At 46.0% G+C, this 56,160-nt stretch overlaps 1 protein-coding gene across 1 annotated transcript; it reads right to left on the bottom strand.

Moving 5' to 3' along the window:
• Positions 1-1,343: 1,343 nt before the first annotated feature.
• LCT (lactase) lies at positions 1,344-48,061 on the bottom strand. Its single transcript, XM_002712428.5, has 17 exons — positions 45,349-48,061; positions 39,051-39,130; positions 36,660-36,743; positions 33,748-33,850; positions 31,609-31,687; positions 26,330-27,044; positions 19,539-20,184; positions 15,896-17,446; positions 14,966-15,234; positions 12,098-12,388; positions 11,581-11,779; positions 9,382-9,584; positions 7,168-7,277; positions 6,770-6,901; positions 4,654-4,877; positions 2,788-3,021; positions 1,344-2,119 (listed from the first exon to the last, which is right to left on the bottom strand). The coding sequence occupies exons 1-17, from the start codon at positions 45,986-45,988 to the stop codon at positions 1,902-1,904; spliced, it is 5,778 nt and encodes a 1,925-aa protein (XP_002712474.2). The 5' UTR covers positions 45,989-48,061; the 3' UTR covers positions 1,344-1,901.
• Positions 48,062-56,160: the final 8,099 nt, after the last annotated feature.

Raw genomic sequence — 56,160 nt, 5'->3', positions numbered from 1 at the left:
TTGTTTAACACTGATGAAGCAGAGCATATTTTCATGTTACTGGTCATTTTGATTTATTTTGAAACTGTGTTCTTTGCCAGTTTTGTTGTTGTTGTTGTTGTTGGACAGGTAGAGTTATAGACACAGAGAAAGTTCTTCCTTCCATTGGTTCACTCCCCAAATGGCCGCTACAGCTGGCACGCTGCGCCGATCTGAAGCCAGGAGCCAGGTGCTTCTTCCTGGTCTCATGCAGGGGCAGGGCCCAAGTACTTGGGCCATCCTCCACTGCCTTCCCAGGCCACAGCAGAGAGCTGGCCTGGAAGAGGAGCAATCGGGACAAAACCTGGCGCCCATATGGGATGCTGGCGCCGCAGGCGGAGGATTAACCATGTGAGTCACGGTGCCGGCCCCTGCAAGTTTTTATTTTCATAATTTTTCTTATTTATTAGGCTGCTGTGTACATTAAGAAAATTAGCCCTTTGTTAGCATATATTGTAAATATTTTCTCCCTCTTTGTCTTTTGGTGAATACAGTGATAATTTTTTGCCACAATATTTAGGGGGTCATATTTATCATTGTTTTTCTTTATGGCTATTGGGTCCAGAGTCTTAAAAATTCATTACCCATTTCAAAATTTTTTTGCATCCCATTATTTTCATGATTTTCTTCTTATGTTTCATTCTGGTATCCAAGAAAGGTGTCTGGCTCCATGCTATATTCATAGCTAACGTCCTCAAGAGCTAACCTGTAACCCAGCACCAGTTATGGAATCATTTGTCTTTCCCCTATGATTTGGATGCCCCCTCTATGTCATACTCTGCTGTCTTACATAATTGGATCTGTTAGGCTCTCTTTATTAATATTTGTATTTGCTCATTGCTGCAAACCTATTTCAATAACTAGCTTTATGATAAGTTTTAATACCTACCTCAGATTTATCCTGGTTCTTCTTAAGAGATTATTTCATATGTGAATGTGAAATTACGTTGTTGCTGTTCTCCTCCCCACCCCAGTGCTAAGATTACTTTCAAAATTTATGCCTAGGATACTGACTTTTTATACTGAGGAAGTATCTTTAATGTCAGTTTTATTACCACTCTCACCCTCATCTGACAAACATTTTCTATCTATTGATGTAGGAAAAAAATGCTTGCATATCACAAGCCTTGTAACTGGCAGGCTGAGACTCAGAATGGTGGATGTTTTGATAAGAATTTTCTGTAGACAACAATTCAGGTAAGGAATGCTTATTAGAAACAAAATTTCAAGCATGAACACATCTTTAAAATCAATAGGAAGTCGCATTATTAGAAAATAACATACCAGCTCCCTAAGAAACCATATATGTGGACCAAGTACATTTTTTTAAATAATTTTTTAATATTTTTTTATTTGACAGATAGGAAGCTTGGTAAGAGCCCCAAATGGCTTGTGTGGCTGCCTAACTTCTGATGCACCCACCTTCTCGCAGAGAGACAACCGTAGGAGATAGGACACAGTATGCGGTACCATTTTTATTTTCTGGGAATGCCAAGTAGGGGGTAGGAGGGAATTGAAGAGAGGGCAGGAGGTGAATGACTGTGCAGTCTGTCTGCACAGTGGAGTTGATTCCTTCTTAGGAGAGGATTTCTGTGGTTTCAACTCAGGATTCCACCTTCAAAAATTCTGAAACTTACAACACCCTGGTTAAATTCAATTTGGTGGTTTACAGATCACCAGACCAGTTCAGTATCTGCACATTTCCACAAGAGGTCTTCTGATGCCGGAATGAACTCACAGTACAGGGGCAATTTACAACATTTCCAGTTTAATCAGAACTCAAAATCCTTCAAGATTCGAGTCATCTCAACAAGAGAATACAAGACCTGAGGAGTCTGGTGGCTGGCACAGGTATAACAGAGAAACTAGGCCTGCGTGACTTGTCAGAATGAAGAAACGGGGCTCAGTTCCTCTTGGCTTAGTTTTTTCCTTTGCTTGGAGCTCTTGCACAATGCGTATGATAAAAACGCCAAGCCACAGACTCCAAGCAGCATGAGAGAAAAGAGCACGTACAAAGCCGTCTCTGCTTCCGTCGAGCCGAGCGACAGCCCCAGGAACTGGACTTCCTCCTGGCTCACGGGGCTCATGGTGGGGTCAGTGTCTAGGGAAGGACAAGAGAGAGCAGTTTGTGCTGTGGTGCTGACTCATTTATCACACCCACGTGCCCTAGAGTAGGCCCAGGCTGGGTCCCTGGGGTCCAGAGGCTACGTATTCCCCAGATCTGCACAGCGAGGGTGAGTGCCTTGCTGAGGTGAACATGCCTGTCCCTTTCTCTGTGTGGCAAGAGCCTCTGACTGCAGCTAAGCAGTTTTCTGTTTTAAACGTCTGTATCAGCAGTTGGGATATCATCTAAGTTGGATCGCTACGCACTGGTACAGTGATTTATACTTTCGCAGCCTTCGACACACATTGGCCCCATGTTGTACAGGCCCTCCCTGCACTTTCCCAGTTCTTCAGCTGGGTCCTTCTGACTTCCCAGAGGCACCTGCCTAGTTTCTTGTCTGAGGTCACACAGCAAGGCAGTGGGAGGGCTGGATAAGAACCTAGACCTGCTTTTCCCGCACCAGGGCTTCGTTCTAGGGGATAACATTAGCCCCAAGTTTCCTTTGTTCATCCCAGGAGTGTCTGAAACATTCAATAAAATAAATCCTGGCCTAATGAATGAAGGGGATGGAGAGCCAGAGCAGCATAATTAGCTGCACAGAGAGACAGGCCCTCGCTCTGGCCCCTCATCTTTTGGTTTTCGTCCCTCCCAGAGCCCCGTCTCACCTTCTGGCTGGAGGAGACAAGGGTGAGGTCCCTCTGCAGGGTCGGGGAAGCCGTTGCACCGGACTATGGAGGCGTAAAACTTGGCAGACTCTCTGGGGATCCTTGGCAGAGAAGGGTCACTGTAGTTCACAAAATGCAGACCAAACTTATCTGAGAAGCCAGTGGCCCACTCGAAGTTGTCCATCAGAGTCCAGACTGTGTATCCTCGAAGGTCCACCTTGTCCTGCTGTACAGCTGCGCAAACACAGAGTCTGAATTTTACCTTTCCTTATCCCAGTAAGACACCTCTGGCAGGTCCCCACAGCTTTCCCTACCGTGTACTCTAAGTGGAGGTGAACTTTGTTCTTAGAAAGTGCGACCTGCCCCTCTCCCTGTGTGCTGTGCCACCAGGATCTTTCTTAAAGACAGTCCTGCATATCTGCGTCAGGACGCAGGCTGACAGCTAATCTCACTGGGGCATCTGCATTGCAAGATACGAGCCTTGTTCAGTGCCATAGGTTAGTGCTCCTCCTGCACAAAATAGAGTGTTCTGGGGAATGGTGTCCTGTTGCAGCGAGCTAAGCTGCCACTGCTGGCACCAACATCCCGTGTCTGATCATGGGTTCAAGTCCTGTCTGCTTCTGCTTCTGATATAGATCCCTGCTGATGCACCTGGGAAAGCAGGTGGTCCTAGGACTTCGGCCTCCATCTCCCTCCTGGAGACCCACATGGAGCTCCAGGTTCCTGGTTTCCCTTTGAGTAGCTCCAGCCATTGTAGCCGTTTAGGGAGCAAACCAGCAGATGGAAGTTTTCTCTCACCCTCTTTAACGTCCTTGGTCTTCCTCCGTATCTGATTTTCAAAGAAAAAAAGGAAGAGGAAGAAAGGAAGAAAAAAAGGAATGAAGGAAGGAAGGACAGACGGAATGAACAGAGAGCGCCCCAGAGGTGGATGAGAGATGTTATATTTTCTAGCCATTCCCTTTGCCTGCTGCGAGGCTCTGTTACTCAGCATGGCTTTCTGTCCCCTTACTCTCATGGTCCCATCTCCAGTTGTTAGGACTGGGCCAAGGGTCTCAAAGTTTGGTTTGGGGAACGGAAGACCCTACATGTGGACAACCGCACAGCCTGCTCCTCCTTGTCGCTCCCCCTCTTCATGGAGGAACGACACAGGACCCTGCGCTGTTCTTTCGTCTGCTCGGCCCTCCCCGGGTTTGCTGCTGGTTCTTCCCGGGTTGGCTACTATCCCTTCCACCTCCGTGGAAGGGCAGCTCCCCCTGGCCACATTCCCCACTTCCGCAGGGGAGCGGCACACCGCCGGCCGGCTCTCTCGGGGGCTGCACAGGTGTTCCCCTTAGGTGTTCCCCTTAGATGTTCCTGGTGCATGCCGTCTCCTCCTTTATAGTCCTCCTCCGCCAATCCTAACTCGGCTGCCCACACGCCGAGTACGCTGCTCTCCTCCAATCAGGAGCAGGTCCTACAGTTCATTGGCTGAACTGGAGGCAGCTGTGTAGAAACTGTTTTCTTCTCTCCCAGCGCCATATTGTGGGAGAGCAGATGCATAGAATAAGTCTTAATTCCAGTAACTTAGTCCAGTCCGGATTGCTCCCCACACTCCTGGCTCTTCACAGTCCATCCTCAGGAAGGAGCTGCTGTCCAGAAACACCAGGCCTCAGGGAGGAGAGAGGACAGCAGGAGACTCAGGCCGGGAGCGAACATACAGGGTGTCGGGCAAGTGGGTTTGCTTGCTGAGCTTAGAGGAAGGAAGACATTCAGAACGTGGCTCAAATTTGAAAGGCTTTACTGTGGTGGTGGTGGTGGGGGGTAGACATTGCCCAGCTGCAGATGCTGGCCATGTTTCCAACAGTGAAAGGGGTGGGCCTGGCATACCTTTGAGGGCCTCGTTGATGTAACTGCGGAGGTAGTAGATCCTGGTAGTGTCGTTGAGGTACGAGTCTCCCCGATGGGACACCCCGTTCTCTGTTACATAAATCGGAGGGTTGTTGTACTCCTCCTTTATCCAGTTCAGGATCCTCCTGAAGCCAAAAGGTGTCATCTTCAGCCAGAAAGAGCCAGAGTCTGGCCAAGAGCGATCTACGATGGAGGCAACTCCCCTGTGAGTTCAAAAACTAAAGATCAGATTTTGTTCTGTGAATCCTAAGGGGGTCTTTACACAAAACAAGACTTAGCCTAGGAAAAGCCTGAGGTTTTGTCATACAAATGCCAGAACAATCAAATTGCCTCAGATTCTCCTCTTTTCACTTCTGGTTGCCCCCCTCAATACTGCTGTAACGCTGGAAAGCCCAGGAAGCTCTCTGTTCTGTTCTGTCTCTGGACAGGAGTGGTCTTGTTTGTGGGACGGAGCCCTGCACGGGCTCCCTGTTGACAGGTGACATTCGATACCGGATGTCAATGACTGTGGGTGTCCCAGGCTCCAGTCCTCCAGGGAATGCTGTGTCCTCAGAGAAGTAGCTCCCCTGAGTCACCTGTCAGTACCCCACACAGGTCACAAGAAGGGCCCTCATGTGCGTGATGAGCAGGGGCAGACAGGTGGGGACCTTCAAGTGTCCCAGACCTTGGCCCGTCCTTCCAGTAATAGACAAGGAGAGGACAACTCATAGCACAGGAATGCATGCCGGGCACGATGTGCAAAAATGACGTCCCGAGAGTCCTGCAGTCCAAGTAAGGAGCAGCCGTTTGGATACGTCTTAGCTCCTAATCCCTCAGGAAAACATGTTATTGGTACAAGGGCCATTCGTGAGAGAGGAGGCACCAGCAGTCGGATGAGGGGAGATGAAGAAACAGGTGCTCTGGAGCTTCTCCAGTCTCAGTGAGTCAGGGTGCAGTGCAGCTGGAGGGGGGTGTAGGGCCTTGTTTCCAAAGAGAACATGGACAGATTTCAGAGCTACTGGTATGGGAAGATACTGGTCAGAAATGGGACAAAACCTAGTATACAAGGAATTTTTAAAAATGTTTTCACTTGTTTTGAAAGGCGAGACAGAAGATAGAGATCTTCCATCCATTGGTTCATTCCCCAAATGTCTATACCACACAGAGTTGGACCGGAAGTGGGAAGCCTGGAACTCAATCCAGGCCTCCCAAGTCGCATACCTAAGCCATCACCTGCTGGCTGCTGGGCTATACAGTAGCAGGAAGCTGGATCAGAAGCAATGAATCTATGAATTCAACCACGCACTTTAATGATGCAGATATTCTGAGTAATGTCTTTATCACTACAAATGCTTGTGGATTCCTATTTTCTGATGCTTCCATTGTGAATATATTTGTATAATAAAAATAACACCATGACCTATCCCAGCATTCCATATACAGGAAATTTATAAAGACTTAGAATGAGCAATAACTATACTGCTTATGGTAACTGAAATATGTATGTTGTTGAAATATTTGCAGAATTGGAAAGTTGGGATTTAAAGGGTTAAGAAAGGAGAAAGGGCGGGTCTATGTTGAGGCCCAGTGTGTTAAGCCACTGGCATGCCGCTCAGGAGTGCTGTTTCAAGTCATGGCAGCTCTGCTTCTGATCCAGCTCCCTGCCTGGGGGAGCAGCCGAGGATGGCCCCGTACTCTGGCCTGTCACCTGTGTGAGACCCTGATGGAGTTCCAGAATCCCGGCTTTGTCCTGGCCCAGGCTCAGTGGTTGCTGTCATTCTGTGGAGTGAGTCAGTGGGGGAACATTTCTATATTCTTCCTGTCACTCTGCCTTTCAAATGAGAAAAATGTTTTTTAAGGAGAAAACTTTTTTCTTTTTACTAAAATACATGTGAGAAATGAATAAAAGTTGGCTTTAAAGGAAACCTAGGTAAATAAAGACAGTTTTTCTTGAAAATACTTTTTAAAACCAAGCACATCTGCCTTAATAGAAGCTCCTGGAAATCCTAGCATTGTCTCACAGAGCTTGCTAAAGAAATCAACTGCAGTATCATCTGGTGAGCATGTTCAAAGACCTTTGCTGAATCTGCTCCATGCACCCTCTGGACAGACTTACCTGTCTGCATCATAGGAGGAGATGATGGGGTAGTTGAGGTTGTAGGCCAGGACAGTGGTGTAGTGATTGAACCCAAAAAAGTCATAGGTGCCATTGATCCTCCTCTTCTCACTCTCTGTGAACTCTGGGAGCCTGGGCAGAAACAGCCAGTAAGGTGGGGGTTCAGGGCCAGCGCTGTGGCATAAAGGTAAAGCCGCCGCCTGCAGTGCTAGCATCCCATGTGGGCACTGGTCCAAGTCCTGGCTGCTCCACTTCCGATCCAGGTTTCTGCTATGGCCTGGGAAGCAGTGGAAGATGGCCCAAGTCCTTGCTTAACTTCCTAGCAAGCAAGGGAGCATACATGAAACACCCTTCTGAACCAACACCCACGCTTGCACCACCTGGTCCCAAAACCTTACCGAGACACGTTGCGCCCCGCAGCCAAGCTCCTCTCACGGATTCGCGTCTTCATCACCTCGTTGTAGTCCCCGTTCTTGAAAATGGGGTGTGCAAACCAGCCTCCCAGAAACTGCAGGATGGGGAGAGAGCAGTCAGCCTCGGCATTACAGGGGAGCCCCCAGCAGATCGCGATGACTCTGTTCAGCAGTCGCTGGCTTCACAACTTCCCCTCCTTTCTCCCTGGCTCTGGAACTTGAACTCTGCCCTTCTCCATGGCCTGTGCAAGCTGCAGCTCAAGTGCCAGCAGGCCTCACCACCTGCATCTGTTCGTAAAGCTGCCACCTCACTGAGAGCTGTGCCTGGCCTCAGTGATCTCAGCTGGGAGTGAGGAACAGAATTCAGCACTGGCCCTGGCACCCGCCAGTCTTCCTGGCCACTCTAGAAAGGACCTCCAGAAGCAGAGGACCAGACTGGAAGCTTCCAGGCCCCAGATCTGCTGTCTTACCAGAGACACTGAACCAACAACCTGGTCCTTCCTCATCACAGTGCCTAGGGGTCAACCAGAGCTTTCAGGACAGGGCTGAACTGCAAGGATTTCCTGGCTGCCCAGGCAAAGGGTAACCCTTCAGTGGCTTTGGGTTCATAGTCCCAAGGTGTTGAACTTCTTTTCCTTTATGAGGTCAAGACCATCTTTACTGTAGGGTACACGGCACCCAAACACTACTGGAGAAGTTTCTCCCATGTCTCTAGATCCTCCCCTCCCCTGTGGCTGATGGCTGGAATGAGGGGGGAGGGTAGCCTTCCACTCAGTCCACAATGAGCACACACTCCTTGATACAAGAGGTTTAAGTGCACTTCAAGGCAATAGCTCGGACCCTTTGCATTCCACCACACTTCTGCAGATTTTAATGGGAATCATGTCTGTCGTGGTCCTGGCTGCTGCAGCGTCACAGTCCACCAGTCAGGGGCTCACTCTAATGACAGCACAGCCTGACAACTCCTGAGTTCTGGGGTTTTGGTTTCAGGGGAAAATAGGATTGCTCTAATTCACCATTTCTGTGAGTGAAAGGAGGGATGAATTCATTTTGTAACAGTCCATCCCACAACTGACTAGCAAGCCAGAACAGTAAGTTCTTTCAGTAATTTGTTGAGCTCTCCTAGAAAGTTTGGCAAACCAAAGCCCCAGGAATTCCCCTGAGAGGGTCACAGCACCACAGTCTGCAGACTTCTCAGAGAACCAAAAGCACAAAGCAGTCTGGCAAAGAGACCGTGGCCTTTCTCTCCTGATGCTGAAACATGGGAGAGGACGCCTTGCTACCCCTGCAAGGAAAGCTGTGTAGTAAAATAGACCATGTTGGCACCTGCTCACTACTAGTGTCTCTACTTCTGGGGCGAAATTCCACAACAGAAATATGCCTGTCCCTGTATTGCCATGAAATTGACAAAGTAGGGGGGACTAATGTGTGTTACAGAACCTCATTCCTGGTTTAAGAGATTCTTAGGCTGTAGCAAATAAAATTAGAGGGTGACACCTTAGAGGTGCTTTGTGACTCCGTACTCTGTTTGCCAGGAGACAGAAGATGTAGAATTTCTGTTACTTAGCTTCAAACCAATGTTTATTACATCCAATAAAGACTCTATGGGCCAGCGCTGCGGCTCACTAGGCTAATCCTCCGCCTTGTGGCGCCGGCACACCGGGTTCTAGTCCCAGTCGGGGCGCCGGATTCTGTCCTGGTTGCCCCTCTTTCAGGCCAGCTCTCTGCTGTGGCCAGGGAGTGCAGTGGAGGATGGCCCAAGTCCTTGGGCCCTGCACTCCATGGGAGACCAGGATAAGTACCTGGCTCCTGCCATCAGATCGGTGTGGTGCGCTGGCCGCAGCTCGCCGGCCGTGGCGGCCATTGGAGGGTGAACCAACGGCAAAAAAGGAAGACCTTTCTCTGTGTGTCTCTCTCTCACTGTCCACTCTGCCTGTCAAAAAAAAAAAAACTACATGAAGGAATAATTTTTTAAGGCTTAAAAGGAAACCCAACTCCCCAAATTTACCTCTTTCATTACAGCAAACTTGCGATGTGGCTAGAGAATCTCTAGTTCACAGATTTAAAAACAAGGCAATGTGATTTTCCTCAGCTCAGAAAAATCACAGAATCCTAAATATCTGTTTCACAACCTATTTCTATTAGATAGGACAGGAGGGGGAAACAGACATAAGAAAAATGCCCAAAGGAAAACCAGACCTGAACATATCTGTTGGCTGCCTCCACGTCCTCTTGGTTGGAGGGGTCTCTGGGCTCAGCCCAGTCACTGCTGATGGTGATGGAAATCACACCTCCTTGGCTGGCCCGGTACACGTCATTGTACAGATGCCAGGCCTCAGCGTGAGCCTTTATTAAGTTGTGGCCAACAATGTAGGGAGCAGTGCCAGGCCTAAAGGAGATCCCTGGAAACACACACATGGATGTCAACAGACAGTGCATAGGGACAAGTGTTACAGGTCCCTGCCCCAGAGGCACCTTCTCGTGGGAGAATCAGTGCAGGTTTTGGCATTGGGGAGAGTAGAATTGAAATCCTAGCTCTACCTCTTGCTGGCTGGCTTGTGACTTTGGGTGAGTAATTCAGCCTTCCAGGTTCTTCCTCAGTGAAATGGGCAGCAAAGAATGCTTGTGAGAAGGAAATGAAACAGTGTATATGTCTACAGAGAGAAAGCCATTGATATTGTTGGTATCTATTCTCTTCTTCCCAAATGTGGCTCATCCGTCTCAGGCAAAATACCTACACCAGTGTGCCTCAGGAGTTGGCAACCTGGAACACCTGGGGGCCACTGTGAGCTGGGGTTGGAGCATACAGCTGAGGCAAGCAGATGACGCCGAGAGTCTAGGAATGCAATGCTGTGACAGAGGCCGCCCCTCCCATGCTGAAGGAACGGTAAACTGAAGCACCACCCCAGGACTGGCAGGAAATGCGTCGGATGATGGTGCAAGGCCCATTTCCCTGGGCTCAGTCAGCGTTTACCATGATCCTGGGGAACCCTGTGTCTGAACACCAATCTACTCTCCTAAAGCTCAGAGCTGGAGAAAAGGGAAGCCAGATGGTTCTCAAGGGGCAAAGACAGCTCTACACTGCCTTTCAGAGCACTTATGGTGGGGTGGGCATTTGGCGCAGCAGGTTAAATGTCTCCTGGGATGGCTACTTCCCTTATGGGAGTGTCTGGATTTAAGTCCCAACTCTGCTCACAAACCCAGCTTCCTGGTAATGGGCACCCTGGTAGCCATCAATTAGTTCAAAATACAGCAGACCTACACTGAGTTCTGGACTCCCGCCTTTGAACTAGCCCAGCCCTGGTATTGCAGACATATGGAGAGTGATCCAGTGGATAGGAAATCTTTGTCTCTTTCTCTCTGCCTTTCAAATTAAATGAAAATTTCAGGGCCAGTGATGTGGCATAATATATGTGGCATAATTCTCAGCCTGCAGTGCCGGCATCCTATATGGGCGTTGGTTCGAGTCCTGGATGCTCCTCTTCCAATCCAGCTCTCTGCTATGGCCTGGAAAAGCAGTGGAAGATGGCCCAAGTCCTTGGGCCCCTGCAGCTGTGTGGGAGACCTGGAAAAGGCTCCTTGCTCCTGGCTTTGGATCAGCTCAGCTCCAGGCATTGCAGCCAATTGAAGAGTGAAATAGCAGATCGAAGAGCTTTCTGTCTCTCCCTCTCACTGTCTGTAACTTGACTGTCAAGTAAAATCTTTATTAAAAATTAAATAAACTTTTCAAATGATAAAAATTAAAATCCACTTTTTAAATTAAAAAGAAACTTAAAAGAGCTCTTATAGTCAATGTATATTGGAATTTAACAGTTTTGTACTTTGGAAAAGTAATAAGTTCTATATCATAGTAAATGGTAGGCATCATCCCAACAGGGACCACACAGCTCTCCAGAGTGAAGCCCACACTTATCTCTGCAGCAGGCCTTAGTGCAATAGCTTCATCCACGCCACAGGGGAGACAGGCCCTGCACAGCCTCATGTTGGTTCCAGTCAGGCTTCACGGCCATTCAGTGTGCTCAGGTCAGCCAAGTCAATTACTGCTACCTTTAGGATTTGGGGTTAGGAACACAGGCTATGGACCTGTACAGCCTGACAAACTGTCCTTTCCTACATGAATTTTCCTTTGCTACACGGATTCATCCACATCCCCGAGCTCACAGAGCTTCCCACCTGAGCAGGTCAGAGTCACAAAGCAGAGGAATCAAGTCCTCTTGAGGATCTGCGATACGAAACTCACGCTTAGCAAATATGTCACGGTGGAACATCCAAAGCCTTGAGCAAGAGGCAGGGTCTGGAGGCTCTGCCATGGGGCTTTCTTGGCCACCTCCCCCCATGCCACCTAGATTTATTTCTTCAACATGCTAAGAGCTGACAAGTCAGGCCTGACTCTCTTACCTGGGGCTGATACTCCGTAGCCATAGCCCTGGTTGGCAATGACATAAGGCTCATTTAGTGTGATCCAAAACTTCACTTTGTCTCCCAGCCTCTGGAACAGGACATCTGCATACTCCTTGAACCTCTGCACAATGGTTTCATTCTCCCAGCCTCCAACATCCTGGAGCGCCTGGGGCAGGTCCCAGTGGTACAGGGTCACCTGTGAAAAAAGCCAGATCCGCAGTTCCATTCATTGTGCCTTCTATGGGAAGCACAAACATCTGCTAAAACTGAGGATTAATTATGAGGAAAAAGCTCAGTCTTTTCTTGAGTAGCAGGAAGAGGCAGGGTAAGTTACTTCTAAGGAGGGGAACTGGTCAGGGTGGAGAGCAAAAGTCTTGGATGTTTGTAAAATTCTGTACCATGTGAATTTATTGGCAGTTCAAAATTTAAGGTTGAAAACAGTGTAAACGTGCTCCTCATTCCCACAGCCTCTGCTTGTGGACTTCACCGGGGCCAGGCCAGGGCCCTCCCTCACCTGGGGCTTGATGTTGGCAGCCAGAAGCGCATCAATGAGCCGCACGTAGTAGTTCAGGCCTGCTTCGTTGATGTAGTTGGTGGTTCCGTCAGGGAGGATGCGAGACCAGGAGATGGAAAAGCGGTAGTGGGTTACGGCCAGGTTCTGCAGGGCGACCACGTCCTCAGAGATCTTGTGGTAACTGTCACAGGCCACATCTGCGATGTCATCGTTCTCAATCCTCAGCCGTGTGTGAGTAAACGTGTCCCAAATACTAAGGCTTTTGCCATCTGCTCTCCATGCACCTTCAATCTCACAATGACAAGGAAGACATGGCTGAATTCAGTCATTTGGTCAAACACTCAAGAGATTCTTTTTTGTCTACCTGTGAGTGCCAAGACAGGACGTTTCCCAGCCTCACCTCTTCAGGAGCCTTCTCTCGCCTCCCCTCTGGTTTCTGAACTCCCCTGGCTTTCTGTGCACCTGCACCTACATTACATCACAATTTGCTGTTGTGAGTGTGTAAGTTTTTGTCTTTCATCCTGCTGTCCCAGCGATACACTGAGCAGTGCCTTGTGCTTAGTGGATACTCACTAAAGGTTTGAATACACAAGCCCTTGTCCTGACCCTCACCCCCCGTAATGCTCAAATGCAAATTGAGAAATAACTGACCATAGTGAGGACATTAGCTGCCATATTTTTCACAACTGGAGAAAGGAGATGCAAATGGCGAAGTTGGGAAGGTTACCTTTAACCCTGTAGAGTTGGAATGGAACTGGAAGTATCAGTGTGAATATCTGGTTTTTAATATTCATAGAGATATGGGTGGGTGTAGAAATATGTAAGTGAGTGTGTATGTGTGTCTGTGTACATGCAATTTCCTAACTCTGGCCCTTGAGGGGACTAGCAGTAATGACACCACAGTGTGGTGATAACACTTAGTACCCAGATTTTGGCTTCTAAATGCCATTCTCAGCCAAAAGGATCCAGGACTAATTACAGAAGTTGCTGATTTGGGGGTTGGTGTTGTGATACTGCAGGTTAGGTCACTTCCTGCAATGTTGCCATCCTATATCAGAGTGCAGGTTCAAGTCTTGACATCCCTAGTTCCAATCCAAACTTTTGCTAATGTGTATCCTGAGGCAGCAGATGATGGCTCAAATACTTGTGTCCCTGCCACCCACATGGGAGACCTGGATGGAGTTCTGGGCTCCTTGCTTTATCCTGGCCCAGCCCTGATGTTTAGGCCATTTGGAGATGGAAGATATATTTCTTTCTTACTCTCATTATCTGTAGCTCTTTCAAATACATAAGTCAATAAATATTTAAAAACATAAGAATCCAGGAAGGTCAATAGCATATACCCTAGAAAAATCCCTAATTATTCTTGTGTCCAGCCAGAAACCTATAGAGCAGTTTTTTTTTTTTTTAAGATTTTTATTTACTTATTTGAAAGGTGGAATTACAGAGCGGGAAAGACAGAGGCATATAGAGTCCTTCCACCTGCTGGTTCATTCCCCAAATAGTTTCAGTGGCTGGGGCTGGGCCAGATCAGAGCCAGGAGCCAGGAGCCAGGAGCCTCATCCCAGTCCTTCATCTGTTAGCAAGGGTCCAAAGAATTGGGCTATTCTCTACTACTTTCCCAGCACATTAGCAGGGAGCTGCATCAAAAGTGGAACAACTAGAACTGGAACCACCACTCATATAGGATGCAAGCACTGCAGGCGGCGGCTTAACCCACTATGCCACAGCGTTAGCCCCAGAGCAGTGGTTTTGACCCTGGGTCATTTTTCTCCCATGGGGACACTTGGCAATGTCTGGAGATATTTTTAGTTGCTGCACCTGTGGGAAGAGTTCTCTGGCATTGGTGGGTACAAACCAAGGATGCTGCTAAACATCCTACAGAGCACAGGACAGACCCTGCAACAGAATGATCCACCCAAAACATCAGTCAGACTGCAGCTGCGAAGCTGGGCCACTGAGGATTCTGTTTGCCTGATAAGCGAATCCAACCTCTGACATCTTGGTGTTTGTTTCAAGTGAATGTATCCCACAAGGTATTGGGAAAGCATCCAAAATGACCAAGCACTGGGGTTTTCAGGAACCCAGAGAATATGATAAATTAAAAGTATGTTTTATTGTTAAGTGATTTCAGTTAATAAATATGTGTATGTAGCAGAATTTCATATGAGACTTTCATTATAATCTGTTGGTGTGGTTGTCTGGGAGTAGGTACTGCATATTCATCAGGGAGAAACCTGTGGGCTGAGAACCCAGAGTCAGTTCAGCTTCCACCACTGGCCCTGCCCTGGCTCCAGAGCATACACAGCCAGCTCCTCTATCAGCAAAGATAAATGCAGGTGGGAGATGGACAAAGGGCCCCACTGCTCCTTGCCATGCAAGTCACTCTTTGCTTTTAATCTTTCATTTTTCTAGGAAAAAATAAATCATTGTTATTTTCTGTATTAGTGGATCACTTGGTATAAAAAACTTAACAATCTGATGTAATAGAGCATCAGAAAAAGTCCAGGCTAACATTTAGATGCAATTTGAGTGAACTTCCTGCTTGGAAAGAGAAATCAAGGTGTCCATGGATATTGTTCATATTTGTGTGTCGGCCCTTGTGTTTCTGCCCAGGCTTCACCTGTTCCACCTGGCCCTACAAGTCTATCAGCACAGCTCACCTAACTGTGCTGACTGGACCAAATTTGAGTTTGTGAAGAAGCCAGGTTGTCCAGGAAGAGGAATGCTGAGATTCCCATGGCATAGGACTCCCTTGCAAGAGTTATTAGAAACCCTGCTTTTGTGCCTGCCTTCCACAGCACCAAGCCCAGCCCCAGTGCATGGCAGCTGTGCAGTATGTGGTGTGCACTTCCCTGAACTCCTCACCTGATAGGCAGAAGTAGCCGCACTCCAGATGAAGCCCTCTGGAAACTGTCCATACATGAACTCATCCTCACTGGGCAGTGGCATGCCGTTGTTGGTAATAAGTTCTGTGTAGTAACCGGCTGAGATTCTTGCTGTGCGAGGCCTGTTCACATCCTCAAAGTCAACATGATACAGTCCAAACTTGACTGTGTAGCCTCGAAGCCACTCAAAGTTGTCCATCAGAGACCAGGCAAAATATCCTCGAAGGTTGACACCATCGAGCCTGTAGGCTGGGAACATTCCGAGGGGAGCAGAGCAGAGTTTTAACCCGGGAGGCAAGAACCCCAAGAAGCCCAGGCAAGACTGGCTCCTTCGCTCAAACAATGGTTCTAAACTGTCAACTTGTACACAAAGGAGCCTATGCCCTGAGAGGAACAGATCATCTTTTTGATCTTACTTTTTGCCATCTCTGACAAGCTCACAGCAAGTATTAATGACTAATATTCACAGAATCAAATTCTATTAGGTAGAACATGTCTGAAATTCAAGGAATTCAGCCTGTTTCAGAGGTTAAGCACAGAGGCACAAATCAGAGAACAGTGTCTTTTTCAAAGGTACATGGAAACCACTAGAATATGAGCTCCATGTTTTATCCCCAGCACTAGACTAGAACATGTTACATGGTAGTAACTCAAGAATGAGGGAGCGGACTCACAAAAATGGTCTTGTGGGGATTCTGTGCTGTACATTTGTGCTCTCTCTGCCAAGATGATCACAGTGTTTTAAAAGCTTTCCAAACAGGTGAAAGCCCAAGAAAAGCAAAGCGTTTTGAGGTTAGGGAATAAGAGTTAGAATGGTCAATGGTTTGTAAATCACCCTGCCAGACCATTTCAAACACATGACATTTGGAATGCTGGAAGATTTTGTAAGGAAGCTCAAGACCTCACATACCTTTCAAAGCTTCGTTGATGTAGGTTTTGTAGTAAAATATCCTGTCAATATCCTCCAGTCTTGGATTTGTCAGGCCTACCCCGTTTTCTGTGATGTAAATGGGGATGTCTCCATATTCTTCCTTGATCCAATTCAGGAGTCTCCGCATTCCAAAGGACGCAGCTCTGTTCATTGCCGTGGTCGGCCATGAGGTATCCTCCTCCTCAGCCAATTCCTGGTCATCTTCGTAGGAGGGTGGGTTGAGCGCGGGTGTCTTATGCTGCACAATTTTGGAGGAATAGGTGTTGAGGCAGAAGACGTCGGCTGTACCCCTAATGTAGCTCTTCTCTTCCTCAGTGAAGCTTGGCAGGCGGGATGTGGCTAAGTGCTGGAGTTCACTCCTGTTGCCCACTTTCCACTTCATGGCATCGGGATAGTCTCCAGTTTTAAAAATGGGGTGGGCGTACCAGCCCAGGGTGAACTGCATCTTTCTGTCAGCTGCTTCCACGTCTCTAAGGACATCCGGTGACTTGGGCTCTGCCCATTCTGCGACAAGACTCAATGAGATGACCCCGTTCTGACTCTGCCTGTATTTCTCATCATACGTGTGGTAGACTCGGGCATGCGCTTTGATGAGGGCATGGCTGATCCTATAAGGTGCCCAGCCTGGGTCATTCACATTTGGGGGAAAGGTCCCTGAGCCGTAACTCCACCATGAATAGTACGTGGGCTCATTAAGGGTGATCCAGAACTTGACTCTGTCCCCAAACGTCTGGAAACAATAGTCTGCATAGCTGTCAAACAGATCAATCAAGGAAGGATTCTCCCAGCCTCCTATATCCTGGAGGGCCTGGGGCAGGTCCCAGTGAAACAGTGTCACCATGGGAAAGATATCGCTTGCCAGCAAGCCATCGATCAGCCTGTTGTAATAATCAACACCATGACTATTGATAGAGCTGTTTGTCCCGGTTGGGAAAATGCGAGACCAGGAGAGGGAGAACCGATAGGCTTTCACCTTCAAAGCTCGAAGCACATTCAGATCAGCATCCAGTTGGTTGTAGCTGTCACAGGCGATGTCTCCTGTGGAGCTGTCTGTCACACCGTTCCCTGGGGTGTGAGTAAAGTTATCCCAAATGCTGGGCCCTTTGCCATCAGCATCCCAAGCTCCTTCAATCTGATACGCTGAAGAGGACACGCCCCACAGGAAGTCATCCCGGAATGTACCGTGATAGAACAAGTCTCTTTCAAACTTGGTCTGGTTGGAGAACTTCTCCCAAACCACTTTAGCCTTGGAGGGCACCTCTGATGGGAGGGCCGAGGCTCTGGTTTTGGAAGGCAGGTGTGCTGAATTAGGTGGCAGTGGTTGTTTTACTGCCTTGGTGAGGAAACCATTCTTTTCAATGATGCTGGTGAGAAGGAAGGCAGATTTCCTAGGAGTTCTGGGCTTGCTGCTCTCGTTGAAATTGACATGGTATAGCCCGAATCTCTGGCTGTAGCCGGCGGGGCCTTCAAAGCCATCCATGAGGGAGCGAGCAATGTAAGAACGAACATCCACGGAGTCCTCCCTGATAGCTGAGAAGAGCAAATCTCCATTACTTTTGCTGCTTTCTCAAAGTTTTCCTTTTCACATGATAGTTTGAAGTGACTTGGAGTGCCCCCAAATCTTACCCTTTCTTTCTCAAAAATACATCCACACAAGACTCCCTTAAAGCGTTAGTCCACTTCTAGGGCTCTATATCTCAATCCAAAGGAGCACGCTTGTCCTGAAAGTAGTACTAGAGAGAATGTGCTCTCTCCTTGGTGCCTTTATTTCATATATACTACATAAATCAATTAGTCTTTTTTTTTTCAATAGTATGCTTTTGCTTTTACTTGTTTACAGCTGGTAATGCTGACATAAAATAACGACACATTCCATGCTTAAAAAGAAAAGCAGGGCCAGCGTTTTGGTGTAGCAGGTTAAGCTGCTGCCTGCAGGGCTGGCATCCCATATGGGAGGTGTTTGAATCCTGGCTGCTGCACTTCCCATTCAGCTCCCTGTTAATGGCCAGGGAAAGCAGTAGACGATGGCTCAAGTGCTTGGGCCCCCATACTCATGTTGGTGATCCAGAAGAGAATCCTGGCTGCTGGTATCAGATTGGCTCAGCTACAGCCATTGTGGCCATATGGGAAGTGAACCAGCAAATGCAAGAACACTCTCTGTCTCTATCTCTGCCTTTCAAATAAATAAATCTTTTAAAAAATGAATAATTTCTAAAAAAAGAAAGAAATATGTTAAATTTCTGTTCTAAACTGCCAAGTCTGTGGTATTTTGTTACGGCATCCCCAAGAAACTAATGCATCTGCTTCACCTCTGATTTTCCACACAATAGTCCAGTCATTCAGCCAAGAACCGAAACAATAGGCAATTACTGAAGGCTCCAGCTTGGAGCCAGGAAAGGATGAAGAATTAATTTTATCAGTCTATACAACCTCTCAACAAACATACTGATTGTGTAAGAGATAGCTAAAGTTGCCCATTAATTCACTAGGTAAGTTAATTAGCACCTACTTTATCTCAGGACCATGCTAGGCTCTGGGGATACAAAAATGAATAAAATTATCACAGCTTAGTGGGTAGAATGGCGAACTCTGCCGGAAACAGAAAGGCCTCCTGGCCCCCTCCTGGTGTGTGTATGGGTGTGTCACTCAGACTCTCAGTACATCCATTTTACAGTTGTCCCAAGAAGATAGCATGTGCCCTTTATTTACTGCCCGAGGCTGTTCTGAGGATCACATGAGATAATGTCTTAAAGGAATTCCAAGGTTATGAAGATTACGGAGTTGTAACTGAAGTTGACAAGAGTACAGGTGGAGGATGGAGAGGGTGTCTGACCTCAGGAACAGTGGCAGGCGGGTCTCCATTCCTTACCACAGTGTCCAGAGCAGGCAGGCATCTCTTATCAACTATTTTCTCGGAATTTAGACAAGGCCTTGAAACAACACAGCCTTCTAGGCAGACGGCTGCCATTCACTACTGACTGTTTAACACCCACCTGTGAGATGAAACCTAGTTGCCATCCTTTTTCGCTTGGGATAAAAAGGCATAGATACAATATGTTAGGTAATAATGGGACTGTAGGTATGGATCAGTTGGGTTAAAATGAAGGACATGGGTTGGAGACTTTATATCTTATTGAAGGAGATGGAGATTGGTGAGGCTAGAGCAATGAGGGATGGAGTCCCTTGCTAAGTAACCTAGTGTCAAACTGTAGGTCTGTATCACTCTATATTTCAAATCTCATGTTTTGTAGACTAGTTCCCTATGTAAAAGAATACTATTTGAGTATTGTTTGAATATTGTACCCCCATAGTTTTGCACAATGCATGGAAAATAGGCAACCAATAAATATTTTCTAAATAAATTAACTGAACAATGATGAAGCTTGATGGCTGGATAGGACTTAGATGAGCAGATGTAGACAAAAGATATTCTAGGGAATACAAACATGAAATCAAGGACAAGAACCTTTGGAAAAGAAAATTAGGAAGATCAGGTAAGGAACTCCCCACTATTAATGCTAATGTTGTCTTTTTGTCTTCATTTCCCACTAAACAAATCTCTGAAGACTTGGAGGAGAAGTACCACCCACCTTCCAATCACCAGCAGATGCACTGTTCTTACCCTTGAGCACCTCATTGATGTACTGATTGAAGTAGTCTACTCTCAAGGAATCATTGAGGAGATTTTCACTCTCCCCTATGGGCATGCCATTCCCAGCCAGGTAGATTGGAACTTTTCCTTTTGTGTATTCCAAGGATACAAACTGCAACAGTCTCCTTATACCCCAGGGCACCACACGAATCCAAGGAGACGAAGTCTGGGGCCATGCAGGGTCCGTGTGTTGGGAGAAGCCTCCGATGGTATCATAGCTGGGGATGCAGCTGTCTTCTGGGGCCTTGCTGATGAGGCGCGACGTGTAATGAGACAAACCCAGAAAATCAGCAGAGCCTTTTAAGAGCTGCTTCTCTGTGTCGGTGAACTCCGGGAGCTGTGCGACAGGACTAGGGCACTGTTCATTCCTTTGCTGGATCTGAGCCTTCATGGTGGCCGGGTAGTCCCCATCCACAAAGATGGGGTGTGCAAACCAGCCCAGCATGAAGTGCAAGAAGCGCTCAGAGGCTGCAAGGTCCTCAGGTCGCTCTGGAGACAGGGGTTCTGCCCAGTCTGAGTTCAGCACAATGCCCACACGGCCCTGCTGCTGTGGGCGATGGTGGCTGTTGTAGTGGTGCCAAGTCCTGGCGTGGGCCTTGAGGACCAAGTGAGCCACCTTGTGGGGAAGAATGAAGGAAAACAGTGCTTAGTAACAACAGCAAGGACAACAGCAAGACTAAAAAGCCAATAACAAGTTAACAACAACAAGGTTATCAAGCGAACACCAATGTCAACAATATCCACAGGCCAACAAAGTCAGTATCAAAACTAATATTATCAAGTCATCAACAAGTCAATGACAGCAACAATTCAATAATAATGTCAGTCAGTCAACTACCCGACAAGTGAGACAGTTAACAAGATCACTAAGTAAAAAAAAAAAAAAAAGTTCACTAAGTCTACACCATCAATAACTTATGATTGATGTCAACAAGTGAACATCAATATCACTACCAACATCAACTTGTTAGGAAACTGGTGCAGTTGTAGCCAGGTGGCCGCATGGCCCAGCTACATGAGCCAGGCTCCACCCCCATCCTAATGGGATTTGCTGCTCCTGCTTCCCTGCCTGCCCTCAGGCGAAGTTTTAAAAGGGCCTGTTCCTGAACACGTGCTCTCTTGGCTCTCGGTTCTTCTCTCTTAGCTCCCCTCTCCTGCTCTCTGCTCTCTTCTCTCCTTGCTAGCTCCTCTCCTCTCTATTTCTCTCTTACATTCTCTTTCTCTCTCTTTTTCCTTCGCCGCCCCTTCACTCCGGTCTGTAGGGTGTTCCCCAATAAACCCTTTCCCTTACTCCGGTGTCCGGTGTGCTTTGCGACAGCTAACGTTAATATATAACACAACTAGTCAATGGCAATGTCAGTAATATTAACTGTCAGCAATATCAATAAATCAACAACACTGTTGACGACAATGTCAGCAATTCAACATCAGCATCATCAACAAAGTCAACACCATCAACAAAGCAAAAACAACCATATTAACAACGACTAACATACTGAGCACCTACTGCTCAGTAAATTCTTTTATCCTCACAACCACCTCATGTGGAAATTACAATTATTATTTACACTTTACAGATGAGGGAACACGACCCAGAAATGTGTTAAAACTTTACAAAGCTCATAGTTATAAGTAAAGTGAGAATATAAAATCCAGGCAGTCTGATTCCAGATCTGCTATTGTCACCCACAATGCAGTTCTGCCTCTGTCCTTATTAAGTAATTTCCAACAAGTTAGTTCATGGACAGGAATATTTTAAGTAATATACAAGGGAGAGGCCTACTCTTTCTTGCCCACTTATCCTAATTTCTACTGATTGAAATATGGAAGAAAAATCATAACCAGAAATTTCTTCATAGACTTACCTCATGGTCTTTTTTATTTTTAAGATTTATTTATTTACTTGAGAGGTAGAGTTACAGACAGACAGAGGGAAAGACAGAAAGAAAGGTCTTCCATCTGCTAGTTCACTTCTCAAATGGCTCCAATGGCTGGAGCTGGGCCAATCTGAAGCCAGGAGCTTCTACAGTGGGTGCAGGGGCCCAAACCCGTGGGCCATCTTCTACTGATTTCCCAGGCCATAGCAGAGAGCTGGATTGGAAGAGGAAACAGCCAGGACATCAACCGGCACCCATATAGGATGTTGGAGCCACAGGGCCAAAATTTAGACTACTGTGCCACAGCACTGGCCCCTACCTCATGATCTTACAAATCAACAGCTTCCCTTGTTGGAGCATCATGGGAAAATGCAGGTAAAAGAGATCTATCCAGAAATTTAACAAGCCTAGATTTAAAGCCTGTCTTTGCCACTAACATGCTTTACAAACTCAGAACATCTGATCTCTTAACTTCCCCTTCCTTGTCTGCAAGCAGCTGCCGATGAGGGATTACATAATTAGAGTATGGACTGTACCAAGCAGAAACCTAGAGTGCAGGGGCAACCTTACTGGATCTTAGCTCTCTTTCCTTTTTCCTTTTAATTACCTAAATATGATGACACTGACTTTTGAAGAATTTCATATCAAAATATGCCCTATAGACTGAAACTCTAGGCTGCTTCTCATGCACCAAATCTAAGTACTTAACCAGGTTCTACACTCAATGGCAAACTGTGCACCTTTCCAAAAGTCAGGAATGCTTCCCTTCTACACTTGTCAGTGTCAGATTGGGAGCTCAATGGAATGTTAGATGACCATCATAAATGGTCACTGTCACAATGTAATATTGTGGAAAAGTGCTAATTTTATGATGTAAACTAAACAAAGAGAACTAAACTGAGGTGTACTGTGACAGTGCCATGAACTCAGAGAAGCCTAGCCCAGAAAGAAACACTGGTAGAATAATGACAGAAATTGTTTCCTCAAAATTTTTCCTTAAATGGTTGCTATGCGGGGCTGGCACTGTGGCATAGCAGGTTGAGGGGCAACCTGCAGTGCTGACATCCCACATAGGCATCAGTTTGATTCTTGGCTATTCCACTTCTAATACAGTTCTGGGTTAATGTGCCTGGAAAAGCAGCAACATATGACCCAAGTGCTTAGTCCCTTGCACTCATGTGGGAGATCTAGATGAAGTTCCTGGTTCCTGGCTTCAGTCTGGGCCATCCTTGGATGTTGTGGCTATTTGAGGAGTGAACCAGCATAAGGAAGATTTCTTTCCATCTGTCTCTTCTTTTCCCTCTCCCTTTCTGTGATTCTACCTTTCAAATAAATAAAGAAATCTTTTTTTAAAAAAATAGTTGCTATGAACTGAATCATATGCTACCTCAAAATTCATATAAAGCCCTAACGTCCAATGTGCTGGTACCTGGGAAGTAATTAGCTCTAGATGAGTTCACGAGGCTGTATCGCTCACAATGGTCAGTGCTCTTGTAAGAACAGACACCAGAGAACTCTGCTCATCTGTTTCTCCCTTCTCCCCACCCTACCATATGAGGACACAACACGTAGGTAGCTGTCTGCAGACCAAAGCAATTGGGCTATACTCTACTGCTTTCAAGGGCCATAGCAGAGAGCTGGATCAGAAAAGGAGCAGCCAGGAATAGAACTGGCACCCATATGAGATGTTGGTGCCTCAGGTGGAGGCTTAGCCCACCGTACCACAGTGCTGGCACTGAATCATTTTTTCATGGCATTCCGCTTGCCCTAACAATGGATATTTTGAGTTGTGCTCTAATTGTATGACTTGCATAAGTATCACCTCCCCTAAAAGTTTGCAACACATCAAGGGCATAGCTGAGTTTCTCTTCTTAACACCCAGCATGGAGTGCAGGAAGCACTCAAATTTTAGAACAGAACTCCAGATGTGACAGGGAACCACACTAATGTGTCTATCCTTTTTTTTTTTTTTCGATAGGCAGAGTGGACAGTGAGAGAGAGACAGAGAGAAAGGTCTTCCTTTTCCATTGGTTCACCCTCCAATGGCCGCCATGGCCGGCGCACCGCGCTGATCCAAAGGCAGGAGCCAGGTGCTTCTCCTGGTCTCCCATGGGGTGCAGGGTCCAAGCACTTGGGCCATCCTCCACTGCACTCCTAGGCCACAGCAGAGAGCTGGCCTGGAAGAGGGGCAACTGGGACAGAATCCAGTGCCCTGACCGGGACTAGAACCTGGTGTGCCAGCGCCGCAAGGCAGAGGATTAGCCTATTGAGCCATGGCGCCGGCTGATGTGTCTATCTTGAAGGATGTTGCAAGCAAAAGCTGATGGGTTTTCTAGGAGACTCTGAAGAAAAGAGGAGGGGACCTAGAAGCCCCAGACTAAGCCATTTTAAATTTTGTCTTCAGAATGGCATTCTTTTCCTGCTCAAGCAAGGTCCTGACCATCCTCTGGAAAACCAACTTCTCCTCTCTGCTCCTGCCCCACCTCTCAGCCAGGGTGTTGAGGGAAAGAGTGCTGGATGTTCACACAAACCAGTCAGCATATGGCCAAGAACCAGTGATGAACTAAGGCACAGGCATACGGCCTGCTCAGAGTTAAGAGACAAAGGGAGATGTGCGATGAATGTTAGGAAGAGACCCAATTTCTTTCGTGCTGCTCTTGAACTATGAAAGCAAGGTCAATGTCAATGAGGGGAACAAGAGAGGAGAGCTCAACACTGTTCGGGTCCTGGTGACATTACCTTTGCTCTGATGAAACACCACCCCAAGCAAGCTAAAACCAAGAGTTTTCAGTTTCCTAAAATAATAAGTTCCCTGATTGCTGAAGTCAGTTAAGACTGTTTTGTCAGGCCGGCGCCGCGGCTCACTAGGCTAATCCTCCGCCTAGCGGCGCCGGCACACCGGGTTCTAGTCCCGGTCGGGGCGCCGGATTCTGTCCCGGTTGCCCCTCTTCCAGGCCAGCCCTCTGCTGTGGCCCGGGAGTGCAGTGGAGGATGGCCCAGGTGCTTGGGCCCTGCACCCCATGGGAGACCAGGAAAAGCACCTGGCTCCTGGCTCCTGCCATCGGATCGGTGCGGTGCGCCGGCCGCAGCGCGCCGGCCGCGGCGGCCATTGGAGGGTGAACCAACGGCAAAGGAAGACCTTTCTCTCTGTCTCTCTCTCTCACTGTCCACTCTGCCTGTCAAAAAAAAAAAAAAAAAAAAAAAAAAAAAAAAAAAAAAGACTGTTTTGTCACTTGTCACTAAGAGTCCTAGCTGACTTGGGAATCTCACTTCAGAGTGAAGAAGTCTCAGGCTCACAGCATGGCTTCTTCTATCCGGCAAGCTGCTAGTGATGCTGCTGTGATCACATTGTGTATCCCCTTTGAGAATCAGTGCCCTCATCTTTTAGTGCACTGTGGTGCAGTGGGTTAAAGCCCTGGTCTGCAGAGCCAGCATCCCATATGGGTGCCAGTTCAAGTACCAGCTGCTCTTCTTCCAATCCAGCTCTCTGTTATGGCCTGGAAAAGCAGTAGAAGATGGCCCAAGTCCTTGGGCCCCTGCACCCATGTGGGAGACCCGGAAGGAGCTCCAGGCTCCTGGCTTCAGATCAGCGCAGCTCTGGCTGTTGTGGCCAACTGGTGAGTGAACCAGCAGATGGAAGACATCTCTCTCTGTGTCTCTGCCTCTCTGTAACTGCCTTTCAAATAATAAAGAATTGTCTTTTGGGGCCTGTGCTGTACAGCAGGTTAAAGCCCTGGCCTGCAGCATGGGCATCCCATATGGACTCCAGTTCTACTCCCAGCTGCTCCTCTTCATATCCAAATCCCTGCAATGGCCTAGGAAAGCAGTTAAAGATGGCGTAAGTCCTTGGGTCCCTGCACCTGCATTGCAGAGCTGGAAGAAGCTCCTGTCTCCTGGCTTCGGATTAGTGCAGCTCCAGCTGTTGCGGCCATTTGGGGAGTGAACCAGCAGAAGGAAGACCTTTGTTCTCCCTCTGACTGTAGCTCTCTCAAATAAGTAAATAAAATCTTTAAAAAAATTATTTTTCAACTATTGGCTTTCTGGTGCAGGGATTTAAGCTGCTACCTGCAAAGCCTGCATTCCATAGGGGTACTTTTTCAAGTTTGAGCTTTTCAATTTCTAAACCTGCTCCCTGATAATGTACCTGGGAAAACAGCAGAAGATGGCCCAAGTCCTTGGGGCCCTCACCCACGTAAAGGACATGGATATAGAGTTCTGGGTCCCTGGCTTCATCCTGGCCCAGCTCCAGCTGCTGAAATAATTTGGGGAGTGAACCAGCAGATCAACAATCTCTTTCTGTCTCTCCCTCTCTGTACTTTTCAAATAAATATTTTTTCTTAAAGATTCATTTATTTATTTGAAATGCAGAGTTACAAAGAAGTAGAGGCCAGAGGGAGGGAGGGATAGAGGAGAGAGAGGGGGAGAGAGGGAGATCTTCCATCTGCTGGCCCATTCCCCAGACTGCTGCAATGGCTGGAACTGGGCTGGTTTGAAGCCAGGAGCCTGGAGCTTCCACATGGGTGCAGGGGCCTAAGCACTTGGACCATCTTCTACTGCTTTCCCAGGCCATAGCAGAGAGCTGGGTCGGAAGTGGAGCAGCCAGGTCTCAAACTGGTGCCCATATGGGATGCCGGCATTGAAGGCAGCAGCTCCAACTGATATTGCAGTGTTGGTCCCTATAAATAAATTAAAAAAAAAAATGTTGTGTTTAAGGCTAGCATGGTTTCCAAAGTAATGTGACCACAATTTGTGGTTCATTTCCTCCCTCTGATTAATGATCAAAAAGTAAGTATTTGCTGATGGGAAGGAGACAGATAATATGGCTTTCTTACAGTCAAATACCCCTTCTGCTTGGATCAGTAGGAGATGCAGAGATGGGAATACCTGAAATGAGGCGATCCCTGGGTCTGAGATGCCTGGTGCGTGCTGGCCGGTGCCATAACCCGCGTAGCTCATCACCCATGGCTCATGGAAGGTCACCCACAGCTTCACACGGTTCCCGAACGCAGAGAAGCAGAAGGCTGCGTAGTCCACAAAGGCATCCACCACGCTCTCATTCTGCCACCCTCCCTCATCCTGTAGGGCCTGAGGCAGGTCCCAGTGGAAAAGCGTGGCCATGGGCTCAATGTGGGAGTCCAGCAGGCTGTCGATCAGCTTGTTATAGTAGGCGACGCCCTGGGGGCTAGGGCTGCTCCCGCGCCCCATGGGGAAGATCCGGGACCAGGAGATGGAGAACTTGTACACCTGAGCCCTGAGGCCGCGAAGCAGGGCCACGTCAGAGGCCCACTTGTAGTAGCTGTCACTGGCCACCTCCGGTGTCGCCTGGCCCTGGGCAGCTTTTAGATGCCCAAACTGATCCCAGACACTGGGTCCTCTTCCGCCCTCAGCCCAGCCTCCTTCCACGTTAAAGGCTCCCGTGGAGACGCCCCACAGGAAGCCTTGGGGAAAAGCATCCTGCAGGAATGCATCCCTTTCTGCCCTGGGCTGGTGAGCAAACATTTCCCAGACTCTCTGGTAGGCCGACGCAGGGGCTGAGTTCCTGGCAGCTCTCTCATGGTCTGTCTGAAGGGCCAGGCTGTCAGTCAGAAAGCAAGATATGCTGTGGATGGAAGAGACATAAAGGGACATAGTGATTAATGCCCTGGGGGTTACAAATGCCCCCACAGTGACAGACAGTGGCATTATCATTAATGAGTAAAGATTCCAGAAACACTGAGTCAAAAAACATATCTTACAAAGTCATGACTGGCAGTGGAAATATCATAACTATTACCCCTATTTGTGTTGCAGCTCTTGCATGAGTACAACAGTAACAGTGCTTGCTGTTCTCCGTATTAGATTGTCCTTGAATACAATCTTCAGTTGCTGGAGCCACAGTTTAATTTCTTTTTTATGTATTGTGTACAAAATACAGCTACTAATGATGATTTCAGGGCCAGGTGTTTGGAACAGCAATTATACCAACATGTGGGATGCCCACATCACGTACTGGAGTGCCTGGTTTTGTCTAGCTCCGTTCTCCAGGCTCAAATACTTGGGTTCCTGCCACCCACATGGGAGACCCATGGAGTTCTGGGATCCTGGCTTTGGCCTATCCCAGCCCTGGCCAGTGTGGGCCATTTGGAGAGTTAATCAGGGAATGAGAGATGTCTGCCTCTCTCTGCCTTTCCCCTTCCCCTTCTTCAAGATCTTTTTTTGTTTGAAAGTCGGAGTTACAGAAAAAGAGAGGAGGACAAAATGGGGGGTGGGGAGGAAGGGAGATGGGGGGAGGGGGAGAAGAGGAGGGGAAGAGCATCAATAGATCTTTCATCCACTGGTTCACTCTCCAAATGGCCTCAACAGCTAGGGCTGGGCCAGGCCAAAGCCAGGAGCTAGGAGCTTCTTCTAGTTCTCCCACACAGATGCAAGTACTTTGGCCATCTTCTGCTGCTTTTCCCAGGCCATTAGCAGGAAGCTGGATCATCACGTATTTGTATAGATTTGATGATACTTGTGTTTATGTATATACAAGTACATATATTTGAAATGAAGTACTACAGAAAAGTACTAAACTTATATGCAATTTTTCTGTTTCATTATAGTCTGTTCCTCTTGCTCTCCCATTCCTTTTTTCTTTCCTTCTTTCCTTTTTCTCAAGGGGAGGGAGAAATTTTGGTTGCTAGTCTCTAAATTAATTTCACAACTAGTAAGTCATGTCCTGGGGCAGTCATTTTGTGCAGCCCTGGTTATTGTGGGTATCTGAGGAATTAAGCAGTGGATAGAAGAACTCTTTGTATTTGCCTTTCAAATAAAACAAAAATTATACAACTAATTTTTTTAAAAGTCATGTTCTGCATGCAAACACTGTACCACAGTGTGCTGTGAATGACACCAGCAGAGGGCAGCCTTGAGCAAAAGTTGGCAGAAGTGGGTGTATTGGCCAAGAGATGTTAACACCCAAGTTGAAAATGAGGCTTAGCACAAGAGCATCTTCCTTGTCTGTAGGCCATTGTATGGAAAGGGAGTTATGTACATATCAAGTTGCCCCGAGTGCAGAAATGGCAGAAGCAACAGGGCCACTACAGAAGGCCTCCCTCCCAAGGAGCAAAGTCTGCAAGGGAGCCTTTCAGACCTCAGCCCTCTGTCTACTCAGACTAACTGCCCAAGGGGAGATAACCATCTATGGTGTGGCTCATCCCAAACATTCTCATCGCCCTGGAGTCCAGACAGGGGAGTGTGTGCCACCCTGGTGCTCAGCCCCAGCTGCTCGTAACCTCACTGACCCAAACCTCCAGACTCTGACTCTGTCCTTCTGGCTCGGATGAGACGAGCTCTGAGGAGAGAAATCAACACCTCTGGGTGCAGGAGGACCTGCCACGCAGACGTTGGTGTGGGGAATCCAGGGTCTGCCTAACCTGGGGGGAGATTTCCCAAAGAAAGCCTCACGCCCGATGCCCATGGCTTCTAAGTCCCTCTCCTGCAGCCTCACAGCGCTCCACACAACGTTCTCTTCCTCCTCTGCGGCCCAGTGCTGTGTGTCTCCTGTCACTCTCTGGTGTGACAGTCATTTGAGTCTGTCTCACCTGCAGGGGTCAAACTTCTCGAGGGAGAAATCTACGTTAGCTCTCTCTAAAACCCTTCTCCCTGTTCCACATCCACCCGAGTAAGGGCCCCTGGTGTCAATTTCAAGGTAAGACAAGTGGGCCTGGTGAAGTACCCGGGTCAGGGTGGAAGAGAGAAACTCAGGGCTGGTGCCACTTGTGCTTTGCAATCACTGGACTCCCAGGAAACCCATTTTGTTTGGCCTTTGAGTTTCTTTCCTGGGGACACAGCCCAGCACCCTCGGCTGGCCCCATGTGTGGTCAGGGAGCAGCTCCACCTGTGTTCACTGCTCTGCTTGCACTCCCAGGGCACAGCCTGAAGTCCAGCAGCGGCCCTGAGTCTGCTGACTGGAAGAGAGTAGAGGAAAGAGAGAGGGAGGTCACAGCTCAGAACAGAACAACTACCTTAAGAGGACAGGGACAGGAGGTGGTGGCATTGATGTTGCTATGCTTCAGAGGTGCGTGTTAGGAGAGCTCCAGCTGGGGGTCTGGAAGCCCAGTGATTGTCTCCAGCATTTGCCATTCCTTAATGCTTGCTGTGTAACGTTCACGTGTGGAACACATCCCTGTGGTATAAAGTTCTGGGAAACCATATCACCCTTTACTTGCCCAGTTGAGAAGCGTTTTAGGATCTGGGTGCTTAAGATTGCTACAATATTCAGATAACCTCAAATAGGCTCTGATTTTTAAAAAGTGTAACATTTACAAACTTTGGAACTCTATCATTCAGTAAGAAATTATTTGCAGCTCACTGCTGATTAATATCTGTCCCAAGACCGATTTCCAGTGAATATTCTGCAGCAGCTGGCTTTCCTCTCTTCTCTCTCAAGGGATGACATGTCTCATCGAAAGCGCAAAACTTGGGGCTGGTGTTGTGGTGTAGCAAGTAAAGCCACAGCCTATGATGCCAGCATCTAAACACTCACCAGCTTCCTGCTAAAAGCCTGGGAAAAGCAGCAGAGGATGGCCAAGTACTTGGGCCCCTGTCACCCAACTGGGAGACCTGGATTAAGCTCCTAGCTCGTAGCTTCAGCCTGGCTCAGCCCTGACCGTTGTCGCCACATGGGGAATGAACCAGCAGGCTGAAGACCTGTGTCTCTCCGATTCTTTCAAGCAAACAAATAAATCATTTTTTTTTAAAAGATGTGCAGAGAGGGACTAGTGCTGTGGCATACTGGGTAAAGCTGCTGGCTGCAATTCCAGCATCCCATCGGGACGCTGGTTCAATACCTGGCTGCTCCACTTCCAATCCAGCTCCCACTAATGTACCTGGGAAAGCAGCAGAAGATGGTCCAAGTGCTTAGACCCTTGCACACACGTGGAAGACCCAGAAGAAGCTCCTGCCTTCAGTCTGTCCAGCCCTGGCCATTGTGGCCATTTGGGGAGTAAACCAGCAGATGGAAGATTTTTCTCTGTGTCTCTCCCCTACTCTCTCTCTGTAACTCTGCCTCTCAAATTAAAAAAAAAAAAAAAAGTGCAGGAACTCCTGTCACGTGACTTCAGTGGGGGGGGGGTCCCATCTAGCTCTAAGCTGGCCTTTCACTGAATGCTCACACTGCAGGAGCATCTTTCTTTCACATGCTCACACCTCCAAAGACACCTTTAATTTTTATTTATTTAAAAGATGAGGGGAAAGAGAGAAAGTGAGAAACGTATCACTCTTCCATCTACTGCTTCACTCTCTAAATGCCTACAACAGCCAGGGTTGGGGCAAGCTGAAACCAAGAGTCAGGAACTCAACTAGGGTCTCCCATGTGGGTGGCAGGGACACAAGTACTTGAAGGAACATCTGCTGCCTCTTAGGGTAGTATTAGCAGGAAGCTAGAATTGGAAGCAGGCTCAGACTCAAACCCTGGAACTCCAATATGGCATGTAGTTGTCACAAGAGGCAATTTGACCATGGAGCCAAATGCCTATCCCACTCTAACAGAATCCCCCTTTTTTTTTTCTAAAGATTTATTTATTTATTTGAAAGAGAGTTACAGAGAGGCAGAGGCAGAGAGAGAGAGAGAGAGAGAGAGAGAGAGAGAGAGAAAGTCTTCCATTGCAGGTTCATTCCCCAAATAGCTGCAATTGCTGGAGCTGTGCTGATTTGAAGACAGGAGCCTGTAGCTTCTTCCGGGTCTCCCACATGGGTGCAGGGGCCCAAGGACTTGAGACATCCTTCTCTGCTTTCCCAGGCCATAGCAGAGAGTTGGATTGGAAGTGGAGCAGCCCAGACTTCTGGCGCCCATATGGGATGCTGGCACTGCAGGCAGCAGCTGTACCTGCTATGCCATAACGCTGGCCCCACTCTAATAGACTCTTAAGCCAGAAGTCATGGATTCAAGTCCCAGCTCTGCTAGTTGTATGCAGCTGGGTGAATGAAAAGTTGAGAAAGCCAGATTGTGTGAGCCCCAGAGTAGAACTCAGTGAGAGACAGATTCTCCCTGTTTTCTCTCTGAGCCTTCATTTCTCTATTCTATTGAGTGGCTATAATAAATCCACTGGCCCAAGAGTCAGTGACACCAGTCCCACGAGATTGCACATGTGCAAGAACAGCAGAGTATTGCACCAACATCAGTTACTGAGAGCTAACATTACCTTTTCTTGGAAGTTGATGAACAGCTCAGAAACGCATTAACATCAAACCCAAGAGTGAGCACTTGGTCTTTATTTATGGCTGTAAGAGAAGAAGCTTGATTAACCTGAAGCCTGACCAAGAATATACACATCGAGAATCAACAAATTCCCTCATTCACACAACACAACCAAATGCCAAGCAATGGCTCCAAGAACCTCTGGAATATCCGAGGGCCAAGTGTTTAAAATGTCAGAAGTGATTTCTCCTTCATATAACTTCAAACAGTGGGTCTCACACTTCAGCATAAATCAACATCACCCACAGAACTTGTGCTAATACAGGCTTGGGGGCCCACCTTGAGTCTCTGATGTAGCAGGTGTGTGGTGGGGCCAAGGAAGATGCATTTTCTTTCTTTCTTTCTTTTTTTTTTTTTTTTTTTGACAGGCAGAGTGGACAGTGAGAGAGAGAGAGAGAGAGAGAGAGAGACATAGAGAAAGGTCTTCCTTTCTCCATTGGTTCACCCCTCAATGGCTGCCGCTGCTGTTGCACTGTGGCTGGTGCACCGTGCTGATCCAAAGCCAGGAGTCAGGTGCTTCTCCTGGTCTCCCATGGGGTGCAGGGCCCAAGCACTTGGGCCATCCTCCACTGCACTCCCAGCAGATAGCTGGACTGGAAGAGGAGCAACTGGGACAGAATCTGGTGCCCTGACCAGGACTAGAACCCAGTGTGCTGGCACCGCAGGTGGAGGATTAGCCTAGTGAGCCGTGGCGCTGGCTGGAAGATGTATTTCCAACAAGTTCCCAGGTGATGCTGACATTGTGGGTGATACTGGTGGACACAACTTGGAGGACAATTGACTTAGAAGAACTGAAATGTTAGAAAAGAGTGGATGTTTTCAAACATTTGGGATAAAATATGCACAATCCTAAAAGTAATGATTTGACCCACAGAAAAAGCAGTGGAATTTAATAAGAGAACTGGTGGGGCTGGCACTGTGGCATAGGGGATAATGCTGCTGCCTGCAGTGCTGGCATCCCATATTGGTGCTGGTTTGAGTCCTGGCTGCTCCATTGCTGATCCAGCTCTCTGCCATGGCCTGGCAAAACAGAAGATGGCCCAAGTCCTTGGGCCCCTGCACCCACGTGGGAGACCCAGAAGAAGCTCCTGCCTCCTGGCTTCAGATTGGCCTAGTTCTGGCCATTGTGGCAGGCCATTTGAGAAGTGAACCAGTGAATGAAAGAGAGTCTCTCTTTCTCTCTCCTTCTCTCTCTAACTTTGCCTTTCAAATAAATAAATAAACTTTTTTTTTTTTTTTTTTTTTTTTTTTTTTTTTAAAGAGAGAGAACTGGTTACGCTATCATAGGTGAGTTAGGGTGAGAGTTGTTCAGTGGGGTCTGTGGATAAGGGCCAGGAAGACTTTGGTGCTACCCAGTACCAGGGGGGCCTACAGGATAAAAAAGAACACTGTGGATTTCTCCTATGGTCTAACTATGGGGTGACAGGACTGAACATCAGCCCTCGGCCTGTGACCCTCTAACCCCTTTCTGCAGAGCCGCCAGTGGCCTCCAGCCTCAGTACCTTAACAGCCCCCTCCTCCCCTGACTGGACCAGAGCAGCCTCCTGATCCACAATCAACCAATCACATTCACTCTCAAGAATAATCTGAATGAAGAGACAATGAGAAGATGGTTTTTGAGCTGTGAGTCCAGACCTGAAGGTTCTTAGCATCTTGGTCAGAGGTTTGCCAGGGTTAAGGTAATGAGGATGTGGATCAAGGGGAAGCAGATGGCGCTGGCTGAAGACAGAGAAGCACCAGGCAACCCTGCCAGGAGGGGCAGAAATGAGGGACCTTGTAGGGAGAGGTAACTGAAGGGGATATAAAAGTAGAGATCGGCTGCCCGCTTACAACTCACACCCGAGCCTGACGGCTTGTCTCTGTATGAAGCATCCTGGGCATACCTGCATAGAAGCTCTCCTCTTTCTTGGGTCAGGGGGTGCTTGCTGCAAGGCAGCATCAACAGGAAGGCAGGAGACACCTGGTGCATGGGAGGTGCCTCCGGACCAGCCTCCTCCCTTAGAAACCTCAGACTTTGAGACTGCTACCCACCAAACCAGTGTGCCAAATGTCACTCAGAACCTCTCCCCAGTCTTCCACTCACCTTCGAGAAGACTGAAGAACAGGCTGGCTGGGCTCTTCCTGGAGGAGGGGCAGTCCTGGAGTCTCAGAGTGAAGATGAAAACTTTCACTTTTGGCTCAATGGTCTGAGAAAGATAAGGACCAACAAGTAAACCCAAACTGCCTAGGAAGTACCTTCTGAAAATGTACAAAGTTCCAAGAAGAAAAGCTACCAACACTCATTCTTGCTTTGTAAATGATCGTTAGCCATCTCAGCTAATTCAGTGCATACTCCAAAATGAGCTACACTTTCAATGACACGGGCCACGATCCTCACCGAAGGACCACCCCCAGTTAGTCCTTCATCACAGGCCTAGGAGGCAGCTCTTCAAGCCAGGACTACATTAGGATCAGGAACAAGGCCATTCACTCACAGCAGGAACCAGCGTTAATCAAGAAGATTAATTAAGATGCCACTAGTATGCTATTTATGGGCATCTGAGGTCTGCTTCAAGATTATCCCAACAGGGAGTGAGGAGAGAGGGGTGTAGTTCAGACAACACCAACCTTGGGCCAACAGCTTTGGAAGCTGTAAATAGCTTCACAGAGGTTCATTCTACTTTTCTACTTTTGGATGTATCTGAAATTTTCCATAACAAGAAGTTAAAGGAGTTGTCAGGATTACATTTATTTTTTAAATATATTTTTATTTTTTGAAAGACAGAGTTACAGAGAGAATAGAGACAGAGAGAGAGGTTTTCCATCTACTGGTTCACTCCCCAGATGGCCACAATGGCTGGTACTGCGCCGATCCAAAGCCAGGAACTAGGAGCTTCCTCCGGGCTTCCCATGCAGGTGCAGGGGCCCAGAGATTTGGGCCATCTTCTACTGCTTTCCCAGGCCACAGCAGAGAGCTGGATCAGAAGTGGAGCAGCTGGGACTAGAATCGGCGCCCATATGAGATGCTGATGCCTCCTGTCCTGCGTGTGGTAACCATGCTTGGGAAATGCTGCCTGGTATGTACCACAGCTGTTGCCACTTGTCACTCTGAATCTTTGAGCTGCAGCTGAGCTGTCAGGTGCAACGGGTGGAACTGAATTCCTATCAAGGAAACAAAAGGACCAAGAACAACTGCCTGGCATTTAATCCTAATAAATGGCTGTTTTAAAATGGAAAGTTTTACTAGGTGGCTGGCTGGCTGTGGACTGAGGCTTCACAGCATTGTTCAGACACTGGTGGGAGCAGAATCTTGACAATGTTGTGACATAAAATGAGAACACTCCGGACCACATCCTCAAGAATAAATGGTGCCAGTTCTGCTGCCTGCTTCTCAAAGGCCTGCTGCATCTGTGTGACCTAGATGGTTTTAGAACATGAGCAGTGTCTGAACCCCTTAGTTTAGCAATATGCTCTGGTTGAATTCCTCATGGAAGACAACAGGTAGATTTAGTCAGCATGGGTATAAGCTGACCTGGAAGACAGCATTTTTAAGGCCCAGAAATCTTGGCCACAAGCCCACAAGTTCAGGCTCTGGGTTGCACGTAAGTTCAGATTCAGGTGAGAAGGTGTTTACAAAAACAACTAACATCATTTATAATTTAAAAATGTTACACCTGTCATAATGCACCTACACAGTTTAGATTTATCTTTGTTTTGAGAAGCAGAGTATTGTTCAAGAATGAGAAGACCTTGGTTCTAATCCCAAACTCAACACTCACTATTCAGAATCTGTACTTGGCTAAGTTTCCTAAACCTTGGAGCGTGTTGTGGGGTAGAAACCATGTGTGGACTAAACTCCTTGCACAGTGACTGGCATGAAGCACTATATTGACAGAGTTCCTGTGGATGCATTGGTTGGCCTTGATTGTATCATCCTACTGTTGGTAGATAAGAAAAGCAGTGGTGTCTACACTGGAGGCTGAAAGCACAGACATTGGAACTGGATTGATGCTTGTGTATCCATTGCAAGTCTCCTGCCTCAGCGTCAATATAGCTGGGTCACTGCTTGGCATTACTGACTTGCCCTTTCAATGGATAGTTCCTTGGATAAACCATTCTCCTGGTGGTGGAGGTGGTGGGACTCCAAACTGAGGGTTGTGAATAGGGGTTTCTCAGCCTGCCTCCTGATAGGCACAGGACTAAAAAGAGAGAACAATGGTTTCATGCTGCAACCTACAAAGCCAAGAGTTCTTATATGAGTGAATCCTGGTGGTCAGGTATCTGCAGAGAGGCCTGAGAGAAGACTGCTCTTCAGGGTTATGCACAGGATCATGAGGAGGACTTGGAAGGTGCAAGAGAAACAACTGTGCATAGTCAGTTATTTCCCATAAGGAAATGGGAGATAGTTGGGACTGCAAGGAGTTAAGTAAGGAAGTCACACAGCAAGAGCCAAGTGTAAGGGATAGTTGGGTAGGAGGCTTCCAGCACAGCTCTCTGACAGGCCAGCAACATGAGACTTGAGAAAAACAATAACGGGTATGGTAAGCAGACTCCCGAGGTTACTGGAAGGTCCCCACAGTTGGAATTGAATCAACAGACTTTGGTGTGAAATTTTTAAAAAATTATGGTAAAATAAACAACATAAATGTTATCTCACCAATGTTTAAGAGTAAAAAATCAAATCACGCTGTTGGGTAAAGCTCACCACCACTGGCAAATATTCTTCTTATAACTCAGAATGAACAATGGATTTCAGTTCTCAGCAGGTTTCTTCCCAAAGAGCAGAAGGTCCATGTGACCGTTTCCTTCACAAGATAGCCCCGTTATCCTTTCCAGGAAGACTGCCTGACAGCCCAAGCTTCTCGGGATGCCTTCGATGGAAACCCCAAATGCCCCTCAGTAGGCCTTCTGACTGTGGGTGCAAGTCCAGTTCATGCATTAGCCAAAGCGTTACATGTCTAATATGCTCTCAGGAAACTTAATCATAATCACCAGTATGAAAAGGTCTCACATTACCTGCAATTCACTCAGCTTCTCTGGTAGACTCGTCTCACTTTGGCATTCATAAGACAAATCAAGAGAGAGGAAATCAATCGAGTCCTAGAAATAAACAGGCCATTAGAACATAAGCATTTTCAAGACAAAGAGGTGCTCAGAGTTACCCTTTTCTGTTTTCCTCCTTATTACTAAAATGATTAGTTCAAAATGGAATTCTCCAAGGGAGAAGGAGGCAGGAGAAAACACAGGAATGGAGTGAGAATATGTGTAGCTTTGCGTGTGTGGAGGGCTGCCTGTGTGTTGTTGGGAATACACTATGTGCTCAGCCCAGGGCTTGGCACAAAGAAAGTACTCAATTAAGTGTATACGCTGAGAGGGCTGAAAGTGAATGAATGAATATGCAGAAATGGTTGGTTCCCATCAGTGTAGTGCAGCACCCGTGGAGATTGTTGGAGGCAATGGCTGTTCCTGGGTGGTATAATCCTCGTGGCTCACACATTGCTCTGATGGGGGCAGTTGAGCCCTCAGCTGTCACAGGCTCCATAGTGATCTCTGCAGGCCCTACTGATATTTTGGTTTCTGTTTTAATTTTAGGCCATATATGAAGCCCACTCAGTTAGCCCTGGCCTGGCCCATTCTACTAGCCAAGAGCACAGCCGTTATGGTCCCGGTCCTTGACAAGCCCATCCACCCTCTTATTAAGGATTACTCCTCTGCCCTATCACTGGCCTGCATGTGCTCAAAGAACAACAGATTCACAGTCAAAACACGTGGAGGACTGAGGATAATGGCATCTGGTGAGAATCAGGAGCACTGTGCTTTACAATTGATTACCCACGTGCTCCCTACTGCTTTCCCAAAGAAGTTATCAGTGTTGGCTAAAGACTTACACCCTCGCTCTCTGCTGGAAATTATCACTCAAAGTTTCCCCTACTCAGCCTCTGTGATCTTGCTTCTGTGTGTCAGTTCTGTACAATACACAATAATTGAATTCCGATTTCTGAAAGTCACTGTCGTAGGTTAAATAAATTGGAGAGTTTCACTTAAAGATGTATGAGATACACAGAGCATACAAGTTAATAGGAAGGTATAGTAAATGTGACAGTTAAGATGAAGAAAAGGCAGCTAAGTCAGAAGTTACAAAAAGTTCACACCAGTCATTCTCAAACTTTGTTGAGAATTAGACTCATCTGGGAACCTGGAACCCTAGGAAGGCTCAGGTTCAACCCATGGTGGTCAGCTTTGGTCTGTGTTCTTAACTACTCCCAAAGTTATGATACAGGCAAATGCTTGGGAACCACTGGGCTGACAAATGGGGAAAGGGTACTTAAGTTGAGAGAGGGATTATTAGTAAGTGGGCCTCCTAAAGGAATGCAAATTCACATGGACATTAACAATCGGTAGGATTTTTCTGGAAGCTTTGTGAAAGGATGGAGGTCCGAAAGACATCAATTAGAGAGTGCAGGAGAGTGGGAAGCAAACATACCAGACACTAAGACAGGAAGTACAGTGGGTGTGCATACATGCACACACACACAGGAAAGCTCAGAGGGATTGGTACTTATTTAGGGGAGTGTGACCTCTATCAGGGAATGTATCAGATCTGTGCTGTTAGATTACCCAGAAGCACTGATAGCACATACAGGGCAGAAAGACCAGTTCAAAGGCTGCTGCAGGACAAGCATTTTTCTAATCAATACCCAACTCTCCTGAGTACACAACTGATAGTTGTTATCACCCATTGTAAAATAGTTTAGATGGCATCTGACCATGTAATATGCCTGGGAGTTGTTTACCTAAGGTCTTATCACATGTGAACTGGTCAGTCTAGAGACTGGAATCTGACACATGGGGTCCCCTAGAATGTCCAGAGAGTAGCAAGCAGGGCAGCATCTCCAGCACCTTGTCAATTCCAGATAACCACAGAAATTAGCATTTTTTTCTGATAGTTTTCCCCATTGCCTCACAGTCAAAAAAGAGGCTAAGCTGTTGACCTCTCAGATTCTTCAACTTTTTTTTTTTTTAAATCATAGTCCAAGAGGTACAGTTGGAAGATGCAGAAGGTAGGATGGGTAATCCAGGGAGCACACTTGAACAGCTCTTTTACCATAATATCTGTTTTTCTATTGACCAATCTCTTCTCCAGGAAACTATTCTGGACCCTTTTAATAAAAAAAATCAAAGAAGCAGAGGCATTTGGTGTTTTGTGTGGGTGAGGTGAACTGACCAAGTAAGAGCTGGAACTACAACAAAAGAGATTTTGTTTTAAAGTAATCATGAATCTAGAGAATGTACACTACCCAGAAGAGGCATCTGCAAAACTGTCAAACCAAAAGTCAAAAATTTCCCCCATTTTTAACACTAAAACCACAACTTTCCCTGGCTGCGCTCTCTGTGGGCTCTTATCACCTTGGCAAGTGCAGACGTGGATGATTCTAGCAGCAGCTCCGAGATCTCTTCAGCCTGGAGGACCACGGAGACCTTTCCTCCTGAAACCAAGCAGATTAGTGAAGAGCAGTGAGTGAGGGCAGGGGACTGACTGCGGAAGCCACTGGGGCACGCATTTCCTTTCTATTTGATGTTCACCAACTTTCCAAAGTATTTCTGAAGAAATCACCCACATGACTTTCCTCCAAATGAGTGATTTTAGAAAAAAAGGTGAGTGGGGTCAGTGCTGTGGCATAGTGGGTAAAGCTGCCGCCTGCAGTACCATCATCCCGTATGGGTGCTGGTTCAAGTCCTGGCTGCTCCACTTCCGATCCAGCTCTGTGCTGTGGCCTGGGAAAGCAGCAGAGGATGGCCCAAGTCCTTGAGACTCTGCACTTGTGTGGGGGGTCCGGAAGAGGCTCCAGGCTTCAGATCAGCCAGTGCCGGCCATCTGTTGTGGCCATTTGGGGAGTGAACCAGCAGACAGAAGACTTTCCTCTCTCTGCCTCTGCCTCTGTTACTCTGCCTTTCAAATAAATCTTAAAAAAAAAAAAGATGAGCTTACAAAACTAATGTTCCTTTATAGAGTCCTTTATAGAATGTTTTGTATAAATCAGGACAACAAAACGCAGAGCAGTTGGAATATTCTTCTAAAATGAAGCAGATGGGGCTGGCAGTGTGGTATAGAAAGTTAAGACTCTGCCTGCAGTGCTAGCATCCCCTGTGAGCACCAGTTCAAGTCCCAGTTGCTCCACTTCTGATCCACCTCCCTGCTAATGTGCCTTGGAATGCCGAAGACGGCCCAAGTACTTGGCCTCCGCACCTACGTGGGAGACCCCAAAGAAATTCCTGGCTGCTGGCTTCAGTCTGGCCCAGCCCTGGCCATTGAGGCTGCTGGCTTCAGTCTGGCCTATTCCCGGCCATTGAGGGGATCTGGGGAGTGAATCAGAGGATGGAAGATCTCTCCTTCTATTTCTGCTTTTCAAATAAATCGATAAATCTTAAACAAACAAACAAGCAGTTACCTTGCCCTGCCACAAACAAGGCAAGAAGGGGCAAAGAGAGAACTCTAAGATTTATTGATTTATTTGAAAGGCAGAGAGAGAGAGAGAGAGAGAGAGAGAGAGAGAGAGAGAGAGAGAGAAAGAGGTATCTCCTCCATCTATTGGTTACTCCTCAAATCACCGCAATAGCCAGAGCTGGGGCAATCTGAAGTGAGGAACCAGGAACTCTATTCCATCTCCCACGTGGGTACAGGGGCCCAAGCACTTGGGCCATCTTCTGCTGCTTTCCCAGGCTCATTATCAGGGAGCTGGATTGGAAGTGGAGCAGTTGGCACTTGAAAGGGCACCCGTATGGGGTGCTGGCCCTTTACCTGCTATGCCACAGCGCTGGCCTTGACAGAATCTTTTCTAAACTTCTGTTTTTACAGGTAGGTTGCTCCCAGTAAACTGCTGTTACGTGGTCTTTATTCACCATACCAACATCAACAGAGTCCCTACTGTGCATCAAGGAGGAAACAAGTAAAATATAAACATGTGTAGCTCATAGTCATTCTCAAACTTTTGTATCCTTCAGAATTGATGCCCACCCTCAGAGATTCAGAGTCGGGACATTGAGGAAGGCCCAGGATTGTGCATTTTAATGTACTCCCTCCTTCAGTGAGTCTGATGCACCCCCACAATCACTGCTGGAGCTGGGAGTCCTCATTCAGTGTCGCTATTTATTTATTTATTTATTTTGTTTTTGACAGGCAGAGTGGACAGTGAGAGAGACACACAGAGAGAAAGGTCTTCCTTTGCCGTTGGTTCACCCTCCAATGGCTGCTGTGGCCGGTGCACTGCACTGATCCGAAGCCAGGAGCCAGGTGCTTCCTCCTGGTCTCCCATGCGGGTGCAGGGCCCAAGCACTTGGGCCATCCTCCACTGCACTCCCGGGCCACAGCAGAGAGCTGGACTGGAAGAGGAGCAACCAGGACAGAATCTGGCACCCCAACCGGGACTAGAACCCGGTGTGCCAGCACCACAGGTGGAGGATTAGCCTATTGAGCCACGGCACCGGCCCAGTGTTGCTATTTAAAATCAATCTTCATCCCATACTGGATTCCACATTTCCTGAGGACTGAAACTTCAACATTCCTTCAGTTCCTTCAAGTATCAAACTTAGAGCTGGATCTACAGAAGGGCCTGTGATTTGGAAACACTAAGGAAAAACTGCACAAAACTAGGTTCACGACTGGAATTATAGAATAATGTGACTGAACTCTTTCTCATCCAAATTGTCCACAGGCAGAATATAAACCCAGCTAATGAAATCACCACTAGCAATCACAACAGTGCTTATTTTGTTAAGCATAATGGAACTTTGAAATCATCTGAGTATGACACATTCAGTTTACATTTTGATAATATAATTTTCTAGTTACCTGATGATCATCCCCAGTGGAATCATTTCACCTTTCATAGATTTCCAGGCTTCAGCCTGTTTCTCATCAGAACACATGTTCTCTTGGGGTGGCACTGTGGCGTAACGTTTAAGCCTCTGCCTGCAGTGCCAGCATCCCCTTTGGACACTGGTTCAAGTTCTGACTACTTCACTTCTAATCCAGCTCCCTGCTAATGTACCTGGGAAAGCAGCTAAGGATGGCTCAAGCACTTAGGCCCCTACACCCATGTGGGAGACCGGGAAGAAACTCCTAGATCCTGTTTTCAGCCATGCCCAGCCCCGGCTGTTGCAGCCAGGGAGTGAATCAATGGATGGATGGAAGACTCTGTCTTTCAAATAGTTAAATTAATTAAAAAAGAACACATGCTCTCAATCTGTGTTTAACATTACAAAACATACATTATCATCTACAGGCCAATCAATCTCTAGGCATAATTAACTAAGAAATCATTTCTATTTTGACATTGCAAGCTGATTTTATAATTATATCTGAAGTTTCAGTAATTCTCATAGTCAGTGTCAGCACTGTGGTGCAGCTGGGTTAAAGCCACAGCCTTGGGGCCAGAGCCATGGCTCACTAGGTTAATCCTCCGCCTACGGCGCCGGCATCCCATATGGGCACCGGGTTCTAGTCCCAGTTGCTCCTCTTCCAGTCCAGCTCTCTGCTGTGGCCCAGGAGGGCAGTGGAGGATGGCCCAAGTGCTTGGGCCCTGCACCCACATGGGAGACCAGGAAGAAGTACCTGGCTCCTGGCTTTGGATCTGCGCAGCGCTGGCCGTGGCAGCCATTTGGGGAGTGAACCAATGGAAGGAAGGCCTTTCTCTCTGTCTCTGTCTCTCTCACTGTCTATAATTCTACTGTTGAATAAATAAATAAATAAATAAAGCCACAGCCTGCAGTGCCAGCAATCCATATGGGTGCCCAATTTGAGTCCTGGCTGCTCCATTTCCGAGCCAGTTCACTGCCTGGGAGGGCAGTGAAGGTTGGCCCAAGTACTTGAGGCCCTGTACCCACATGGTAGACCTAGAAGAAGCTCCTGGCTTCTTGCTTTGGCCTGGCCCAGCCCTAGTCATTGCAGCCATTTGGGGAGTGAACCAGCGAACTGAAGATCTCTGTCTCTCCTTCTGTAACTCTGCCTTTCACACAAACAAATAATCTAAAAAAATTCTCATAGCCTACAAAATAATCAGTATGGTTTCCTCTCTGTTCCCAGTGAATGCATAAGCTATATTTTTTAAAATAATGCAAAATGCAGATTACTAAAGACTAGGTTCTCCTTTTAAGCTCGCAATTCATATTTTCTTTGGGACTGAAAGTGGGTAATTTTTCTGATGCATGATAATTTATCTCAAAATTTTTGCTTAGTGTGATTAAAGCAGATAGGTGTTCACATCTATAAAACTCAAAATTGAGCTTTATTTTTGGTGAAGAATTGACCACATTTGGATTGTGTAGAAAATCAGCGCATGGAATTGTGGTAAGTTCATATCCCTAGGAGGCATGACTAGTACTTTTAGACTTTCTGTTTCTAGCACAAAGTAGTCATTCTTCCAAAATCCACTGTGGGTTTCAACACAAAAGATCCCCCTTCTCTTTTGCCTGAATGTATCAATAAATTAATCTGGTCAGTAGTGGGTACAGGGTTAAGTTGCCAGTGGAGATGCCCACATTCCATATCCAAATGCCTGGTTGAAGTCCTCCTTCCTCCAATTCGATCTAGCCTCCTCCTGATGAGCACTTTGTAAGGCAGCAGGTAATGGCTTAATTACCTGGGTCCTTGCCACCCATGTGGGAGACCTGGATTGGATTCTGGGCTCCTAGCTTTGGCCAAGCCTAGCTTTGGCTATTGAGGACATTTGTAGAGCAAATGGAAGATCTCTCAAATAAAATGAAAATAAACAAAAGTTAAAAATCTGACCAATAGAGAACTGCCAGGATCACTTCTTCAAGCACTGTGTCCTGGAGTGGGATAAGGATCATGGAGTATGTCCTACATGTGATTCTACTCTTCCCATCCTCCTCCTATCCCAACCTCTTTTTTTGTATTTTCCCCTAGGGAAGCCCATCTAATGTGTTGGTAGGAGGCTTGTAATAACACATGAAAAGTTCAAAAAAGAATGGCATTGGGTTTGTTAAAAATTGTGGAAAAATGTAAGTAACAAAATTTTCCATTTTAAACATTAAGTGTACAACTTTGTGGTGTTAACTACCTTCACACTGTTGTGCAGTCATTGCCATGGTCCATATCTCCATGACTCTTTCATCTTCCCAAACATAAATTCTGTAACCATTAAACAATAACTCATCATACCCATAATTACTTATCTACTTTATGTCTGTATGAATATGCTTGTTTTGGGTGAAGTACTTCATTTGAGAGGAATCATACATCATTTGTCCTTTTTTGGTCTGGCATATTTCATTTAAAATAATGTCTTCAAGATTCACCTATGTTGTAGCATGTATCAGGATTTATTTCCTTTTTTGTTTTTTTTTTTTGACAGGCAGAATGGACAGTGAGATCCAGCTGGATCCAGCTCTGGATCCAGAGAGCTGGATCGGAAGTGGAGCACGTGGGACTTGAACCGATGCCTATATGGGATGCCGGCGCTTCAGGCCAGGGCGTTAACCTGTTGCGCCACAGCGCCGGCCCCAACAGGGATCTTTCATCTGCTGGTTTACTCACCAAATGGCCACAGTGGCCAGGGCTAGGCCAGGCCAAGGCCAGGAGTCAGAAGTCTCCCACATGAGTGACAGGGGCCCTACCACTGGCCCATGGTCCACTGTTTTTCCCAGACCATTAGCACAGGAGCTGGATTGGAAGTAGAGCAGCCAGTACACAAACACATTGGATACCAGCATCACAGGTGACTGTCCTACCTTCTACATCACAAAGCAGGACCCTATCTTCAACTTCTTAATGATTATTCCTTAATCACACACAAAAAAATCATAGCATTACCAAATAAAATGACTCCCCAAAGAATGGGTGCCGAAAAGATGCACAAGTACTGAAGAACTCTGAGATTCATAGAGCTGGGGAGGGATGGGGTGCACAGTGCAGGAGAAACATGACTACATTTGGAAACTACTCAAAAACACTTGGAAACTCTAAAAAAGAAAACACAGTTTTAAGTAGTTATGACTACTATTACTATGCTATCAGAAAAGTCAGCCAAAAGAAAAGATTGATAAGTTTAACTTAAAGAAAGAACTCCTCCTCATCAAAGACTCCATGAAAATAGCATGAGGCCAGCATTGTGGCACAGAGGGATAAACTGTTGCCTGCAACACCAACATTCCACATGGGTGCCAGTTCGTGTCCTAGCTGTTCCATTTTTGATCCAGCTCCCTGCCAATGCACCTGGGAAGGCAGCAGAGGATGGCGCAAGTATCTGGGCCTCTGCCACCCACATGGGAGACCTGGATAAAGCTCCTGGCTCCTGCTTTGGCCTGGCTCAGCTATGGCCAAATCAATCAGCAGATGGAAGATATCTCCCTCTTACCTGCCTCCCTTCCTCCCTCCTCTCTCTCCTTCTCTTGCTTTCTTTCACTAACTCAGTCTTTGTTATGAATAAATACAGTATTTTTTCAAAAAGTGAACATGTTTATAAACCAAGAATGACTTCAATTCTGCAGATTATCTTTGACTTCTTAACGACTGTCCCTCAATCCTAAAATAAAAATCAAAGCATTAATGAAATGACCACACCCCAAATGAGTGCAGAGAAGATGTATAATTACATAAGAAATTTGAGATTCATGGGGCGGGGGCATGCAGAAGCATGAAAACATTTGAGACAGCTCAAACATTTGGAAACTCATTTGTACTCACCCTGAGCAGCATACTTTTGGTGGTAAATCTCATAGGCTTTTCTGTGGGCCTCAGTGAGGAGCTGGAGACGCCAAGCTCTTGAATCCTGCTGAGGGAGCTCCCTTATGGCTGCCTCCAAGTCACTAAAGGTGAGCCAGACCCCCACGAGGTCCCCAAAGGCATGGAAGGCGAAGGTGGCATACTCAGCGAAGAGGTCAGCGAAGACGTCACTCCTCAGGGCGCTGCTGGCAGGGAGGTGCTGGTGGTGCAGGACGACCATGGGCTGAAGCTGCGCAGCCCTGAGGGCCTCAAGGAGCTGCCGGTAGCACCGCACTGCGTTCTCATCTGGGTCTCCGGAGCGTCCTGCTGGGAGGAGCTGTGCCCACGACAGAAACACTTTATAATGGGTGATCTCACTGGCACGAAGACTGCTGAAATACTCTGGCAGGAAAGCGGGCAGTGGCTGGGAACAAACATAAAGGTCTTTGCCCCCTGCTGCAAAATCAGAAGTCTGGTTTCCCTGTGGATACTGCAGGCTGAGCAGTAGGTCAGTGGTTAGAGGCCCTGCAGCTGAAATGAAATTGCTATCAGATTCCCAGTCTGACCCCCGGCAGGAGAAACTCAGGAGGACAGTAAAGACTATACTCCAAAAGAGCTCCATTTTCAAGGAGCTACCAGGAGGTACATGGAAGGACGCCTGGCTTTATAGCTCCAGCTCATGTTATAAAATACAAAGGGATTATTGGCACTTAATATTTAACCATGTTATCTAGAATAAAGAAATCAGTGCCTGGCTCAGTAATGTAACAGATATAATCAAAAGGCAGTCAGAGATAACACAGAAATTTCAAAATTTCCACACAAGCAGAGGAACCTAGGAAAATATCTGAAGAGAAAGAGTTCTTTACATTTTTGTCTTACAAAAGATGTCAAAATTTGTCCACATAATAGACAATATGTCTCTATTTTCCCCTTTAAGAATGGGCAAATAAACAATACATTTTGTAAAATGTTTCAACAACATAGAAATGCCTATGAAAAATTTGCAAATCCCTCTTTATCCTCTCCCCTTGCCTTTGTAGGATAAACAACAACGGCTTCCTTCCAATTTTCTTTCTCTGCATGCCTTAATGGTTACTCAGGAGTCAGAATGCCTGGATTTAGTATTATCTGGTAAAAGTTACATCGCTGTGCTTATTTCATCACTCATAGAAAACACTAATTGGGGTAGGCATTGAAATGCAGTGGGATAAACCATTGCTTGAGATGCTAGCGTCCCACCACTGTGGTAGGTATCCCAGTTCCTATACTTCCAATCAAACTTCCTGCTAATGTGCCTATAAAGGTGGTGGATGTCCAAGTACATACATCCCTGCCACTTATGTGGGAGACCAGAACAGAGTTCCTGTCTTTTGCAAGGATTGCATTTCCTCTTTCTCTCTCCCTTCTCTGTTATTCTGCCCTTCAAATAAATTTTAAAAATTTGTCTAAAAAAGAAAATAATTAATGTCAGGAAATTAAGTGGGTCATTCTTGTCGCACGTTTAAAACAATGCAACTGAATGATAATCATTATGACTTGGGGTCAGCGCTGTGGCATAGTGGGTTAAGCTGCTACCTGCAACACCAGCATCCATAGGGCACCAGTTCGAGTCCCAGCTGCTCCGCTTCTGATCCAGCTCCTTGCTATTGCACTGGGAAAGCAGCAGAAGATAGCCCAAGGGTGTGGGTCCCTGCTACCCATGTAGGAGACCAGGAAGAAGTTCCTGGCTCCTGGCTTTGGCCTGGTCTGTTGCAGCCATCTGGGGAGTGAACCAGCAGATTTAAAATCTCTCTCTTCTTTCTTTCAATAATTAACAAATCTTTAAAACAAAAACAAATTAGGCTCAAATTTAAATCCTACCTACAGTTAAAAATGTGCCTCAATCTCTCTCCCTGGGTAGCAAGTTATAAAATTTCATTTTTTTTTCTTTTCAAACTTCCATTAATATACCAATTTCCTAGATATGAAATTCTTCAGGTTAACTGGTCATTTGTTTTCCTTCTGGGATTTGTGTTCATATCCTTTCTCCATTTTTATTTTAGCCTGCTATTCATACAAAAACTTTTACTAGAGTTTGGATATCAGATATTAAAACAAGATATAGGGGTCTAATACTGAGGTATAGTAGACTAAGCCTCCACCTGCAGTACCAGCATCCCATACAGGCACCAGTTCTTATCCTGGCTGCTCCAATACAGCTCTCTGCTTATGGCCTGGGAAAGCAGTGGAAGATGTCCCAAGTGCTTGGGAACCTGCACCCACATGGGAGATCTGTAAGAAGCTCCTGGCTCCTGCCTGGCTCAGCTCCAGCTGTTGCGGCCATTTAGGGAGTGAACCAGCAGATGGAAGACCTTTCTCTCTGTCTCTTCCTCCCTGTCTATAACTCTCTCAAATAAATAAACAAAATCTTTTTAAAAAAACATGATATAGAAAATTTTCTCCAACTTTTAAGTTGGTTTATGTCTTCAAGATACGTGACCTGGTACCATAATTTTCTAAAGCCCCCATGTCAAACCAATTTCTATATTTTTGTTTTAACCTTTGCCTTAAATTTATTTAAATCTACATTTTGTTTTTAACCTTTAGCTGTTGAACCACTGTGAATTCTGTATATGTGGCATAGCAGGATAATTTCTAACATTGTTGAATATACCATTCCTCCCCCAGTATTTGAAATGCCACTTTATCAGTAATGAAAAATCTGTACATGTAGATGTTTCTGGACTTTGATTAATTTATCTATTCCTGTGCCAGTACCACATAATCTTAATTGCTATAGTGTAGCAAGTACTTTTTGTTTCTGATAGGACAAGGCCTCTCCTGCCTTGTTTTTTTTTTTTCTCCCCTAGAATCTTCTTGCTTATATTGGCATATTTTCTTTTCCATGTGACCTGGATATATTTCCTTTTCAGAACATCCACATCTACCTCATTTTTGTGTGTATCCCACAGTATTGCTATAACTTACATAATGATTTCCTTATTCATAGACATTTGGTGGGATGTGTAATACATAATGAAAATGCATATTTACAGATCAGTTGACAACTTAAAATATTCAAACTTTCCCATTCTGGAATATGTCTCCCTCCTTATCTGAAATATTTACCTGTCTTCACAAAGATCTCATATTTGTTAGCATAGGCAGACAGCTAGATACAAGTGCAGCTGAGATGTCCCGGGAAGCTTCCAGGACTTTCCATATCCTCTGGTGAGGCTTCCTTATCCACTAATCCTTCACCTTCCTGACAAGTATGTGTGAAGGGGCGGGCATAACCATTCCATTTTGGGACATTGGTTCAAGTACTGGCTGCTCCACTTCTAATCCAGTTCCCTCCTAATGCACCTGATCTTACAGATTGTAACCAACTCTCAGGAAACTGTCAGTCTCAGAAACTGCCAGGATTATTAACAGTAATGTTGTTTTCTGGAAGAGAGCCACAAGATGGGGGGCACAGCTTATATTATAGAATATTACATTTTTCCCTTAAAAAAAAAAAAGCAGTATGACCTTTAGGCTGGCGCCGTGGCTCACTTGGTTGATCCTCTGCCTGTGGTGCCGGCATCCCATATGGGTGCTGGGTTCTAGTCCTGGTTGCTCCCTTTCCAGTCCAGCTTTCTGCTGTGGTCCGGGAAGGCAGTGGAGGATAGCCCAAGTGCTTGGGCCCCTGCACCAGTGTGGGAGACCAGGAGGAAGCACCTGGCTCCTGGCTTCAGATTGGCGTAACTCTGGCCGTGGCAGCCATCTAGGGGGTGAACCAGCGGAAGGGAGACCTTTCTCTCTGTCTCTCTCACTGTCTAACTCTATCTGTAATAAAAAAAATTAAAAAAAAAAACAAAAAGAAAACAATCTTGGACATTCATCTTACAGGACAGAAATGAATTAAGAAAGACCAACAAAGCAATGCAATAAGTTTTGTTCTTAAACTGCCTAAAGAAAGAACAACTTTCACGCACTCTGATAGACAAGTTGGAGGAGCTTAAGCTGAGAGAACTGTGCCTGACCAGGAGCAGCTAGCTGGCAGGAAGGGTAGAACGTGGGTGGAGAAGGTCCTTGGTACCCCTGCTTCTGGCACGGGTTCCAGCATGCAGGCAGTCTGGGTAGGCAGTGGCATGTCCAGTGCACCTTGAGTCCGAAAGGCAGGCATATTAGTAGCCTGGTGCCTTGGTTGCTGAGTGCGAGCAGAGGCCACCACTTAGGCATGAAGGGGTCAGGCATGAGCCACCATGACTGCATGGTGAGCCTGTCTCTCAAGTGTTCTTACGCCATGGGAGGATCCAGGATAAAGGTGTTGGTAGGGCCCCTTGCCAAATATGGACTAACCAAGAGCCAAGAGAGACAGCAACAGGGCACACCCAGGGGTCAGTTGCAGGAGCCACCCTGAGGTTGTTCTGGGGAGATAATGAAGGTCTCACCTGAGGTGCCATTGCCTATGCTCCCCTGTCCTTGTGCTCCCCTGTCCTTGTGCTCCCCTGGTTCAGCCCTGAGCCTCTCTCCCAGGAGCAGACTGCAGCCCGGATAGCAAAGTCCCTGCTAGCTGAGGCCCTGAGAAGCCAGCTCGCTAAGTTTGCGTGCTCAGGCTGTGTCTAGGTGAAGTCAATGCAGGCATTCTTCCTCCTCTCATGCCTGCTAAGGTTAGGGTGCCTCTGGCAGTTTGGCAGTCTCTCATTCAGCTCTTCTGTCTATAGGACTCACCTGTTGTATCGCTCAGATACTTGTTCAACTATGCAGCATCTTCCTTTTCCTCTTTGTACAGCGTGTCCCTGGGCTTCAGAACTGACACCTTGGCTTGTACTTGTGCGTGATGAACTGTGGTAATGATAAAAGCACATGTGACCTGTCCTATAAACTGCCAGCTACAGAAGGTGCTTTAAAATGACTGTAATGTGCCTTGGATTCAGATTTTCAGATTCACGTATCAGCGTCTTGCTTCTGTTCAGTAACTGATGTGATCAATTTATTGGTTCCTCAATCCATCTGATGTTCTTCTGCACAATTTGTATAGTAGTAATTTTCATTTTTCAAATTGTTGATAGCACTGTTTGAATTACAAATGCAGTCTCAGCTTCACTCAGAAGTTTATTCATTGGGCTCTTAAATTAGGAATAGGATTGTTATTTAATTATTTGAATAAAGTACTTGATGTACATTTCTCAAGTTTTAAATGAGAAAAGTTTTGTGTTTCATTTTCCGTGGGGTATTTTCTAAATTTTTAATAATCCAAACAGCAGCTTTACCAGCTATGCCACAAGAACTTTTTTTTTTAAAGTAGTAGCATTAAAAGAGAATTCACTTGGAAGTTTTTTCATCTGAGCTAATAAAAACAAAATTAGATTTTCATTTAGCTTCAAATCTTTTTTTTGTTTCTTTTTTTAACCTTTATTTAATAAATATAAATTTCCAAAGTACAGCTTTTGGATTACAGTGGCTTTTTCCCCCCCTAACTTCCCTCCCACCCACAACCCTCCCATCTCCTGACCCTCTCCCATTCCATTCGCATCAAGATTCATTTTCAATTATCTTTATATACAGAATAAGATCAATTTAGTATATATTAAGTAAAGATTTCAACAGTTTACACCCACACAGAAACATAAAGTGTAAAATACTGTTTGAGTACTAGTTATAGCATTAATTCACATAGTACAACACCTTAAGGACAGAGATCCTACATGAGGAATAAGTTCACAGTGACTCCTGTGGTTGACTTAACAAATTGACACTCTTATTTATGGCATCAGTAATCTCCCTAGGCTCTTGTCATGAACTGCCAAGGCTATGGAAGCCTTTTGAGTTCGCTGATTTCGATCTTATTCCGACAGGGTCATAGTCAAAGTGGAAGTTCTCTCCTCCCTTTAGAGAAAGGTACCTCCTTCTTTTATGACCTGTTCTTTCCACTGGGATCTCACTCACAGAGATCTTTCATATAGGTTTTTTTTTTTTTTTTTTTTTTTTTTTTTTTGTCAGAGTGTCTTGGTTTTCCATGCCTAAAATACTCTCATGGGTTCTTCAGCCAGATCCAAATGCCTTAGGGCTGATTCTAAGGCCAGAGTGCTGGTTAGGACATCTGCCATTCTATGAGTCTGCTGTGTATCCTGCTTCCCATGTTGGATCATTCTCTCCTTTTTAATTCTTTTTAATTCAGTTAGTATTAGCAGACACTAGTCTTGTTTATGTGATCCCTTTGACTCTTAATCCTATCATTATGATCATTGTGAACTGAAACTGATCACTTGGACTAGTGAAGAACTAACTCCCATTCTTCTCAAGTTATTCAAAACAATTGAAAGGGAGGGAATCCTCCCAAATTTTTTTCTATGAAGCCAGCATCACTTTAATTTCTCAACCTGAAAAAGATGCAGCAGATAAAGAGAACTACAGACAAATTTCCCTGATGAACATAGATGCAAAAATCCTCAACAAAATTCTGGCCAATCAAATCCAAAAACACATCAGGAAGACCATTCATTCAGATCAAGTGGGATTTATCCCTGGTATGAAGGGATGGTTCAACATTCACAAATCAATGTGATACATCACATTAGTAAATTGAACAAAAACCATATGATTATCTCAATAGTTAGAGGAAGCATCTGATAAAATACAACGCTCTTTTATGATAAAAACTCTAAGAAAATTGGGTATAGAAGGAACATTCCTCAACACAATCAAGGCAATTTATGACAAACCCAAGGCCAGCATCCTATTGAATAGCAAAAAACTGGAAGCATTCCCACCAAGATCTGGAACCAGACAAGGATGCCCACTCTCACCATTGCTATTCAGTATAGTCCTGGAAGTTTGAGCCAGAGCCATTAGGCAAGAAAAATAAATCAAAGGGATACAAATTGAGAGGAAAGAAGTCAAACTATACCTCTTTGCAGATGATATAATTCTTTATTTAGGGGATCCAAAAGACTACACTAAGAGACTATGGATCTCCTAGAAGAGTTTGGCAAAGTAGCAGGATATAAAATCAATACACAGAAATCAACAGGCTTGTATACACAGAGAATGCCAGAGCTGAGAAAGAACTTTTAAGATCAACCCCATTCACAATAGCTACAAAAAAAATCAAATACCTTGGAATAAACTTAACCAAGGATATCAAAGATCTCTATGATGAGAATTACAAAACTTAAAAAAAATAGAAGAAGATGCCAAAAAATGGAAAAATCTTCCATGTTCATGGATTGGCAGAATCAATATCATAAAAATGTCATTCTTCCAAAAGCAATTTATAGATTCAATGCGATACCAATCATAATACCAAAGACATTCTTCTCAGATCTGGAAAAAATGATGCTAAAATTCATATGGAGGCACGGGAGACTTTGAATAGCTAAAGCAATCTTGGACAACAAAAACAGAGCCTGAGGCATCACAATACCAAATTTCAAGACATACTACAAGGCAGTTATAATCAAAACAGCCTGGTACTGGCACAAAAACAGAACAGATAGATAGACCAATTGAACAGAATAGAAATGCCAGAAATCAATCCAAGCATCTACAACAATTTATATTTGACCAAGGAGCTAACAAATAGTGCTGGGAAAACTTGATTTCCACATGCAGAAGTATGAAGCAGGACCCCTACCTCACACCTTACACAAAAATCCATTCAAAATGGATGGAAGACCCAAATCTATGACCCAATACCATCAAATCACTAGTGAGCATTGGGGGAAATCCTACAAGACATTGGCACAGGCAAAGAGTTCCTGTAAAACACCCCAGAGGCACAGGTAATAAAAACCAAAATTAACAAATGGGAATACATCAAACTGAGAAGCTTCTGTACTGCAAAAGAAACAGTCAGGAAAGTAAAGAGACAACTGATAGATGGGGAAAAATTACTTGCCAACCATTCAACTGATAAAGGATTAATACCCAGAATATATAAAGCTATCAAAAAACTCAACAACAATACAAACAACCCAGTTGAGACATGGGCAAAGGACTTAAATATACATTTCTCAAAAGAGGAAATCCAAATGGCCAACAGACACATGAAAAAATGCTCAGGATCACTAGCCATAAGGGAAATACAAATCAAAACCACAATGAGGTTTCACCTCACCCCAGTTAAAATGGCTTTCATTCAGAAATCAACATACAACAAATGCTGGTGAGAATGTGGAGAAAAAGATACCCCAATCAACTGTTTGTGAGAATGTAAACTGGTAAATCCACTATGGAAGACAGTTTGGAGATAACTCAGAAATCTTAATATAGACTTAGAATATGACCCAGGCATTCCAATCCCCAGAATTTACCCAAGCGAAGTGAAATCAGCAAGTAAAACAGCTATCTGCACCCCATGTTTATTGCAGCTCATTCACAACAGCTAATACATGGAATCTACCTAAATGCCTGTTAATTGAAGACTGGATAAATAAATTATGGGATAAGTATTCTATGGAATATTATACAGTGGTAAAAACAAATGAAATCTGGTCATTTGCAACAAAATGGATGAATCGAAAACATCATACTTAGTGAAATAAGCTAGTCCCAAAGGGACAAACACCATATGTTCTCCCTGATCTGTGAGAACTAATGGAGCACCTAAAAGAAAACCTGTAGAACTGAAATTGACACTATGAGAGGCAATGGCTTGAACATCCATTGTCTTGACTTTTGAGGAATAGTTTATTATTTTCTTATTTTTTCTACTTAATACCATTGGTTGAACTCTTTACTTAACATAGAATTAATCATAGGTATATAAAGTCAATTGAAACTAGATCCCAGTTAAAAATAAGAGTGGGAATAAGAAAGGGAGGAGCTATACAGTTCTGCACACATTCCCACAGACTTATCCCTAAGGATAAAGCTAAAAACTTGCCATGAGAATCCAAATCCCATTAAGGTAGGTTGTAATAATGCCACTTCATGTGTTTAAGTGATCATATTATATGTGTAATTGATCATATAGATAGGATTAAGTGTCAAAGGGATCACATAAATAAGACCAAGTGCTTGGTAATAACAACAGATAGAATTAAAAAGGAGAGAATGTTCCAACATGGGAAGCAGTCCACAAAGTTGACTCATAGAACAACAAATGCCCTAAACAGCACTGTGACCTCAGAATCAGCCCTTAAGAATAAGAGAGGGAGGAGATGTACAGTTAAGCACATGCTCAATCAGATTTGCCCCAAATGGTAGAGTTAGAAACGTGCCAGGGGATTCCAATTCAATCCCATCAAGGTGGAATGTACCAATGACATCTCACTAGTCAAAGTGATCAGTTTCAGTTCATAATTGATCATAATGATAGGATTAAGAGTCAAAGGGATCACATAAGCAAGACTAGTGTCTGCTAATACTAACTGATAGAATTAAAAAGGAGAGAATGATCCAACATAGGAAGTGAGATACACAGCAGACTCATAGAATGGCAGATGTCCTAACCAGCACTCTGGCCTCAGAATCAGCCCTTAAGGCATTCAGATCTGGCTAAAGAACCCATGAGAGTATTTCAGGCATGGAAAGCCAAGACACTCTGGCAAAAACAAAACAAAACAAAACAAAACAAAACAAAACAAAACAAAAAACCAACTGGCGCTGTGGCTCAATAGGCTAATCTTCTACATGTGGCGCCAGCACACCAGGTTCTAGTCCCGGTCGGGGCACCGGATTCTGTCCAGGTTTCTCCTCTTCCAGTCCAGCTCTCTGCTGTGTCTCGGGAGTGCAGTGGAGGATGGCCCAAGTCCTTGGGCCCTGCACCCACATGGGAGACCAGGAGAAGCACCTAGCTCCTGACTTCGGATCAGCGTGGTGCACCAGCTGCAGCGCGCCAGCCACAGTGGCCATTGGGGGTGAACCAATGGAAAAAGGAAGACCTTTCTCTCTGTCTCTCTCTCTCTCACTGTCTACTCTGCCCATCAAAAAAAAAAAAAAAAAAAAAAACCTAAATGAAAGATCTCTGCGAGTGAGATCCTAGGGGGAAAGAACGGGCCATCAAAGAAGGAGGTACCTTTCTTTGAAGGGAGGAGAGAACTTCCACTTTGACTATGACCTTGTTAAATAAGATCCAAGTTGGCAAACTCAAAAGGCTTCCATAAGGCCGGCGCTGTGGCTCAATAGGCTAATCCTCTGCTTGTGGTGCCAGCACACCGGGTTCTAGTCCTGGTCGCGGCGCCGGATTCTGTCCTGGTTGCCCCTCTTCCAGGCCAGCTCTCTGCTGTGGCCCGGGAGTGCAGTGGAGGACGGCCCAAGTGCTTGGGCCCTGCACCCCATGGGAGACCAGAAGAAGCACCTGGCTCCTGGCTTCGGATCAGCATGGTGCGCCGGCCACAGCGTGCTGGTTGTGGCAGCGATTGGAGGTTGAACCAACGGCAAAGGAAGACCCTTCTCTCTGTCTCTCTCTCTCACTGTCCACTCTGCCTGTAAAAAAAAAAAAAAAAAAAAAAAAAAAAAAAAAAAAAAGGCTTCCATAGCCTTGGCAACTCATGACAAGAGCCTAGGGTGATTACTGATGCCATAAACAAGAATGTCAATTGTTAAATCAACCACAGGAGTCACTGTGCACTTACTCCCCATGTAGGATCTCTGTCCTTAATGTGTTGTACTATGTGAATTAATGCTATAACTAGTACTCAAACTGTACTTTACACTTTGTGTTTCTGTGTGGGTGCAAATTGTTGAAATCTTTACTTAATATATACTAAATTGATCTTCTGTATATATAGATAATTGGAAATGAATCTTGATGTGAATGGGATGGGAGAAGGAGCGAGAGATGGGAGGGTTGCAGGTGGGAGGGAGGTTATTGGGGGGGGG

The sequence above is a fragment of the Oryctolagus cuniculus genome, chromosome 3 (assembly GCF_964237555.1).
Source record: "Oryctolagus cuniculus chromosome 3, mOryCun1.1, whole genome shotgun sequence".
NCBI lineage: Eukaryota > Metazoa > Chordata > Mammalia > Lagomorpha > Leporidae > Oryctolagus > Oryctolagus cuniculus.
The sequence above is the reverse complement of the archived record's forward strand: the minus strand, read 5'-3'. Positions and strand labels throughout refer to the sequence as shown.

Bases quoted from the DNA above. Each gene is read 5' to 3' on its own strand.
- LCT (XM_002712428.5), bottom strand. From the start codon at position 45,988: ATGGAGCTCTTTTGGAGTATAGTCTTTACTGTCCTCCTGAGTTTCTCC. The intron at 39,131-45,348 runs GTGAGTACAAAT...GCTTGGTTTCAG, and splicing joins CCAAAAGTATGCTGCTCAGG to GAGGAAAGGTCTCCGTGGTC. The intron at 3,022-4,653 runs GTATGCCAGGCC...GTGTTTGCGCAG, and splicing joins CATCAACGAGGCCCTCAAAG to CTGTACAGCAGGACAAGGTG.